This window comes from Cornus florida, unplaced genomic scaffold, assembly GCF_030987335.1.
Source record: "Cornus florida cultivar Cherokee Brave unplaced genomic scaffold, ASM3098733v1 CherokeeBrave_3.0.0_Hap2_Chr10, whole genome shotgun sequence".
Lineage (NCBI taxonomy): Eukaryota > Viridiplantae > Streptophyta > Magnoliopsida > Cornales > Cornaceae > Cornus > Cornus florida.
In genome coordinates this window covers 78,507,427-78,579,515 of record NW_026775580.1, presented here as the reverse complement: position 1 = coordinate 78,579,515, position 72,089 = coordinate 78,507,427, and the positions used below count along the sequence as shown (strand labels likewise).

The 72,089-nt window shown below is 35.6% G+C and overlaps 5 protein-coding genes and 1 pseudogene across 7 annotated transcripts; 4 read left to right on the top strand and 2 right to left on the bottom strand.

Annotated features, from left to right (window-relative positions):
- The first annotated feature begins 4,942 nt into the window (after positions 1 to 4,942).
- Positions 4,943 to 6,897, top strand: LOC132278768 (protein VACUOLELESS GAMETOPHYTES-like). 2 transcript variants are annotated; one of them, XM_059780654.1, is made up of 2 exons: positions 4,943 to 5,335; positions 6,198 to 6,897. In XM_059780654.1, the coding sequence occupies exons 1-2, from the start codon at positions 4,954 to 4,956 to the stop codon at positions 6,665 to 6,667; spliced, it is 852 nt and encodes a 283-aa protein (XP_059636637.1). In that variant the 5' UTR covers positions 4,943 to 4,953; the 3' UTR covers positions 6,668 to 6,897. The 2 variants fall into 2 exon arrangements, with proteins under 2 accessions (XP_059636637.1, XP_059636636.1); XM_059780653.1 differs by having other exon boundaries at positions 6,192 to 6,897.
- A 32,218-nt stretch (positions 6,898 to 39,115) lies between these two features.
- Positions 39,116 to 41,200, top strand: LOC132278604 (protein VACUOLELESS GAMETOPHYTES-like). The gene is made up of 2 exons (XM_059780433.1): positions 39,116 to 39,628; positions 40,494 to 41,200. Exons 1-2 carry the CDS (start codon positions 39,247 to 39,249, stop codon positions 40,961 to 40,963), a joined length of 852 nt encoding a protein of 283 aa, XP_059636416.1. The 5' UTR covers positions 39,116 to 39,246; the 3' UTR covers positions 40,964 to 41,200.
- Positions 41,201 to 44,450: 3,250 nt separating this feature from the next.
- Positions 44,451 to 46,275, top strand: LOC132278529 (protein VACUOLELESS GAMETOPHYTES-like). The gene is made up of 2 exons (XM_059780335.1): positions 44,451 to 44,949; positions 45,464 to 46,275. Exons 1-2 carry the CDS (start codon positions 44,571 to 44,573, stop codon positions 45,955 to 45,957), a joined length of 873 nt encoding a protein of 290 aa, XP_059636318.1. The 5' UTR covers positions 44,451 to 44,570; the 3' UTR covers positions 45,958 to 46,275.
- Positions 46,276 to 48,631: 2,356 nt separating this feature from the next.
- LOC132278833 (wall-associated receptor kinase 2-like) lies at positions 48,632 to 51,581 on the bottom strand. The gene is made up of 3 exons (XM_059780731.1): positions 50,526 to 51,581; positions 50,248 to 50,397; positions 48,632 to 50,062 (listed from the first exon to the last, which is right to left on the bottom strand). The coding sequence occupies exons 1-3, from the start codon at positions 51,412 to 51,414 to the stop codon at positions 49,488 to 49,490; spliced, it is 1,614 nt and encodes a 537-aa protein (XP_059636714.1). The 5' UTR covers positions 51,415 to 51,581; the 3' UTR covers positions 48,632 to 49,487.
- Positions 51,582 to 52,920: 1,339 nt separating this feature from the next.
- On the top strand, positions 52,921 to 54,351 carry LOC132277915 (pentatricopeptide repeat-containing protein At2g22410, mitochondrial-like; annotated as a pseudogene).
- Positions 54,352 to 61,040: 6,689 nt separating this feature from the next.
- LOC132278559 (squamosa promoter-binding-like protein 14) lies at positions 61,041 to 67,077 on the bottom strand. Of its 2 annotated transcripts, XR_009471084.1 has the most exons (12): positions 66,766 to 67,077; positions 65,981 to 66,642; positions 65,438 to 65,631; positions 64,511 to 65,352; positions 64,303 to 64,377; positions 64,105 to 64,212; positions 63,902 to 64,019; positions 63,528 to 63,663; positions 63,298 to 63,442; positions 62,593 to 63,192; positions 61,350 to 62,194; positions 61,041 to 61,137 (listed from the first exon to the last, which is right to left on the bottom strand). XR_009471084.1 is itself a non-coding variant. In XM_059780373.1 (11 exons), the coding sequence occupies exons 2-11, from the start codon at positions 66,607 to 66,609 to the stop codon at positions 61,766 to 61,768; spliced, it is 3,276 nt and encodes a 1,091-aa protein (XP_059636356.1). In that variant the 5' UTR covers positions 66,610 to 66,642; positions 66,766 to 67,077; the 3' UTR covers positions 61,041 to 61,765. The 2 variants fall into 2 exon arrangements, 1 of the variants encoding a protein (XP_059636356.1); XM_059780373.1 differs by having other exon boundaries at positions 61,041 to 62,194.
- Between the last annotated feature and the right edge of the window lie 5,012 nt (positions 67,078 to 72,089).

The following is a 72,089-nucleotide window of genomic DNA, read 5'->3' as shown; positions in this document are numbered from 1 at the left end:
TAGCGATAAAAAACCTGGGAAAATATTCACTTGCAACATGTTTTGTTGAGTTGTCAGAAGTGTGTGGTGTGGCAGTTGTTGTCGGTGTGGCGTCCTGGATCAAATGGCTGGGCTAAGGCCCCAGATCTGCCCACCCTAAAGAGTCTTCATCCACTGTTTCAAAATGACTGCGTTTTGAGGCTATAGACCTACTTTGGTTAGAAATAAATGAGGCAAAACTTAAAGAAGAAAAAATAGAAATTCAGGGATATTATTTTTTGTATTTAATATAAAACTTTAGAAAAAAAAAAAAGGGAATAGAAGTATTTTGAGGGACACTTGAGACACCACAATGGGTTGGTGTATATAAACTACAATTAATCATGTATTAGTATTAAATTTGTTTCTACTGTACTTGTTTGCTAAAATAATTCTCTTATTCTTCTTTGCTGGATTCTCTCATTCTTAAAAATATCGTTGTTATCAATAGCTAGGGCTGTTGATTCACTAATAGTCACGATCATCTGTGACATTTTCGGTATTCTCGGATGCAGTGAGATTCAAATGAAACTCTCGCATTCAAATATTCAAGAGTGATAGTTGCATAATTGCTAGAGTCGGTTTACTGTACAACACGATTTTTTAATTTAATTATTCATGTTTTCAATACATTAGATTTACTTATTTCTACTGTATTCTATGCGTTAAAAAATAATATTAATGAACTAGATAATTATTGTGTTGAAAAGTAAAATAAATGCCTTGGAAAATTGTGATATTTTGACTGACAGAACACTTCAACCACGGTGGCATTGTGCTCTAAACACCTCAGCTCAGTAAACATTATTCAAAACTGAAGTACACGCGTTGAAAATTGAATTAAGTCATTTTATGTGGTTTATTTTTTAAAAATTATTTCTTTATATTTCATTTCTTGTTTGTTTAATAGTTAGATTGGCCTTTTTATTCCTCCTCATTTTTCATGGTGCGTCCATGTTGTTATAAAAAGTCACCATTAAATTTCTGTTAAACCATCGAACCAATCATTGACTTTACTTGGCGTCAGTGTCGTGTGATGTTGCAATGCAAAGCTCTTTTGGTCACTTTTAAAACTATTTTTTGATTTTTTTTTTTTTTTTTTCCCAAACTGTGTATTGCCTTGGAGATTTATAAAAGACTTATTGGAATGTAATTTGTAATAGATTAAAGAATAAAACGTGTAAAAAATAATTAGTACTCCATAAATTATATTGATCGTTCATAAGATTTTGCCAAATTGGTTGGGATGGCGTATTTGTGCCTCCCTTGTTAAAGTTAATCAAAATGATAAATTTTCATTTATGCCCTTGAATTACATTAATGGTATGTTACCGAGTGATATAAATAGTTTATAATGTGAAAGACTTCATTAGCCTCCCTAATACGATTCCCAAATTCGTAATTCCCCACTTCTCTCTGCGTTTGCTCCATCGGTGCCTCCTCCACCGCCTCTATTCTCTTCAATCAGTAGCTCGCTCTCTTCTTCCCTATATTCTAATTTTTTTTTAGTTTCCGTCAGCTAGATTTTTCCCTCTCTACTCTTAGATCCGAACCATTAGAGTTCTCCTCCCAACTCTTTTCTTTCCTCGCTCGATCTAATTGGGAATTTATTATGCTTTTATTATTTTTGGGTTTTTATTCAATCCATTGATCAACAATAAAACTATTTTTTTTTACGGAATTTTTTTATATTTTATGCAAAAACTATTGTAGAACTTGAGATTCACTAATGAAAAGTTAAGGTATTCGGATGTAACCAATTGTTTTTCGCAAGTTGGATGATATCATTCATTGCTTGCATAGATGTAGTATAATACATTTGCTTTTCAAATTTTGTTTCACTATTCTTCGTTAATTATTTATCGGAGAGTTGCAAAAAAGTAATTTCATAGCCATTCAACAATATATAGTTTGTGTTTTAAAAAAATAATTTTTTTTTTTTGAATTTCTGCTAATTTAGATCTCCGAATTTACTATGAAATGCAGTCCTATACTTAGACGCATAGGGGTTTCTCAAATAATGTAAATCCAAATATTCTTAAAGTGATTGTTTGTTAGCTTACTCTGCTTTGTTCTTTTCCGGTTTTCTATGGTTAGAAGCTATCCCCTCCCATATTATTAAGTATGTATTGCATAAAAAAGTGGTATAATAAAGTTATATGATAGATGCGTTTAAACTAATAATATAATAATAATAAACAAATACTCAAATAACTCAAACACTAGTGTAACAGATATTAATAAAAATTCAAATAAATAATTGTAACATAATTTATTTTTATAATACGAATTTATATTAAAAGGTGAAAGAAAGTTGTGTTTGGAATATGGTGAGGCACGTGTTGGATACACCACAGTCGCTCATAGTCAACTACTCCTCTGTCAACACATTGACAGGGAATATGAATCCAAGTTTTGGATCAGTTGCCCAAAAATAAAGGATTATAATAATTTTTGGTATGGAAGGAAGAAAACTATGCTAGAAAGTCGAGAAATACATGCTAGAACATTAGGTAATAATTGTAACAAATTGTAACGTTGAGGGTCTCAGTGTCAAATATCTCAACTAAAAAGATTCTAACAACTGATTACGTTTTGTTCTTCTAGTCTTCAACGTCAAAACACAAATAAATAAAGGAACTGGTTAAACGCAAAATCGAAATCCTGTTCTTGGTGTCGGACCGACGGTGTCAGCTATGTTGGACCAACAATGTCGGTGGCATAAAAGTTGTCTTCTGCGGGTCTATTTACTTTTTGGGCCAGATTTATCTTTCAAATATAATAAACCTTTTGGGCCGGATTCATTTATCATACAATGCCCAATGGACGGCCTAAATAGAAGGCCGAAGGCTAGCCCGACAGGCAATATCATGGACCAGTGTCCTTTTGGTTTGTTTTCCAACTAAACTATATACCAGATAGATTTATTTATAAAATTTACAGCATCATGCTCACTTAAGTGCTGTGTTCCCTCCTCTTTGGAAGGTAAACAATATATACACTCAAGTTTAAAAATTAAAAAATTATTTTTTTGTTTACAACATTAATTTATTTGACACCTATCCGAAAGGGGTAACTGAAAAATCATGATTGATGCGTTCAAATGTTGTTGTGTTGTAAGAAGACACTTAAAATTAGTGGGTGGCCCTCATTGAATTTGATCTCAATCCTACTTGCCAAAGCTCGTTTCATTTACTTCAAAGTGGAGAGAGACTGAAAAATGCAGGAAGTCCATAATGAGCTTGAATAATAAACAACAACACCCGCAAAAAATTCATGTCTAAATAATTTTTACAGATTTAGTTATATTGATGAAAGAGTTTAAATAGAATCTCTATCTTTGTTTTACATTTTCTTTTGTGTACATCTATTTGTGTACATGGTCTGGCAAGAAAGTACTTAGTAATGGGAATCACTTGAAATACACACCAAATAATTGGGCATCAGTGACCCCAAGTCAAGTGATTGAAAAAAGTCGCATCACTATATATATATATATATATATTGTTTTGAGTAAATTACTTTACAACTAGAGATTAAGTTAATCTATCATGAATCTTGAGTACTTTTAACCCCAAAAAAGGGGGTGCAACAATTTCTTTGGCTTCCACTTTAATTCGAATAATAATCCTACCAAAAGATGTGGATTCGAGTCACACACTTTCTGAACCATTAAAGGAAGAAGTTGGTTGGAAAACAAGCTTGAATTCTAAAGTATTTATCACATCAAAATAATTAATTGGCCACAATCAAATAAAGGAAAAGGCATATAAAACCTTGACTTTTGAGCAAGCAATGGTGTGTGAAACTTCGTCTCCTCCTGTGTGCTCCAACTTCAGTTTTATTCTTTCTTCATTCTCTTGTTTGCTTAACAAGGCACATTTATAAACCATAAAGCTAGCAAAAAGTCTTTGGACATAAAAATATATTCATGCATCATTCAGAAAAATTAAGGTAAAACAGTAGAATTCATGAGAGTGGTTGATCAATCACACGTTGGATCATTCGATGTGTTGTGCCTAAAGAGGTAAAATATTAGTATTCATGACAGTGGGATCATATGTTGGATCCTTTGAGACGTGGAGCAATCATATAAAATAACTAGAGATCGATTTTTGATGCAATTCCAATGTATACCTAAAGTCCAACAAAGATGAAAATACTCTCATTTTTTTTCCCCTTAAGTGTTTATTTTAATAGTTCCATATTAGTCAGTACTCGATCAGCTGATATTATTTTCTTTTTTATGTGTTATGTCTGTTCATAGTAATCAAAACAAAGTTGTAAAAACCACTTTAAACAAATAGTATCACAAAGTAAGTTTTATATTGTCACACATATTTTAGGCAATGTATTAGCAGAATCATTCAGGAAAAAAAATTAGCAGAATGTTCACATTAGTCATAACATAGTTGTAGGAATCAATTTGAACAAATAATGTCACAAAGTGAGATTTATATTCATTTCATATGAGGCTTATATATTGGTTTCTCTTAGAAAAATGTATTAGACATTGTGAATGGAATATAAAATTTATTTTTTGATATTATTTTACTCAAAGTGATTTTCTACAGATATAAATTTAAATAAATATTTTCATATATGATCACCCAAATTCTAGAATTGTATCAAGTAGTGATTATCTACCGTATTAATTAATTTAGTGGAAACACAAACACATGTATCATGATATCTCGATGTGTCATATAAGAATGATAAATAAATGATTTCATTTCATTTTTATTTATAACTTTTCTAGATTTTCTTTCCTATTTTTGAAAGTAAAACAAGCACATATATGCAAATCTATCCAGGGTCTCACTGGCATCCTAGCTCTTTCTGCGTGGCCTCAAAACAGTGCCAACTTTTCCAACATAAATAATATTCCTAGTTTGCAAATTGCGCCACCACCAACTCACAGAGAGAGAGAGAACCATGAACACAAAACCCCTGAGAAAGTCGGGATCATTTCTCCTGAAAAAGACTCCTTCAATGGAACTCCAGACCTCACTTCCTTATTCAGAAACATATGTCCCAAAGAAGCCCTTTAATTCAATTGAATTCCCTTCCTCTCCTCCACCCAACCAGGGAGAGGAAATACTTCACTCCAGTCACCCTCATTCCCTAAAAGAAGTTGAAACCCCGGACCCCTTTACGTGCTCCGGCTGCAAGGAGCGTGGTGCCGGCAGGAGATTCGCATGCCAACAATGTGACTTTCAGCTGCATGACTTCTGTGCCTTTTCTCCTCCATCTCTCAAGAACCATCACTTCCATGGACATCACCAACTGCTCATCTTCCATTCTAAATCTAAACCAGGTAAATTATTTGGTATTTTTAATTCCCTCAAACTTTTAATTTATATTTCTCTCAAAGAATTTATTTGTTTATTTGTTTTTTTCCCTCTTTACAGTCCAAAGAGAGTCGTTCTATTAAGTGGATACACACTTAATTTCTATGCGAAAGAACATATATAGAGACAGTGGTTGTCCAATGACATACTATATTATATGCATAATAATAAGATCTCACCTTAGGTTATATTGATCTATATAAGCTTAATTTAACAACTCATTTCATATCATGGTTCAAGCATTTAAAATCGGTGGGGTTTACTACTTTTCAAAAAAATTATAAACAAGCCAACCCAATACCCCTTTTGCTTTAGATATATATAATTTTTGTGATACGTACCTTATTGATTTTAACAATCCAACTCCTCCAAAAACTCGAACCTTGTAAATGTTTTATGATCATATATTATTATGATGTTACAATCACCTGAGAAGAATTTTCTGACATTTATATGTGTAGACACTTTTGATAAATCATGAACACCTAAATAAGAGTGCGCAAAGCAGACAATACTTACATGAGTTGAGGTGAGTCGTGACAATTGTCTAAGTAATTTAGATTTGAATTCAGGACCTTACTTTCTTGCCTTCTTTTGAGTTTTGGTACATGTAAACAAACAATTCTTTTATAAGTTGAATATCATAAAGGATGTATGTATCAGCCGTAATGGCACCATAAGCTAAAATTTGATCCCTTTGAGTGCATTCACCATTCTGATCATAAGACTATGGTTTCTTCAATAATTCCCTCTTTGACTTTCCAAGTATTTGTATCGTCAAGAAGTATAATCTGGCTTTGTACTGATTTACATAATTATTAGTTAAAGGTGGAATTATGTGGTCGAAATGTGATGTTTGTGGCAAGGCCACAAGGGGATTTACATTCCGGTGCAACGCCTGCAGTTTCCAGATGCATCCTTGCTGTGCTATGCTTTTGACGGAAATGAACTTTATGTCTCATCCACACACCTTGAGGCTATTACCTGCATCGACGCTATCAAATGGTGAGTCTGGTTTTGCTTGTGGTGAGTGCAAGAGGAAGAGATCGGGTCGAGTGTACCACTGCACAGTTTGTGATTACCATCTTCATGCAGTTTGTGCCAAGAACATGATTAATGGGCTTCAAGCCTATGGAATCAAGGGCTCAGCTGAGTCGTCGAGCATGCTTGGGATCGCGGCTCGTTTCGCATCTCATGTTGTTGTGGGATTCATTGAGGGCATTGGAGAAGGCCTTGGACAAGCTTTAATTCAAAGTGTTGCAAAACATAAAGGCGGTAGTAAAAGAAGGGTGGAATGAATGTATATGCAATTGCACGTAACAAAGGTTTGGAGACTTTGGATCTTTAACACACTGCATTTTATTGTTGATTGTAATTACTGTTTATAGCTGAAGATGGTTTCTTAGCTACCAGCAGAAGAAGATGATGTATATGGAATAATGATGGTGTGCTAGGTTTAACCCTATTGTTTATATATTGCATATGTAAGTGTTTCTATCTGTTATATAATGTTAATTTCTGTAAGAAAAATGATACTACTCAATTTTTAATGACATATAGTACGAAAATTTGAAATAGACAATTACTGTAGTACAACAATTACGTCAAGTACCCATGTATGAAATCAAATTAAATATGATTAGACCCCGTATTACAATTCTCCTTTCAAAATGAAATTCATGTTTAACAATATTAAATGAATCCATAATAAATTTTCTGTCGAAAAAATTTGATAATATTTGGGATTGTCCTGTAATATAAAGCTGTAATGCTGAAAACTTACTTCTTCTAAGAGTACCACTTGTCATCTAAAGGAAATTACAAATTTTCATGATTCCATCTAAATTTTCAAATCAGATCCACTATCACTAATGTGAGGCATACTAGAGGGACGTCTCTAGCTTGGTTCACTTGTCTTTCTATCCAATGCTAGCTCTGTGCAATGGCCATTGATGGTACGTGGGGAAAAAAAGTATCCGCAAACACGAAACATTTAAAATTATTGCTTAATTATCGAAATCCAAACTCTATGTTTGACGGTTTGGCAGTGTATTATCAGCGAAAAACAAATGTGCAACGTACGTGAAATATTGGCATGTATAAACAGGTTCACAACAATTTTGAGCCTATAAACATACTTGTGGACGATAAATTTAGTGCAAAAGTTTCAGATTTTGCAGCTCCTATACTAATTTTAATTGAAATTGAAGTTATATAGTTTAAACTCTTAAAGGACGTACCCTGCAACATTTTCAATAGGTTGAAGAAGACAGAGAATTTGTTTTTTCTTTTTCCCCTCTTTACAGTCCAAAGAGAGTCGTTCTGTTAAGTGGATACACACTTTCTATGGGAAAGAACATATATAGGCATGGTGGTTGTCCCATGACATACTATATTATATGCATAATAATAAGATCTTTCCTTAGGTTATATTGATCTATATATGCTTAATTTATCAACTCATTTCATATCATGGATCAAGCATTAAAAATCGGTGGGGTTTACTACTCCTTTTCAAAAAAATTATAAACAAATTAACCAACCCAATACCCCTTTTGCTTTAGATATGTATAATTTTTGTGACACTTACCTTATTGATTTTAACAATCAACTCCTCCAAAAACTCGAACCTTGTAAATAGTTTATGATCGTACATTATTATGACGTTACACATCACTTGAGGAGAAGTTCTTGGCATTCATATGTGTAGATACTTTTGATGAAAATCATGAACACCTAGATAAGAGTGTAGTTACATGGGTTGAGGTGAGTTGTGACAATTGTTTAGATTTGAATTCCGAACCTTACTTTCTTAACACCTTTATTCTTCAACTATAAAGGTGAGAAGAAGATTTAAAGACGTTGAGTTGAAGAATAAAGGTGTTGGAAGAAGATTTAAGGGTGTTGAATTGAAGAATAAATGTGGTGAGAATCAAATTTAAGGGCGTTGAATTGAATAATAAATGTGGTGAGAAAAAGATTTAAGGGTATTGAATTGAAGAATAAATGTGGTGAAAATCAAATTTAAGGGTGTTGAATTGAAGAATAAAGTTGTTAAGAAGAAGAGTTAAGGGTGTTGAGCTGAAGAATAAATGTGATGAAAACAAATTTAAGGGTCTTGAGTTGAAGAATAAAGGTGCTGAGAAGAAGATTTAAAGGTGTTGAGTTGAAGAATAAATGTGGTAAGAACCAATTTTAAGGGTGTTGAGAAGAAGATTTGGGTATTGAGTTGAACAATAAATGTGGTGAGAACCAGATTTAAAGATACTGAGTTCAAGAAGTGAGAATAAGATTTAAAGTGGTTGAGTTGAAGAATAAATGTGGTGAAAACCAGATAATAAGATTTAAGAGCATTGAGTTTAATAGTAAATAAGGTGATTGAGAACTAAATTGAAGGGCACTGAAATGAAGAATAAATGTATTGATGGTCAGATTTAAGAGCGTTGAGTTGAAGAATAAACGTTGTGAGAATAAGATTTAAGAGCGTTGAATTGAATAATAATTATGGTGAGAATCAGATTTAAGGGCGAGTTACATAATATATGTAGTTAGAATCAGATTCAAGGGTTATTGAGTTAAAGAATATATACGGGAAAACAAAATGTAAGAATATTACATTGAATAATAAATGTGGTGAGAATCACTTTTAAAAGTGTTGAGTTAAAGAATAAACACGTTGTGAATCAAATTTAATAGACTTAGAATAGAAGAATAAATGTGGTGAATATGATTTAATGGCATTGCGTTAAAAGAATAAATATGGCGAGGTTATGAATGTTGTAACAAATGAGGAGGATTTTTTTTCAAGAGCTTCCCTTTTTTTTTTCCCAGAACCGTATTCTGCACCAAATTTTACCAAAAAATTGAAGACCATAACAGAATTAATATCAATATAAAAATACAATCCATTAATGTGAATGGCAAATATACATACATGTATGTATGTATATATATCCATTACAATTTGAGCAAGGAACCTTGCTGCGCGATCCATTGTTCAAAACACCCCATGCCAAGTGCTTCTTTTTTTTTCTGTTTTTTTTTATTGAAAATAAGATGGTGTTGACCGTGTTGGTTATGGATGATGAACTGTGGAATATTCTGAATCATTAGATCATGTTAATACACCATCAAACAACAAGCAGCAAGATATTAAATAATTTTTTTAAGGTAAAGAAATTTTTTTTTTGAGATTTATAGGACATCAAGCAAACAATCTGATATAAAGATACCATATAGTAAGATTTTTATATATATTTAAGAGTGTGTGTGTGTGTGTGGAGAGCCTAGAGAGAGACAGGGAAGAAGGAAAAAGAAAAAGTAGAGGAAAGAAGTTGATGTAAAGAAATTTTATATTAAATACAAAAAATAATATCCCTGAATTTCTATTCTTTCTATTTTATTTTCGTCTCATTTATTTCTAACCAAAGTAGGCCCATAGCCTCAAAAAGTCAAAACGTAGTCATTTTGAAATGGTGGATGGCGGCTCTTCAGGGTGGGCAGGTCTGGGGCCTCAGCCCAGCCATTTGCTCCAGCACGGGCTAAATGGAGGCCCATAGTCAGTTCGAACCAGTCCACATCATCTGACAACAACTGCACACCACACAACTTCTTTTGATTTCGACAACTCAGCAAAACATGATGCAAGATTACCACGTATTATATCGCCCATTGTCTCCCCAACCGCTAAATTGCCATGTTTATTTTTATTTGCTAAAATGTTTTATTATTACTTTTTACTTTTTCGAATTTTTTATATATAAAAGTAGTTTATAAGATGTACGTTATTAATTATTTTTAATAACGTACAATTTTTAAACTATTTTTATATAAATTTTTTCACAAGTAAAAATATTACCGTACATGTGGTTAACTACTTTGATATAAATTTTTTTCACAAGATGTAAAAAAGTAATAATAAAACGTTTTACTTAATTTTATCAAATAAAAATATATAGTGGCCTGTCCGGTTATAAAATAAAGAAATCCCTCAACTTCTATTTTTACAATAAATCTCCTAAACTATCCCACTTTTTTAAAAAAAAAAAACTAGGCGACACTGTTCCGCCATCTGATTATCACCTGACCTAAGGTATTTTTTCAAAATGACAGTATTATCCTTGTTAATTTTATTTTATTTTTCTGCCAAAAAAATGTAAGAAAATACAATTAAACATAATCATTAGAGCAATTACAGGGGAGCATCCTCGCCGCAAGGATAAGATATCCATCAGAAAATGAGCAAAGCACAAATTGAAACCCTCAAATTGTTGGTTTTTAACTCTCGTTCACAAATCGCCATTGCCCTTTATGTATATGTACATATAGGTATATCATATATGTATATGTTATATTGGGCATAAAGTTAAAAACCTTCAAATCTTCCTGGAAGATGATGGATATATACACACCATATTAACTTCTTTCAATCTATCTTTTGCTCAATTTTATAGAAGATGAGAATGACCAAATCATTAATCACTGAAGAAAAATAAAAATAAATAAAAAAACTAGCAATTTTAGGCTAACAAGTGCATAATATGAACTTAAAATAGAAAAATACAAAAAAATATTGGAACAATCAAACCATCCCTAATGGAGTGTCCCAAACCAAACTAACAATTCTACAAACCCATCACCCACATACAAAGAAAAATAAACCCCATAACAGACAACCCATTATCACCTCTAGCACTCTAAACAAAGCTTATTTTTTTTTTATAGTTTTAAAAGTAAGAGTTAATTAATGCAAAAGTAGTTCCGCAAACACACACGCAGATATATATATATATATATATATATATATATATATATAATATCATAAATTATTTTTTGTGTATTTTTCATTTTGAACGGATTTCCTTTTCAAAATTGAAATTATAATTTAAGGTATAATTTTTATGTATTTTTTATTTTGAACGGCTTATTTTTCTTTTCAAAATTGAAATTATATATAATTTTAATGCTAAAAAAAAAAAAAAAATTGTTCAAAGATGAAAAATACATAAAAATCATACCTTAAATTAGATTAGATGGGAAAGAGAGACATGAGAGAGATTCAAAAGTTCAAAATGAAGGAAGTAACTGGCTCTGTTGGAGAAGGGAGGAGAGAGATTACATTGGGGGAGACAATGGGCGTTAAACTGCATGGGAATCTATTGACTTGTATCATGTTTTGTTGAGTTGCAGAATCAAACGAAGTGTGTGGTTTGCCAGTTGTCAGATGTAACGATGCGGACTGGTTTCAAACTGAGGCCTCCAGTTAGCCCATGTTGGATCAAATGGCTGGGCTGAGGCCCTAGACCTGCCCACCCTAAAGAGCCGCCATCCACTATTTCAAAATGACTACGTTTTGAGGCTGTATGCCTACTTTGGTTAGAAATCAATGAGACGAAAATAAAAGAAGAAAAAAATAGAAATTCAGGGATATTATTTTTTGTTTTTAATATAAAATTTTAGAGAAGAGAGAAAAAATAAAAAAATTTGGAATAGATGGATTTGAGGGATACTTGTGACACCACAGTGGGCTGGTGTCTATAAACAATAATTATTCATGTATTTGTATTGAATTTGTTTTATTGTAATTATTTGCTAAAATAATTATCATATTCTTTTTTTGCTAGATTCTCTCATTCTTAAAAATACCGTTCTTATCACTAGCTAGGGTGCTGCTTCACTAATAATCAGAGTGACCATCGCAAGATCATCTGACATCTTCGGTAGTCTCCGGATGCATTTGATTCAAATAGCACTCTCGCATCCAAACATTCAAGAGTTATAGTTACGATATTACTAGAGTCAAATTACTGTACAACACGATTTTTTAATTTAATTAATCATGTTTTCAATATATTAGATTTACTTATTTCAATTGTATTCGATGCGTTAAAAAATAAGATTAGTGTACTAGAAAATTATTGTGTTGAAAAATAAAATAAATGCCTTGAAAATTGTGCTATTTAGACCAACCGAACACTAAAACCATTGGGTGGCATTGTGCTCTAGACATCTCAGCCCGATAATCATTATTCAAAAGTTATGCATACGAGTTGAAAAATGAATCAAGTCTTTTTATTAGGTTTATTTTTTAAAATTTATTTCTTTCTATTTCATTTGATGTTAGTTTATTAGTTTGTTTGGCCTTTTTATTCCTCCTTATTTTTCATAGTGCGTCCAAGTTATTATAAAAAGACACCATTAAATTTCTGTTAAACCATTGAACCAATCATTGACTTTACTTGGCATCAGTGTCGTGGGATGCAGCAATGCAAAACTCTTTAGGTCACTTTTAATTTTTATATATATATATATATATATATTTTCTGAAAACTGAGTATTGCCTTGGAATGTAATTTGCAAGTGAAATCGCCTTTGTTTTAGATTAAAAAATGAAACGTTTAAAAAATAATTAGTACTCCGTAAATTATATTGATCTTTCATAAGATTTTGTCAAATTAGTTGGGATGTAGTATTTGACGGTTATCACATTAACCTCCTATATTACTGAGGAGGCCCAGGATGACATGGGCCGGATCTGACTTGCAAGCACTACATCCGGTCCGTACAGCTGGGTCGGCCCACAAAAAGACACTGCCATATGGGCCGAACGCGAATAAGCCCATCAAAGGTGACCAGGACTTATGGAGGAACAGGCCCAGATCCAGCAATCCGTCAATATTTGTAAATATCTTGTAAATATCTATAAATAAGGGAAGGAATGAAAAGAATGAGAGGATCTTGTTGTTGAAATGTAAGAATTCTAGAGAGAGAAAGAGAGTATGAATTTCTTGCATCTTCAATTGGCGCCGTCTGTGGGAATCGCATGGAAGTTTGGTTGATCATTGAGGAACATCGAGTGGATTCAGACCAATTCGGTTGATCGAGACTCGATCTTTGGGATTTGGATCCAGATCTGAGCGATTGTGACCTACTCTGGAGGAATTACAGTTCTTGAAGCTTTGGCAGAAGTGGCTTCAGATCTACGCAACAACGAGTTGTTCGATTGTGGCAGGATCTGACGGATTTAGAGTTCAGACAATTCAGATCTCGTAAACGGTGAGCATAATTTGGAGAATTCGAAACTAGATCTGAAAAATTCCCACTCACGAAGCTCGGATCTACTCGCGAACTTGAGATTAATGCCTTTACTCCGTTCAGGAATAATGATAGGTGAAAGCTCCAATCCGATGGAGGCTGTCCAGCAAACAAAGCTTGAGGAGTTGATGAACTTGATTGAAGCTCTCAAAAAAGAGAATGCAGAATTGAAAGCTGGAATGCAACATCGGCAAATACCTGCGGTTTCGCATCCACCTCCGGTCGGTGAAGGAGGTCTTCAATCTAATATCGCGCGTCAAGGCGAGCAGGACGAGAACAATCAGTCAGCTCACCACCGTGATGAAAGGATGATGGACAATTTGCCGCCAAATGTTCGTCGAGTTGAGGATCACGAAGGATCGACTCACGTTGATCCGCGACATGAGCAGACGGAATGAAGCTATAACCTTCGATCCGCATCGGGAAAGGTTCGACCGAGAGGAAGTGATAAAGGTTGATCGCCGTCGAGTAGCGTCGCCTTGGCAAAGAGAGTTCATAGAGGAACGGTCGTTCGATCCGTCTTACCGGCCCTCCATGGCTACTATCACTCATCGCGGTTCGGAGGGCAGAACCGTAACTCACAGAGCTACCGCTGGACTCCAGAGAGAGAATGAAGCTCTCCGATCCGCAGCTCGGACGGTTGATTCACCATTCACTGACGAGATCTTGAATGCCCGCATCCAAGGAAGTTTGCTATGCCAGTCTTTATTCTGTTTGACGGAACAACCGATCCGATCGATCATGTGTACCATATCCAGTTGAAAATGGCCCTGAATACGGAAAACGACTCTTTAATGTGCAAATGTTTCCCTACAAGCCTAGCCGGACCGGCGCTTAGCTGGTTCAAAAACTTGCCTAGGAGCTCCATTGGTAGCTTCAGAAACCTGTGCGATCGGTTCATAAGCCAGTACTATGGGAACAAGCGCCCGCCGAAGGACATCTCGAGCCTATTCACGATGAGGCAGCATAAGGATGAACGTCTCCAGGCTTTTCTTACCAGGTTTAATCTCACTAAGAGTATGGTGATCGAATGCCACCCTTCTACAGCTGTTCAAGCCTTCAAGTTAGCCATGACACGTGGAACTCCGTTTCACACCAGTCTGGTAGTGAACACGCCGACTACTATGGATGAACTCAATGAAAGAGCCGATGGCTTTGTGCGCCTAGAAGAAGAGGAGGCAGCTAATGCTCGGATAGCGTCGCTCGTGTCGACCGAGGAAAAGTCCAAGGCAAAGATCAGGCAGAAGCAGGCTCAGCCGCAACGTCAGACCTCTTGGAAGGCAGAAAAAAGGTCCAGGGAGGAAGAGCTGATTACTCCGCTGAAGGTCACTCTGGCGAGGCTGTATCAGGAGAACAAAGATAAGTTTCATCCACCATTGCCAATTAGGCAACCCCTCGAACAGAGGGATCAAACTAAACATTGTGCTTTCCATTCCGATTTCGGTCATCAGACTAACGAATGCAGGAACCTGAGGAGGCAAGTGGAGATGTTAATAGCTAGAGGGGAGTTCGAGAGTTATGTTCAAGGCTCGGCGATAGAGCAGAATCGACCGGTGGAACAAATAAAAAGGAGTCATAAACAAAGCTCCCACAATTCACAACCAGTTCGTATAATCAATGCTATCCATGGTCGACCCGAGCCCAGTGAAGAGTCAGATGAGCTACTCCGGGCGCGCCTGCGGCAGGCGCAGATGAAGAAAAGGGTCAGCAGTGTGAATACTCTACACCAGCAGAGCCCGTCGATGCAGATAAAGTTCGACTGGACAGACCTACAGCGTGTTCAACTGCCCCATGAAGACCCGTTGGTAGTCAGTTTGACAGTAGCGGACTGCTTGGTGCGCAGAGTTCTGATCGATCCTGGGAGCAGTGCGAATGTCATGCCGAGGGACACATTTGATAGGCTCGAGATTAAACCAGAGAGGCTCAAGCCCACTGGAAATCCCTTGTTAGGGTTCGATGGGAAGAGGGTGGAGCCCGTCGGGATGGTGGAAGTAGAAGTTCAAGCTGCAGAACGAGCTCTTATGGAAACTTTTGTGGTTGTAGAAATTCACCCCTCGTATAATCTCCTGATGGGCAGAGGATGGATTCACAGAGTCTAAGGTGTACCCTCAACTCTGCATCAGGTCATGAGGTGCCTCGGACCCGATGGAGATAAAGTGATAGACATTCGGGGGGATCAGGTTGCAGCCAAAGAGTGTTATTCCGTCACACTAAAGTATGCTGGGAAAGGGAAGGCGCCCGTCCGTTCGGCAAGCCCCAGATAGCAATTACAGGAACCTCCGCCCGAGCAGAACAGGGTGGAGGAGTCAGTCGACTTGACCGAGGAGCCCCTTCTGGATGTGCAAATCGATCAGTCCAGGCCAGAACGAACTACCAGAGTAGGTATAAGATTGACCAGAGAAGAGCAGCAAGAGCTAGTGGATTTCTTGTCCTACAATGCCGACGTATTTGCATGGAGTCACCTAGACATGCCTGGAATTAGTCCCTCTGTATCCTGTCATTCCCTGAATGTCAATCCCAATTTCAAACCAGTGAAACAGAAGCAGCGAAGATTTGCTCCAGAACGTAATCAAATCATAGCGGAAGAAGTCGATAGGCTGCTTGATGCGGGATTTATCAGAGAAGTGCACTACCCTGATTGGTTGTCCAACGTCGTTGTCGTGCAGAAGAAGAATGGGAAATGGCGAGTATGCATTGATTTCACCAATTTGAACAAAGCCTGTCCGAAGGACAGCTTCCCGCTGCCTAAGATTGATCAAATGGTGGATGCCACCACCGGGTATGAGCGTTTAACCTTTCTGGATGCTTATTCAGGTTATAATCAGATCCCTATGGACCCCGCAGATGAAGAAAAAACTTCTTTTGTCACCGAGCGAGGAACATACTGCTACAAAGTTATGCCTTTCGGACTAAAGAATGCGGGAGCAACTTATCAAAGACTTGTTAGCAAAGTTTTTAAGAATCAAATGGGAAAGATTGTGGAAGCCTATATTGATGATATGGTGGTAAAGAGTAGAAAGAAGGATGATCATCTGAAGCATCTGCAAGATGTATTTGATGTACTGAAACGATATGGGATGAGGCTCAATCCAACCAAGTGCTCGTTCGGTGTGAGTTCCGGACAGTTTCTGGGACACGTGGTCAACCGCAGAGGCATCGAAGTTAGCCCCGCTCAAGCAGAGACTTTGATTAAGAATGCCGAGCTAAAGACGATCAGAGAGGTGCAAGCCCTCACAGGACGAATAGCTGCATTAAGTCGATTTATTTCAAAATTGTCAGATCACTGCAAGCCATTCTTTGACACGATTCGGAGCCATGGAAGGCAGGTCTGGGGGGATGAGCAACGACAAGCATTGACTCATTTGAAGGAATATATGCAGAATCCACCAGTCTTGTCAGCCCCAGATTCGGAAGAAAAGTTATTTCTATATCTTGGAGTATCTGGTGTTGCGACAAGTGCCGTTCTGATTCGTTGCAAGGAAGGGGTGCAATACCCGGTATTTTATGTAAGCAAAACAATGACAGAGGCAGAACAAAGATACTCAAAGGCCGAACGGGTGGTACTTGCACTTGTAAATGCAAAAAGAAAGTTGAGGCATTATTTCGAATCCCACCCCATAGCTGTTCTAACAACTTTTCCAATCAGAACGCTTATGCACAAGCCAGAGCTCTCGGGCAGAATGACAAAGTGGGCCATAGAGTTGAGTTCATTTGACATAACGTATGAGCCGAGAACAGCTGTTAAAGGGCAAGCGGTGGCCGATTTCCTGCTAGAATGTGATGCCGAGGATACGGAAGAAAACCTTAGATGCGGCTCTTGGAAACTTTTTGTGGATGGCTCCTCTAACCAGATGGGGGCTGGAATTGGGATCAAACTGCAAACCCCAGAGGGTACTTCCTTGAGTCAAGCACTCAGACTTGAGTTCCGAGCCACCAATAATGAAGCGGAATACGAGGCGTTACTAAATGGATTAAAGTTGGCCAGAGAGCTACAGATCAAAAGTTTGACTGTGTATAGTGACTCGCAGCTGATTGTTCGGCAGGTAAATGGTGAGTACGCGACCAAGGATGACACGATGGGGGCATATCGTTCTGCCGTTCTGCATAAAGCCAAGGACTTTGCAAAGATTGAATTCATACAGTTACCGAGGGAACAGAATGCAGATGCGGACCGGTTAGCATGTAGTGCTTCGAGTTCCGGTGAAACATTGGCGAGGGTGATTCCAGTAGGAATACTGACCCGGCCATCTATTTTCGAAGAACCCTTGGACTCTGACCCTTGGCAAGTCAACGTCATACCGTATGAACCGAGTTGGATTGACCCCATCATTACCTATATTCGAGATGGCGTTTTGCCTATGCAGGGGGATGAAGCTAGGAGACTCAAAAAGAATGCTGCAAAGTACGCCATCGTGCGTAACCAGCTGTACAGAAGGTCCTACTCTGGCCCATACTTGAAGTGTGTCACCCCCGCGGAGTCGCAGCAGGTATTGCGAGCTATTCATGAGGGTGTGTGTGGCAATCATTCTGGGGGGCGATCGTTAACGCATAAAGCAATGACACAAGGGTATTTCTGGCCACACATGTCAAGAGATGCGGAGGAGTTCTCTCGAAGGTGCGATAAATGCCAACGATATGGACCATTGATCCACCAACCACCTGAGGAATTGCACGTAATGGCCTCGCCATGGCCTTTCGCGCAATGGGGGATGGATGTGGTCGGTCCTCTGCCAACTGCAAGAGCTCAGAACAAGTATGTGTTACTGGCCACGGATTACTTCACTAAATGGGTGGAAGCAGAACCATATCCTAGCGTGACTCAGACTCATATGAGACGATTTATTTGGAACAATATTATCTGCCGTTTCGGCGTTCCCAGATCAATAGTCATGGACAATGGCACAAACCTCGACAGCAGGCAAGTAAGAGAGCTGCTGGAGGAGTATGGAATCAACCAGAAGTTAGCCGCAGTAAGTCATCCTCAGGCCAACGGACAAGCAGAAATCACAAACAGAACCGTTTTCGCCTGCATTAAGAAGAAGCTGGAAGACCATAAAGGGAAGTGGTTGGATGAACTCCCGAACGTTCTATGGGCTTACAGAACCACCCCAAGGCGGCCGACTGGGGAGAGCCCGTTTGCAATGGCATATGGTACCGAGGCAGTTATACCGGTTGAGCATTTAGTCCCCACTATCAGAAGTTTAGCATGGAGTCGAGATCAGAACGACAAGATGTTAAGATTGAACCTCGATATGATAAACGAAAGGAGGGACACAGCGGCTATAAGGTTAGCATCGTATCAGCAAGTATTGGCGAATAGTCACAACAAAAGAGTAAAACACATGGATTTTGCCCCTGGCGATCTGGTTCTGAAAAGAAAGGTGGGGATGGTCAAAAAAATGATGCCACCCTGGGAAGGCCCATACAGAATTGCAGAAGTCATAGGCAAGGGGGCATATACGTTGGAAACCATGGCGGGAAGGTTGGTCAGCAAGCCCTGGAACGCCACGTCTCTGAAGAGGTACTACCAATAAAAGCTAAGTTTCGGCTTTAATTGGATGTTGTTTGTTGTCAATCAAATACGTATGAATGTGCAAGTTACTGAAATTTACAAAAAATAACTTTCTTTTCCAACGGCCTACTAAAAAATGAAAAGCCAAGTGGCAAGTGGCATTCTAGCCGAGCGCCAGGCACTTAAGCAAGATAAGTGGCAGCTGGCACCATAAGCCGAACGCCAGACACTTGCTAAAAATTTAAAGCCAAGTGGCAAGTGGCATTCTAGCCGAGCGCCAGGCACTTAAGCAAGATAAGTGGCAGCTGGCACCATAAGCCGAACGCCAGACACTTGCTAAAAATTTTAAGCCAAGTGGCAAGTGGCATTCTAGCCGAGCGCCAGGCACTTAAGCAAGATAAGTGGCAGCTGGCACCATAAGCCGAACGTCAGACACTTGCTAAAAATTTTAAGCCAAGTGGCAAGTGGCATTCTAGCCGAGCGCCAGACACTTAAGCAAGATAAGTGGCAGCTGGCACAATAAGCCGAACGCCAGACACTTGCTAAAAATTTAAAGCCAAGTGGCAAGTGGCATTCTAGCCGAGCGCCAGGCACTTGCCATAAACAAACACACGGCAAAGCTAATATAAAAGAAAAGAGAGAAAAGATATATATGTATTGAAAATAGGTTGAACAGAGCACAACACAAAGGGAAAAAGAGTTCTGTCATTTCATTGATATTAAGCATTGAGTTTTCAAAAAGTGAGATGTCCATCGTTACAAAAAGATATGGAATCGAAGAGTCCGAAGGAGCCCTAGCTAGACACCTCAGTACCAACAGCATCCTGGTTGTGCCGACCCGCCTCCTCGGCCCCATCAGCCGTCTCACCTTCACGAGGCGGGGAATCAAGATGAATGACTGAATCGTTCGACTGGGGCTCAGCGTCAGCAGTGGCTATGGAAGGTACCACAGTTGACGATTGAGGAGCGGTCAGAGGCAGAGCGGTAGGAGGAGCTGTGATGATCCTTGAGGAAGCAATGTCCTGGCACTCATCGAATATGCGCTCCGCTTCGGTGGGTTCTGGGTCGACATAGACCCCCAGAGGTTCGATCCCTAGATCCTTGTCGACCTCATCTGGAGTGGAACTGGTCTGTCCCTCATCCGGAACTCGGTCGGCGAAACCTTCCCGGAATCCTTGAGCATATCTAAGAGCACCGACCCTTGAGAACCGAGCGTGAAGAGCCAGCATCCCACTGCTCACTCTGCTGATCGCATCGATCAGAGCCGTACGCTCGTCCAGAGCTCTTTTCTCAAAAGCCATCCGAGCAGACTGTTCATCAGCCAGAAAGCGCTGGAGTTCTGCCTTTTCGTCTCTGATTGAGTCACACTCAGTCTGCCAGATGCTCTTTTCAAGCTGGAGGGCATCCTTCTCATCCTGAAGAGAGTCATTCTCCTTCTTCAGGACATCTCTCTCTTGTTCAGTTTTTTCAAGCCGAGCCAGTACCTCGGTATTCTTCATGGCGAGAAGGTCGTTTTCTTTATTAGCCACCTCCAGGCTATCAGAAAACTTACGAGCCCTGGCGTTCCCCATCTCCACCTGCTTCTGCATAGCCATCATTCCGAACAATGTCTGCATAGGTGTACATTAAGAACGGTTAAGCCAATAGTCAGGTCGGGCGAAGGCAAGACCAAATAATATGAGAGAATTCATGAGTTGGAAAATAAAAGTCACCTCCATAGCAGATTGGGGAAAGCGGCTGAACACATCCTTCTGGGATAGGCCCTTTGCCGCCTCAAGGTCTTTCGGAGTCCACATGCTCCTATAGTACGCCATGGCGGTCTGGCCATCATTCAGCATGGTCTCGTTTGGTTTCACGAACGTCCCATCCGTTCGGGTGTACCGAGGGGCCCATGGCGGTAAGGAGGGGATAGAAGGGGGGCCTGAAGCAGAAGCGGAGCCACCAGCTGCAGTAGGCCCAGAGGGAGCAGGAGCTCTGATCGCACGATGCAAGAGAGCACCCGGCCCGGAGACCCGGGTCCTTCTTATGAGAGGTTCCTCCTCAGGATCGACTTCACTGTCAGGATGAGGCCTTTTGCCTCGTTCTTTATCCCGAACGCCCCCCGCGGCAGCAGGAGCTGTGGTAGTTTGGGGAGACGCGCTCGGGTTGGCAGCAGGGGTGCTGACAACGGAGTTAATAGCCACTGTGCTCGGGATAGTGTCAGAGATTGTGGCTGAGGAAGAGGCTGATGCTGGAGAGGAGGTCGCCCCAGCAGTACGAGTGGCTGGGGGAGTATTTTTCTTCCTGCCAAAAGAAGGAATCTGAAGCCTGCTCATGTTGTAGCCGAGTGATGAGAGCGCTAAGAGGTTGTCTGAAGTGAGGAGATCTGAGCAGGAAGGAATATCGTTCAGAACGTATTTCTTCAAGTAATTACTCCTATCACTGCAAACACTGTAGCTCAAGTCATCACAAGGTATTCCTAAGGAACGGCATAAGAAAGTACAAAAACAGGGAACGCATGTTTCGCAGGGGCAATCATGTTTATGAGATTTGAATTTCTTATAGGAGGAAACAGAACAGACACCAAAGGTGCTCGGGATTGGGTAACCCTCTGCAGCCGGCGAAGACCAAGCCACACTAATGCCCACGATGCTATCCCTCCAACCCTTTTCAGATTTTATTGTGTCCGTACATATGGACATCTTCTCGAACGGGTAGAGGTGGTAGAAGGGTTCATTAGTACGGATCTTACTGACCTTATAATACAGAAGAAGGTCTATGAGGTCAAGGTCCAGATTTCTGTCACGCATCAACAGGAGCATAACGGATATGATTCTAAAGAAATTGGGGTTTACCTGCAGGGGGGATATCCCCAATCTATTAAAGACATAACTAAAGAAAGGGTGCAGAGGGAACCTAACGACATTCAATTGAAGGTTCGTGAATAAGACTTCGCCGGGCAGGAGGCCGGCACCGGTCATAATGTTAACGTCCTGAGGGCAAACCCTAACCTCGATGTTGTCAGGAAGTCTAAGTCTCATACGAAGAACATCCAGATCTACAACCATGGTGGAAGTGCTTGAAGGATCTAAAAGGGGGTAAATAGAAGCCTGCCGAAAGTAAAAAGGAACAAAACTAACCTCAGAGGACTGCAAGATCGCTGGAAGAATGACTCTTGAAGGATTTCACCAGAAAAAGCTTAGCACTGTTCTAGAAAGAGAGAGATTTGACTGATGATGGAGACGGTAAAAAGACGTGAAGTGGTATTCTAGAGCCTTATAAAGGCGAGGGGGGCCCGAGGGCCGAAGCGTCAGGAAGGCGAGAAATTCATCGAGCCCCGGAACATTGATTCTAGATCTGACCGTCCGTTCCCCCACGTGGTTTTCTCGAGCCGTCAACGTCATGATGAGATGCCATCAATAATTACCCCCTTATTAAATAAGGGGCAATTATGGGGGCAGTTGAGGAGGCCCAGGACGACATGGGCCGGATCTGACTTGCAAGCACTACATCCGGTCCGTACAGCTGGGTCGGCCCACAAAAAGACACTGCCATATGGGCCGAACGCGAATAAGCCCATCAAAGGTGACCAGGACTTATGGAGGAACAGGCCCAGATCCAGCAATCCGTCAATATTTGTAAATATCTTGTAAATATCTATAAATAAGGGAAGGAATGAAAAGAATGAGAGGATCTTGTTGTTGAAATGTAAGAATTCTAGAGAGAGAAAGAGAGTATGAATTTCTTGCATCTTCAATTACACAATTTGTCAAAATGGTTAAATGCTTTGATATCTCTTGAGGTTTCGATTTGTTGTTGTTAGATTAAACCTCAATCAAAATTGCCGCCACAACTCCACGAGGTTTGGCTTAACTTGCTTGGACACCCCCCTTCTTCAAATTAATAAAATAAAATACCTAAATTACCCTCCATTATTTTAATGACATTTTTGCCCTTATAATGTTAGACTTTTATACCCACATGTTTTACACTTCTCTAACCTTCAAAGACCATCATTGTTCTCAGTTTTGGAGACCATCACAAATTCAGTTCGTTTGTTGGATTCTAAAGCTCAACCTTCACCATGGGAATTGCCGACTAAAACCTGTTGCGGCGAGGAAGATGGTCTAGAGTCCCGTTGTTCCAGGCTCGACCATATGCCTCTCGCAGCGCCGAGGACGAAAGCCACATTATCTGAGCATGTCATTTGTGCATTATCGGTTGAGTTTTTGTCATTCACTATCGTTGCCGAGAATGGATCTTGTTCTCACTGTGCTCTTTTCCGGTTATGTTTCTCTCACTACGTTTTGATTTCATTGACCAATAAAGGTGGCAATAATTAATTGGAAGCAAAATGCCTAATAACAAACACAATTGAGAGAGAGTATGGCATTGAACATGATAAATTAATTACTGAATCAATTTATTTTAGAAATCAAAATGGGTGTTTTTGTTATTCTTTATTCATATATACATAGTTAATTAGAAGAACAACTGAACCAAGCCTCCCAATATACCCTTATAGGGTGGTTAGAGTTGAGAGGGATATGAGAGAGGGTAGAGCTCCCCAGACTGAAGCCGTTCACATGGAGTGTTGGTTTTGGTGCTGGTAATATGGAACGATCATGAAAACTACCATAACCACAATGAAAACTCATAAAATTGTTGTCCCTCGCCATTTCTCCACTTACCACAACGAAATTTGCACCAGTAAAAGAAACCCATTTCGCCGTCAAACCCATTTGAAATGGTGGATGGCGGCTCTTCAGGGTGGGCAGGTCTGGGGCCTCAGCCCAGCCATTTGCTCCAGCACGGGCTAAATGGAGGCCCATAGTCAGTTCGAACCAGTCCACATCATCTGACAACAACTGCACACCACACAACTTCTTTTGATTTCGACAACTCAGCAAAACATGATGCAAGATTACCACGTATTATATCGCCCATTGTCTCCCCAACCGCTAAATTGCCATGTTTATTTTTATTTGCTAAAATGTTTTATTATTACTTTTTACTTTTTCGAATTTTTTATATATAAAAGTAGTTTATAAGATGTACGTTATTAATTATTTTTAATAACGTACAGTTTTTTAACTATTTTTATATAAATTTTTTCACAAGTAAAAATATTACCGTACATGTGGTTAACTACTTTGATATAAATTTTTTTCACAAGATGTAAAAAAGTAATAATAAAACGTTTTACTTAATTTTATCAAATAAAAATATATAGTGGCCTGTCCGGTTATAAAATAAAGAAATCCCTCAACTTCTATTTTTACAATAAATCCCCTAAACTATCCCACTTTTTCAAAAAAAAAAAACTAGGCGACACTGTTCCGCCATCTGATTATCACCTGATCTAAGGTATTTTTTCAAAATGACAGTATTATCCTTGTTAATTTTATTTTATTTTTCTGCCAAAAAAATGTAAGAAAATACAATTAAACATAATCATTAGAGCAATTACAGGGGAGCATCCAGAAAATACAATTAAACATAATCATTAGAGCAATTACAGGGGAGCATCCTCGCCGCAAGGATAAGATATCCATCAGAAGATGAGCAAAGCACAAATTGAAACCCTCAAATTGTTGGTTTTTAACTCTCGTTCACAAATCGCCATTGCCCTTTATGTATATGTACATATAGGTATATCATATATGTATATGTTATATTGGGCATAAAGTTAAAAACCTTCAAATCTTCCTGGAAGATGATGGATATATACACACCATATTAACTTCTTTCAATCTATCTTTTGCTCAATTTTATAGAAGATGAGAATGACCAAATCATTAATCACTGAAGAAAAATAAAAATAAATAAAAAAACTAGCAATTTTAGGCTAACAAGTGCATAATATGAACTTAAAATAGAAAAATACAAAAAAATATTGGAACAATCAAACCATCCCTAATGGAGTGTCCCAAACCAAACTAACAATTCTACAAACCCATCACCCACATACAAAGAAAAATAAACCCCATAACAGACAACCCATTATCACCTCTAGCACTCTAAACAAAGCTTCTTTTTTTTTTATAGTTTTAAAAGTAAGAATTAATTAATGCAAAAGTAGTTCCGCAAACACACACGCAGATATATATATATATATATATATAATATCATAAATTATTTTTTGTGTATTTTTCATTTTGAACGGATTTCCTTTTCAAAATTGAAATTATAATTTAAGGTATAATTTTTATGTATTTTTTATTTTGAACGGCTTATTTTTCTTTTCAAAATTGAAATTATATATAATTTTAATGCTAAAAAAAAAAAAAAAAAAAATTGTTCAAAGATGAAAAATACATAAAAATCATACCTTAAATTAGATTAGATGGGAAAGAGAGACATGAGAGAGATTCAAAAGTTCAAAATGAAGGAAGTAACTGGCTCTGTTGGAGAAGGGAGGAGAGAGATTACATTGGGGGAGACAATGGGCGTTAAACTGCATGGGAATCTATTGACTTGTATCATGTTTTGTTGAGTTGCAGAATCAAACGAAGTGTGTGGTTTGCCAGTTGTCAGATGTAACGATGCGGACTGGTTTCAAACTGAGGCCTCCAGTTAGCCCATGTTGGATCAAATGGCTGGGCTGAGGCCCTAGACCTGCCCACCCTAAAGAGCCGCCATCCACTATTTCAAAATGACTTTGGTTAGAAATCAATGAGACGAAAATAAAAGAAGAAAAAAATAGAAATTCAGGGATATTATTTTTTGTTTTTAATATAAAATTTTAGAGGAGAGAAAAAATAAAAAAATTTGGAATAGATGGATTTGAGGGATACTTGTGACACCACAATGGGCTGGTGTCTATAAACAACAATTATTCATGTATTTGTATTGAATTTGTTTTATTGTAATTATTTGCTAAAATAATTATCATATTCTTTTTTTGCTAGATTCTCTCATTCTTAAAAATATCGTTCTTATCACTAGCTAGGCTGCTGCTTCACTAATAATCAGAGTGACCATCGCAAGATCATCTGACATCTTCGGTAGTCTCCGGATGCATTTGATTCAAATAGCACTCTCGCATCAAAACATTCAAGAGTTATAGTTACGATATTACTAGAGTCAAATTACTGTACAACACGATTTTTTAATTTAATTAATCATGTTTTCAATATATTAGATTTACTTATTTCAATTGTATTCGATGCGTTAAAAAATAAGATTAGTGTACTAGAAAATTATTGTGTTGAAAAATAAAATAAATGCCTTGAAAATTGTGCTATTTAGACCAACCGAACACTAAAACCATTGGGTGGCATTGTGCTCTAGACATCTCAGCCCGATAATCATTATTCAAAAGTTATGCATACGAGTTGAAAAATGAATCAAGTCTTTTTATTAGGTTTATTTTTTAAAATTTATTTCTTTCTATTTCATTTGATGTTAGTTTATTAGTTTGTTTGGCCTTTTTATTCCTCCTTATTTTTCATAGTGCGTCCAAGTTATTATAAAAAGACACCATTAAATTTCTGTTAAACCATTGAACCAATCATTGACTTTACTTGGCATCAGTGTCGTGGGATGCAGCAATGCAAAACTCTTTAGGTCACTTTTAATTTTTTTATATATATATATATATATATATATATATATATTTTCTGAAAACTGAGTATTGCCTTGGAATGTAATTTGCAAGTGAAATCGCCTTTGTTTTAGATTAAAAAATGAAACGTTTAAAAAATAATTAGTACTCCGTAAATTATATTGATCTTTCATAAGATTTTGTCAAATTAGTTGGGATGTAGTATTTGACGGTTATCACATTAACCTCCTATATTACACAATTTGTCAAAATGGTTAAATGCTTTGATATCTCTTGAGGTTTCGATTTGTTGTTGTTAGATTAAACCTCAATCAAAATTGCCGCCACAACTCCACGAGGTTTGGCTTAACTTGCTTGGACACCCCCCTTCTTCAAATTAATAAAATAAAATACCTAAATTACCCTCCATTATTTTAATGACATTTTTGCCCTTATAATGTTAGACTTTTATACCCACATGTTTTACACTTCTCTAACCTTCAAAGACCATCATTGTTCTCAGTTTTGGAGACCATCACAAATTCAGTTCGTTTGTTGGATTCTAAAGCTCAACCTTCACCATGGGAATTGCCGACTAAAACCTGTTGCGGCGAGGAAGATGGTCTAGAGTCCCGTTGTTCCAGGCTCGACCACATGCCTCTCGCAGCGCCGAGGACGAAAGCCACGTTGTCTGAGCATGTCATTTGTGCATTATCGGTTGAGTTTTTGTCATTCACTATCGTTGCCGAGAATGGATCTTGTTCTCACTGTGCTCTTTTCCGGTTATGTTTCTCTCACTACGTTTTGATTTCATTGACCAATAAAGGTGGCAATAATTAATTGGAAGCAAAATGCCTAATAACAAACACAATTGAGAAAGAGTATGGCATTGAACATGATAAATTAATTACTGAATCAATTTATTTTAGAAATCAAAATGGGTGTTTTTGTTATTCTTTATTCATATATACATAGTTAATTAGAAGAACAACTGAACCAAGCCTCCCAATATACCCTTATAGGGTGGTTAGAGTTGAGAGGGATATGAGAGAGGGTAGAGCTACCCAGACTGAAGCCGTTCACATGGAGTGTTGGTTTTGGTGCTGGTAATATGGAACGATCATGAAAACTACCATAACCACAATGAAAACTCATAAAATTGTTGTCCCTCGCCATTTCTCCACTTACCACAACGAAATTTGCACCAGTAAAAGAAACCCATTTCGCCGTCAAACCCATTGGAATCGTCCATAGGTGACACATTTGAAGTCCTGCTCCTCCTGGACACAGCATCACGTTTTGTGTCTGATCGAGGCTCGCCACGGCCACGGTCACAACGATATTGTGGTGAGGGAAGATAGGTTCGCGACAGTAGTGTGTTCCACGGCCACAATACGATTGCGATGGTGGTGCAGCACACCACGGTAACAATATATGGTGGGTCGTCGTTGCGGTTGGATCTGCGCAATGCTCACTAGGATTGTTGATCAAAGCGAAGCTCTCTGTATTCGTCAGAAATGGTAGATCTAAATGAAGCTCGCCGGTGGGGAAGATAGTTTGGATGGAAGATGGTTTTGAGTTTATATGGAGTATTAGGTCTTTGATGGTTTTGGAGGTTTTGTTGTGTTAATGGATATAGTAGAGGTGCCCGTACTCGCGGCAGTTATGGTGTTGATGCTCATGGGATCGATGGTTTCAGTGGCGTTAGTGGTAGCAGCGTTGGTGATGGGATGGGGGTTACTGTCGATGAAGAGAAGGAGCTCAAGAGTTGAAGGGTAATATTTGACCAAGTTTAAGAGTAAAATAAAGTTAAGGGTACAATAGCAAAATTAATTTTCTCATACTTTGAAAAGAGGGTGTTTGAGAAATTTTGGCTAAGGTTTAATATGAGGGCAATAATATCAGACCTGGGGCGTGTGAGAGCATATAACCCTAATCAAAATGATAAAATGTCCTTTATACCGTTATATCACATTAATATCATATTACGGAGTAATAAAAATATTTTATCATGTGAACGACTTTATTACCCTCACTAATAGCGATTCCTAAATTCCTAATTCCCCACTTCTCTCTCCTCCCACTCTCTACATTTCCTCCATCGGTGCGTTGCCTCCACCGCAGCACCTCCTCCTACCATTTGAAAGATTATTACTACCATGACCACGTCTATTCTCTTCAACCATCAATGTTTGTTGTCCCAAGAGATTCATAAACACAAATTATCATCAAATCAAGCTGACTCAATCTCTTCTTTCATATCTTTTATTTTTCTTCGTTTCCATCGGCTAGATTTCTACCTCTCTAGTCTTAGATCTGAACCAGTAGAGTTCTCCTTCCAACTCTTTTCTTTCCTCACTCGATCTAATTGGGGATTTATTGTGTTTCTATTATTTTTCGGTTTTTATCCAATCATTTGATCAACGATAGCATAACTCATAAATTTGGGTTTCATATGCCTTAAAACTATTTTTTTTTTTTTTAAAAGAATTGTTTTATATCTTATGCAAAAATTATTGTAGAACTTGAGATTCACTAATGAAAAATTAAAGTATTCGGATGTAACCAATAGTTTTATGCAAGTGGGGGTGATGTCATTCGTTGCTCACCTCGATACAGTATAATACATTTGCTTTTCAAATTTTGTATCACAATTCTTCATTAATTATTTATCGGAGAGTTGCAAAAAAGTAATTTCTTAGCACTTCAACAATTTATAGTTTGTGTTTTGAAAAAATTATTTTATTTTATTTTATTTTATTATTTTGGCAGTCCTATACTTAGACGCAAAGTGGTTTCTCAAATAATGTAAATTGAAAAATTCTTAAAATGATAGTTTGTTAGCTACTTAGCTTTGTTCTTTTCCGGTTTTCTATGGTTAGAAGTTAGCTATTATTATATATATATTGCATATAAAAGTGGTATAATAGAGTTATATGATTGATGCATTAGAACTAATAATATAATAATAATAAACAAATATTCAAATAACTCAAACACTAATGTAACGCATATTAATAGAAATTCAAATAAATATTAGTGAACAACAAAATTTATTCTTCTAATACAAATATATCTAAGAAGGTAAAAGAAAGCTCTGGCTTAGGATATAGTGAGGCACGTGTTGGGACACACTATTCTAAAACTACTATCTCCTCCTTACGTGCAGGCGGTGATGGCTATGACAGTTCCAAGATACAACCCAAATCGATGATAGTCAGTGACTCCTTTATCAACAAGTTGAAAGGAAGAATATATGTAAGTTGTGGATCAGTTGCCCAAAAACAAAGGATTATAATAATGGTTGGTGAGGAAGGAAGAAAACTAAGGGAATAGTTTGTTGTGTTGTTTTATCTTTCTCTGAATTACTGAACTCCTATATATAGCTTACGAGTACAATGATAGTAAACTATTATGACCCAGTCATTTTTCTTTATCTCATTTTTCTCAGAAATTTACGGATAAATTTTTTCCGTTGACTTTTCTTTTCTGAGTTTGGTTTCTCGTTATTTAGTGTCATCTCGAGTGCTCGAGAATGGTTTTCGAGACTCTCTCTTTGGATTGACAACTTTCTTAAAGGATCGAGTCATTTCAACGTTTTCATTTTTTCGACATTATTCACTTTTCATCTTTTTACCATTTGTCACTTTGTTGGCACAACCTCACTTTTCGTGTTCAAAGAAAAGCTCGTCGAATGTTTCTTTCTCTTGCAGGGGCGTGAATGAAATGATTTTTAAGAAGTATTGATTTTTTTTTGGGTGTTTTTCATAAATATTTTTTGGAGATATTTTGATTTGGGGTTTTAAGAAAATATTATGGGTCAATTTTGCAGTTATCCTTTCTTAGATGGGCCATTGTGTAATTAATGAAAGTTATTGCAAAATGTCTCGTTTTCAGCCTGGATCCTCGTACGTAATTCATTTTCACATTTCGCCAAGTCGTGTACTTTTAGGATTTCCTCACGGTCGTTTTTTCCAGTTTTAGAGTTTTCGGCCCTATTTGCCGCCGAACTTGTTCGGAGTATATTTTCCTGCACAGACTCGGTTTTCGACGCCATGACTTTTGTTCATTTTTTTTTTTCATTTTGGTTCTTTTTCGTTAACGGTGTTTTACCGTTTAAGCTCGTCTGCGCAGATTCCACTTTTTCGGACTCGGCAGGGCTTGTTCAGGGCTCTTTTAGGGTTTTCTATAAATATGGGGTGGAATAAGAAAATGTCAATTTTTTCTTCTTCTTCTTCCTTCCTCTTTGGCTGGCCATCCATGGCAGCCTTGGACTGCCACCTTGTTTATTCTTAGTGCCTTAACATTTATCGTAGGCCTTGGTGAGGGGGTCCTTTCCCCCTTATTAGAAGCCGATTCCGACCATTTTTGAGTTCGGGTTTGGATTTTCATGGTGCTTCAAAAGTGATTGTTGTTTCCCTCGTTGTCCCCAACATAACCTAGAAGTATCGTCGGATTCGGAACGGTTTCTTTTCGGCGGAGATTTGAGATTTCATCTCAAAGTGAGTTAGACGATGTCTTAGGTTTATATAATTGTTTTATAAGCTTATATAACTTGTTTGCATGCCTATGTATTTTATCTAAAATTTAATTTAATAATTTTCTTTGTATAAGATTTAATTCATCAACTTGTAATGTTATATTAAATTAGGCCTTGGTATATTCTTTAATATATATGAATTTGAAAATATTTGGAATTGTTTTAAAATATAGAGAAAATTAATTAATTATGTTAATTAATTTTATTTTAAGTGTCTTACTCACCTAATTGGATTTTTAACTTGATATTGTTGATGAACTTGGCATGTTTTATCATATACATTAAATTGAGAATATTCGAGTTGGTTTTGAGACTTTTATTTAATTATTTTCTTTGTATGAAATCTAATTTATATGGTTGTACCTAGTATGGAATGAACTTGCAATGTGATATTAAATAAGTCTTAATATATTCATTAACATATATGAAAATGAGAATTTTTGAATTAGTGTGGAGAACTTTATTTAATTGTTTTATTGTATGAAGTTTAATTTACCTAATTGTAATTTTAGTAGAAGTAACTTGAAATGTGATATTAAACTAGGCTTTGCCATGACCTTCGAGTTATATCATTTTTAGAATATTTGGAGTTACTTGGTAATCTTGAGAATTTAATTATTTAATTAAATTAAATTTCATTCACATGCTTCCATTGAGTTAATTAGGCATTGATGTTGTTTTCATTTTGAACTTATAAATTTGGCACGTGTTGTATGATTACATTATAGCGTTCCATCAGTAGAAGTTATAACTTTAACTCGTTTACATACACATTATATATTTGACATGTCATGTGACATTGTAGCTTGAAAATATAGGATAAATATTGTGTGTTTTACTTGACTTATTTGTGTATTGTACTTGACTAGTGTATTGTGTATATGTATTATACTTTGATGCACAACTTGTTGATTTTAGGAAAGCTTACGCAGACATTGGAATTTGATAAAACTAGGGTATGGCTTTAGTACGGGGGATAAGTGGTCCCCCTACAACATATAGTGTGTAGTGGGTGGTACTCTGAGGGCTAGTAACCCAAAAACACTAATATCATGGTTTTATTCCGGATTTAGTGCGCACTAGGTAGCACCTTGAGGGCTAGTAACCCGAGATCAGTTGCTTGGTCATTGGAACCGTATGTCTTTGTCTTTCCACCATTACTTGATTTCGCATTCAATTTCAAATTGTTCAATATGGATTATTTATAACTTGTGATGTGGTGTATGACATTTCAATTTGATATAGATTACGTGTGCTTAGTATACTTGCACACCTTGCTTTTCATTTCAATTGCTAGTGTAGCTCAAAATGATGTTTTAATATACCTTACAACATAGAGGTTAGGTAGCATGAACACTTGTTGATTTTGTTTTTCATTACAAGTTAGTAGCACTAAATTGTTTTAACTTGTTATTTCCGCATTTTAGATTTCAAGTTGTTAACTTTGATAATCTATGTCTTGATGTATTGTATTAGAAGTTCTACTTTTACTAAAGTGTAATATTTCGTTGTTTATGCACTTTAGATTTCAAGTTGATAACTTAGATAACCTATGTCTTATTGCGCTTTACCGTATGCTCCTATGTTGTTCACTTGCATAAATATTGTGGTTTATGCTAGAAATGTTTTAAAGTAACTTAGGATGATCCCCGAGTCTCACTTTTGACATAGACGTTAGGTAGTATGAATCTTATATATTGTCTCACATTAATGAGATGATAATGTAAAACGTTAGGTTTATATATACTCATTCCATACGAGTAATACAAGTTACTCACCTCGCTGAATGCGACTTGTTTCAGGTACATGAATTCATGATTTGAGATTCATCTTATGCCTTGAATGTTTTGTAGACTTAAAGTATTTAATTCATGCAATTATTAGCATTAAATACTGTTTTTGGTTTATAATGTTTAAACTTGTATATTTTGTTCTAAGTATGTAATGTGCACTTAAGTGCACCTTTTGAGATGTATTTGACATGTGTGTAATGAGTACATAGGCCAAGTACTCTTTATTTGTATTCTGAGTACCTTTACTTCCAAGTGATATTATTGAAAAATGGAAAAATAGCATGCTTTAACTTGACTACATTTGCATAGGTGTGGGAAATGTGGTAAGGGACATTCATAAGGTTCCTTTATTTATGTATGAAGTGTGGCCAAGAGCCAAACCGTCTTTTGACACAATTTACTAATTTTTAGTCTCAAATTTTCTTTTAAAAGTCATTTTTAGGCAAATTTGAGGTTTAACATGTGAATTTTTGCAAACGACTTGTATTGAGGCCAAAGGCCATTAGAACATATGTAAATATGTATATTACACTTACATGTATGTTCACTTTTCACACAACATCACATTTGCATGAAATGGGTGTTGTAGGTTTCATGTTTATCTTTTAAAGGTGATTTTTCTCATTTTAGAGGTTCGGATAGCTCGTATTTTGCATCGGGTGTATTTCGAGGTCGTGGACCATCCTAGCACGTCTGAATACTTGTATTACGTTTGCGTGTATGTTCACTTTGGCACAGAACATCTCATGAAACCTTTGGACTCATTTTTCATTTCTTTTGCAAAATTTGATCTAAGGGCATTTTGGGACTATTGCTTTGAAAAATAAGTTCCGGCCTTGACATGGTCACATAGAAAATGTGATTTTAAGGAGGGATTTCTTCTTTGTGTTTTTACAAAAAAAAAAAAAAAAAAAAAAAAAAAAAAAAAAAAAAAAATCATTTTGATTCCGAAAACAGCTCGCAGATCTGGAAAATCTGGTGTGCTCCTTTTTTATAGGTTTTTTGAAAAAAATTCTGATATAAGAGGCATTTCGGATATTTCACTTGAAAAATAAAAACTTCTCTTGATATTGTCATGTGGAAAACATGATTTTAGAAGGGTATTTCTTCCCAACAATTTTTAAAAAAATATTGTTTAAGCCCTCAAAACCCCATTTGAAATCTAAAAATATGTGCAGGCTCTGTACAGATTTGAAACCTGGAAAGTCTAATTTTATGAAACTTTGAAATTTCATATCTTCTTTGTCCGGATTTCGAATCAAGTGATTTTTGAATCTAAGTTTATTAATTTTTCATTATCTATCCAATGGTATGCATTGTTGCATTCAATTCTATCTGAAAAACTATTTTAACCCTTGTCAAATACCCTTGCCGCACTGAGTTGAAACCCAAAAATCTAATTTTATGAAACTTTGGAGTTTCATATTTTTTTCATCCGGATTTTGAATCAAGTGATTTTTGATTTTAGATTTATTAATTTTTCCTTTTCTATCTAATGGTTTGCTCAGTTGGATCCAGTTTTGTTTGAAAAGACCATTTTACCCCTGGTCAAGTACCCTCCTCATTTTATAATCTTAACTTTCGCATTTGATTCTTTTAAGTTCTGTGACTTCATGGAAGGTCACCTTGGCGTCTTAAGGATGTCGTATATTCCTAGAGACCTTATTTCTGTTTTCGCTTCCGCATACTGGATCCGTTTTGGGTCATCTTACGGGTCATCACATGACGCACTGGCTTGAAAAAGCAGGGTCATCACATAAATAAAGTGTGAGAAATATATGCTAGAACGTTGAGAGAAATAATCATTACAAATTGCAATGTTGAAAGTCTCCGTCTTAAAAATCTCTATTAAAAGGATTCCAGAGTGGAACCATTCAAAGAGGTTTAGGAAATCTTTATAATATATTAACAATCCCCTACAAGGTTTCTAAACCTCTTTAAAAAAAATATTAATCATAATAATAAATAAATAAATAAATAAAATTAAAATTTAAAAAAAAAAAAAAAAAAAACTTGGACAACTTTATACCATGTAAAAGGTGTCGGAACCTTCCGGGTTTGAACCTACAGTTAGTGCTAATAGTTTCCATTTGAAGGTTTAGAGTGAACTATGTCTTGAACTCAAACATTTTTAACCAAACTTCAACATATCACACACATAGTATTGATGATTGATTTGGTTTTGTGGGTTAGCACTATTAATGGGCATGCACCTGTATGTTGATTCTCATGAGAGTTAATAAAGAATAGCATAATTCTCACGGTTGTGGCCTCACAACGACTCTCACTTAGGTGAGTCCTCCAAGGGTACATATGACTTGTACCTCGCAGAAATGGCTGCCTCGGACTCATTCAAGGTCAATACCCTTCCTAATGTTACATTACTTAGCACTAATGCCATAAGGATGAGCAGAAAAGTGTCTCCTCAAGATAGTGCTAAGATGAGTCACATAATGTGGATTGTTTCTACCCATTGAACCTTCTTCCCGAGATCTCCAATCACAAATGTTGGGTTACCTCCATAGGTGACTCCCCTATAGGCTTATGCCCACCTCCCTCAACAAGTCTAGGATTGCACTCATAAATAGGTCCTTGGTCAATTGATCGGCGATATTCTTTTCAAATTTAACTTAATCCAATGAAATAATATTTTTATTTAATAAGTTCCTTACAGATTTATATCTGACTTGTACATGTCTATTCATCTTTTTATTTGTATGAAATTGTTTTACATTATCTATAATAGCTTTACAATCACAATGTATGGGGATATAGCTGGTAAAGACTTATCTATTATTGGTACATCCACCAATAAGCTCTTAATCGAATCAGCTTCATTACAAGTTGTGTCCAATGCTATAAAGAGATTTCACTAACCATCGAATGTATTTAGTGAGAAAGACTTGTAGTCGCCTGAATATGTTAAAGTGGACCAAAGCTAGTGAATGTTGTTGATGCAATGAATTTGTTGTTTGAAATATTGAAAATGTTGCAAATTGTTCCACTCTAAAAGGACGTACCCTTCAACATTTTTAATACAAAGAATTGGGCATTAGTCTCCTGGTCGTTAACATAATCAATGGACCCAACAACTGATAACGATGTGTTCTTAATCTCTTCACCGTCAAAACACAAATAAATAAAGGAAATGATTAAAAGCAAAATCGAAATCCTGTTCTTGGTGTAGGTTCGACGGTGTGAGCAATGTCAGTAGGCTGTTCTTTTCAAATTAGAATGGGCCTAAAAGTTGTCTTCTGTACGTCTTTTTACATTTTGGGCCTGATTTATATTTCAAAAATAATTAACCGTCTGGGCCGGATTCATTTCTCATGTAATACCCAATGGATGGCCTAATTAGAAGGCCGCGACTATTAGCCCGACAAGCAACATCATGGACCAAAGTCTTTTTATTTTGTTTTCCAATAAACTACACCGGATAGATTTATTTATAAAATTTACAGCATCATTGCCCACTTAAGTGCTGTGTTTCCTCTTTGGAAGGTAAACAATATATACACTCAAGTTTAAAAATTAAAAAAATATTATTTTTATTTACAACATTAATTTCATATTTGACACTTATCCGAAAAGGGTAACTGAAAAATCATGGTTGACATTTAAAGTGAAATGATTGATGCGGTCAAATGTTGTAGTGTTGTAAGAAGACACTTAAAATTAGTGGGTGGCCTTGTTGAATTTGATCTCAATCCCACTTGCCAAAGCTGGTTTCATTTACTTCAAAGTGAAGAGCGACTGAAAAATGCATAAAGTCCATAATGAGGCTGAATAATACTTTCTCTATTCTAATGCAGATGTTTTTGGACAACAAGAATTTTCAAGGAGACATATGAGACACGTCTTATCTAATTAAAAAATTACTAATTTATTTTTTTTAATTTTGAATATTTAAACTTGAAATTTTAAAATCCAAGAAGTATAAAAATATGTAAAATATATTGTAATAAAAAGAAAAGTGATAACTATTTTGAAAAAAAAAAAAAAAAAAAACCCATAACCTTTTTTTTTTAGGACAAAGGAAGTAAACAAAAAAAATTCATCTCTAAATAATGTTTACTGATTTAGTTATATTGATGAAAGGGTTTAAATCCCACTTTCATTTGTGTACATCTCTTGGTGTAAATGGTATGGCCAGAAAGTACTTAGTCATGGGAATCACTTGAAATACACGCCAAATGATTGGGCATCAGTGACCCCAAGTCAAGAGATTGAAAAAAGTCGCATCACTGTATATATATATATATTGTTTTGTGTAAATTACTTTACAACTAATGTAAGAGAATACGAGATTATTATGTATAAATAGTGCTAATGGTTTATATTTATTATTTGGTAGGGTCAAAATTTTATAGTTTAAAAAAAAATAAAATTAACCAAAATATTGACGTTAACGTAAAAAAACATTGTTTACTTCTCATTGAGGTATCATTTTTAGGCATATAAATATTACTTTTTGTGCACTGAGATACTACTATTTTTAGATCAGTTACCACTTTTATTTTGGATATAGAGGTACCACTTTTATTATATATGTATCACTTTTTGTGCATGAGGTATCACTTTTTTGTGCAACACAAAAAGTGGTAGTTAAACGCACAAAAAGTGGTATATACTTGTCTAAAAGTGATATATCTCAGTTAGAGTAAACTACTTTACAACTAATAACAGAAAATATGAGATTATTACGTATAAATGGTGCTAATAATATTGACGTGGACGTAAAAAAAACATTGTTTACCTCTCATTGAAGTATCACTTTAAGGCATATAGGTATTACTTTTTGTGCACAGAGATACTACTATTTTTAGATCAGTTACCACTTTTATTTTGGATATAGAAGTACCACTTTTATTATATATGTATCACTTTTTGTGCATGAGGTACCACTTTTTTGTGCAACACAAAAAATGGTAATTAAATACACAAAAAGTGATATATAACTATATACGTGTCTAAAAGCGATACATCTCAGTTAGAGTAAACAGTATTTTTTCATATTTTTATTTTTTCGAAACTATAAGTTTTAACTTTATCAAATAATATATATTAGTCACTAGCACACCACATATATATATAATCCTTTAATATATCATGAATCTAAAGGACTTTTAACCCAAAAAAAAGTGGTGCATCAATTTCTTTGGTTTCCACTTTAAATCGAATAATAATCCTCCCAAAAGACGTGGATTCGGGTCACACACTTTATGAACCATAAAAGGTAGAACTTGGATGGAAAACAAACTTGAATTCGGAAGTATTTATCACATCAAAATAATTAATCGGCCACAATCAAATAAAGGAAAAGGCATATAAAACCTTGACTTTTGAGGAAGTAATGGTGTGTGCTCCAACTTCCGTTTTATTCTTACTTTATTCTCTTGTTTGCTTAACAAGGCACATTTATAAACCATAAAGCTAGTAAAAAAGTCTTTGGACATAAAAATATATTCCTTCCTTTGCTCTTAATTAAAAATATGCATGCATCATCCAGTAAAATTAAGGTAAAATATTAGAATTCATGAGAGTGGTTGATCAATCACATGTTGGATCATTCGATGTGTTGTGCCTAAAGAGGTAAAATATTAGTATTCATTACAGTGGGATCATATGTTGGGTACTTTGACGTGGAGCAATCATATAAAATAACTAAAGATCGATTTTTGATGCAATTTCAATGAATAACTAAAGTCCAACAAAGGTGAAAATATTCCCATTTTCTCTTATCTCAAGTGTTTATAGATAGATATTTTTATGTGTGATGCCTGTTCACAGTGATTTAAGGTTTATATTGTCTCACATATTTTAGGACAATGTATTAGCAGAATGTTCACATTAGCCATAACAAAATTGTAGGAATCAATTTGAACAAATAATACCACCAAGTGAGATTTATATTCATTTCAGATAGGACAATGTATTTGAAAAGTGAGGTTTATATATTGGTTTCTCTTAGGAAAATGTATTAGACATTGTCAATGGAATATAAACTTTACTTTTTGATATTATTTGTCAAAGTAATTTTCTATATACATAAATTTAAACAAATGTTTTCATATATGATTTGCCCAAATTCTAGAATTGCATAAAGTAGTGGTTATCTACCGTATAAATTAATTTAGTGGAAACACAAACACATGTATCATGATATTTCGATCTGGCATATAAGAATGATAAATAATGATTTCATTTCGTTTTTATTTGTAACTATTCTAGATTTTCTTTCCTATTTTTAAAAGTAAAACAAGCACACCTCTTTCTGGGTGGCTTCAAAACAGTGCCAACTTTTCCAACATAAATAATATTCCTAGTTTGCAAATTGCACCACCACCAATTCAGAGTTAGGAATCACACACACACACACACAGAGACAGAGAGAGAGAGAGAGTGTGCCAACCATGAACACAAAACCCCTGAGAAAGTCGGGATCATTTCTCCTAAAAAAGACTCCTTCAATGGAACTCCAGACCTCACTTCCTTATTCAGAAACATATGTCCCCAAGAAGCCCTTTAATTCAATTGAATTCCCTTCCTCTCCTCCACCCAACCAGGGAGAGGAAATACTTCACTCCAGTCACCCTCATTCCCTGGAAGAAGTTAAAACCCCGGACCCCTTTACGTGCTCCGGCTGCAAGGAGCGTGGTGCCGGCAGGAGATTCGCATGCCAACAATGTGACTTTCAGCTGCATGACTTCTGTGCCTTATCTCCTCCATCTCTCAAGAACCATCCCCTCCATGGACATCACCAACTGCTCATCTTCCATTCTAAATCTAAACCAGGTAAATTATTTGGTATTTTTAATTCCCTCAAACTTTAAATTTATATTTCTCTCAAAGAATTTTTTTTGTTTTTTGTTTCTTTCCCTCTTTACAGTCCAAAGAGGGTCGCTCTGTTAAGTGGATACACACTTTCTATGGGAAAGAACATATATAGACACGGTGGTTGTCCAATGACATACTATATTATATGCATAATAATAATAAGATCTTACCTTAGGTTATATTGATCTATATATGCTTAATTTATCAACTCATTTCATATCATGGTTCAAGCATTAAAAATCGGTGGGGTTTACTACTCCTTCTCAAAAAAATTATAAACAAACCAACCCAATACCCCTTTTGCTTTAGATATATATAATTTTTGTGCTACGTCCCTTATTGATTTTAACAATCCAACTCCTCCAAAAACTCAAACCTTGTAAATGTTTTATGATCATATATTATTATGATGTTACAATCACCTGGGGAGAAGTTTCTGGTTTTTATATGTGTATGACACTTTTGATAAATCATGAACACCTAGATAAAAGTGTGTAAAGCAGACAATAATTACATGAGTTGAGGTGAGTCGTGACAATTGTTTAGGTAATTTAGATTTAAATTCAGTACCTTACTTTCTTACCTTCTTTTGAGTTTTGGTACATGCAAACAAACAATTCTTTTATAAGTTTTAAATCATAAAGGATGTATGTATCAGCTGTAATGGCACCATAAGCTAAAATTTGATCCCTTTGAGTGCATTCACCATTCTGATCATAAGACTATGGTTTCTTCAATAATTCCCTCCCTGACTTTCCAAGTATTTGTATCATCAAGAAGTATAATCTGGCTTTGTACTGATTTACATAATTATTTGTTAAAGGTGGAATTATGTGGCCGAAATGTGATGTTTGTGGCAAGGCCACAAGGGGATTTACATTCCGATGCAACGCCTGCAGTTTCCAGATGCATCCTTGCTGTGCTATGCTTTCGACGGAAATGAACTTTATGTCTCATCCACACACCTTGAGGCTCTTATCTGCAACCACACTATCAAATGGTGAGTCTGGTTTTGCTTGTGGTGAGTGCAAGAGGAAGAGATCGGGTCGAGTGTACCACTGCACAGTTTGTGATTACCATCTCCATGCAGTTTGTGCCAAGAACATGATTAATGGGCTTCAAGCCTATGGAATCAAGGTCCCAGCTGAGTCGTCGAGCATGCTTGGGATCGCGGCTCGAATCGCATCTCATGTTGTTGTGGGATTCATTGAGGGCATTGGAGAAGGCCTTGGACAAGCTTTAATTCAAAGTGTTGCAAAAGATAGAGGCGGTAGTAGAAGAAGGGTGGAATGAATATATATGCAATTGTACGTAATAAAGGTTTGGAGACTTTGGATCTTAACATACTACATTTCTATTGTTGATTGTATTACTGTTTATAGCTGAAGATGGTTTCTTAGCTACCAGCAGAAGAAGACGATCGATGCTGAATATGGAATAATGATGGTGTGCTAGGTTTAACCCTATTGTTATATATTGCATATGAAAGTGTTTGTATCTGTTATATAATGTTAATTTCCGTAAGAAAAATGATACCCAATTTTTAATGACATATAGTACGAAAATTTGGAATAGACAATTCTGTAGTTTGATATGGTCTTTGAATTTAAGTGATAAAATTAAACATTTAAGTCAAGTACCCATGTATGAAATCAAATTAAATATGATAAGACCCCGTCTTACAATTCTCCTTTCAAAATGAAATTCATGTTTAACAATATATATTAAGTGAATCCATAATAAATTTTCTTTATCGAAAAAAATTGATAATATTTGAAAACTTCTTTCTTCTAAGAATACCACTAGTCATCTAAAGGAAACCTCGGATTTTCATGGTTCCATCTAAATTTTCAAATCAGATCCACCTAGGCTTCCCAAGTGAAAGATATAAATACAAGTACGAAATACATAAAAACAAGTTGTTTAAAACAATGGAAAAGCTAAGAATCACCACTCAGCTCCTATACTAATTTTAATTGTAATTGAAGTTATATAGTTTAAACTCTAAGAGCAAGTCCAATGGTCCAAAATCCAACGATTTTGGGCCAAATTTCGCAATTAGACTCTTCCAATGGACTTGCCAAAAATAAGGCCCCACCCATTGGGTCGGGGAATGGATCGCTGAAAGAAGCAACCCCTTTGGTGATTCACGGGCATGCCATGCGGGCCAGCATTAATTTTCTTTTATTTTTTTAATTCGGGCCCAAACAGTATTTTAGCCCAGAACACTGTTCCTAAGGGCATGTTTGCCTGGAAAAAAAAAAAAAAAAAGGAGAAAAAAAAATAGATTTTTGGCTTCTCTTTGTCTCTTTTTTTTTTCCTCTTTTTTTTTCCCCTCAAAATAATTGAACCAAAGAACCCTTAAGCCAAACAGTGCCTTAAAGGCTTTTTTGGGCAAAAAAAGTTTAAAAAAATAAAGAAAAGTGGTTTTTTTTTAAAAAAATTTACTTTTTAAAATATACCTATTAGCACAAAAACTTTTTTTTTGAATTTTTAAAATATTAATATTTTTGTAGAGCAAAAATGCACTATTGAAGTACATGCGATAACTAAAATTTAAAGACTTTAAAATATACTATAAAAATATTAATATGTTTATAAAAAAATATTGATATGACAAATCCGAAAAACCTAATAAAAATGCTCTAAAAGTACGTACCCTGCAACATTTTCAATAGGTTGAAGGAGACAGATAATTGGTCAGTAGTCTCCTGGTCCATTAAGATAATCAATGGGCCCAACAACTGATATTGACGTGTCCTACTCCCCACACTTGAAAACAAATAAATAAAGGGAATGGTTTAAGAAAAAAAAAATTATGTACAAATTTTGGGAGGACCTGAGAATTTGAAAGGAAACTTTACGAAATATTAAAATTAATTTACAATAAATCACACTCTTTAGTTAAACTTGTATATTGAACTGTCACATTTGAATTATATTAATTAAATAGGAGCAATGTGATAATATTATGATTTCATTCACTATTTTTGGTAAACATGTCAAATTAAGAGAGAGCTCTTAAAAGTTTTTGAGACGCCGGTCATAGTGAAAATGAAGAGAAAGGAATACAAAACATGCAACCTTTGGGCTTTGTTTATCATAGATGATGATTATCATGAACCACATTAATTTTGTGTTGCATGTTCTTGTTTTTTTTTTTTTTTTGCCTTCCTCATATTTGACCTTATACTAGACTGATTTATTTATAAAATTTATAGCATCATGCTTACTTCAGTGTCTGGTCTCCTCTTTCAAACTTAGAAGGTGAAGAATATACCACTCAAGTTATTTATAGTACCAAGAAATGTATAATCTTAATTAGCACCATACCGATAATCTTAATCAGCACTGTTTACAGAATTAGTTGTATGGCTAAAAGAAGTTTTAATCGAATCTCTCCTCATCTTTTTGCCACTTTCTTTTGGGTTACATGTATTGGTGTAAATGGTATGGCAAGAAAGTACTAGTAATGGGAATCACTTGAAATACACAACCAATAATTGGGCATCAAATTAAGACCCCAAGTCAAAAAAGTCACATCATTATTTATATATATATATATATATATATATATATATATATATTGGTTTGTGTAAATTGCTTTACAACTAATAACAGAGAAATAGCTAGAGATTAATTAAGTTAATCTATCATGAATCTTAGAGTACTTTTAACCCCAAAACAAGGGGTGCAACAATTTCTTTGGTTTCCACATCTTTAAATCGAATAATAATCCTCCCAAAAGATGTGGATTCGTGTCACACACTTTATGAAGCATAAAAATAAGAACTTGGTTAGAAAACAAACTTGAATTCTGAAGTATTTATCACAACAAAGGAATTAATTGGCTATAATCAAATAAAGGAAAAGGCATATAAAACCTTGACTTTTGAGCAAGTAATGGCGTGTGAAACTACCTCCTCCTGTGAGCTCCAACTTCAGTTTTATTCTTTCTTTATTCTTTTGTTTGCTTAAATCTAGTAAAAAGTATTTGGATATAAAAATATATTCCTTCCTTTGGCTCTTAATTAAAAATATTCATGTGCATCAGTAAAATTAAGGTAAAACATTAGTATTAATTCATGACAGTGGTTGATCAATCACATGTTGGATCATTCGATGTGTTGTGCCAAAAGAGGTAAAATACTAGTATTCATGATAGTGCAATCACATGTTGGATCATATGATTTGCAATGATGTAAAAATCAATTGGTTTTTTATACAATTCCAATGAATAGAGTTTAACAAGAAAAAATTATATTATTTTATTTTAAGTATTTATAACATCAATCGGTACAAATATATTATCATTATATTATTTTCCTTTAATGTAGTGTTATGCACTTTTCATACTGATTATAGCAAAGTTGTAGAATTCACTTCGAACAAATAACAACACAAAGTGAGGTTTATATTCGTTTCACATATTTTAGAAATACCGTATTAGCAGAATTAAACTGTCCTAAAATGTGGGAAATGAATATTTATTTGTTCAAAGTGATTTCTATATACATAAATTTAAACAAGTATTTTCATATATATGATTGTCCAATTTTTGCATCAAGCTAGTAGTGGTATCTATCATATTAATTAATTCAGTGAAAACACAAAACACATGTATAATGATAATTTGAAACTGTCATATAAGAATAATAAATAATGAATTTATTTCATTTTTAATCATAACTATTCTAGATTTTATTTCATTTTCTTACAAGTAAGACAAGCACATGCAAATCTATCAAGGGTCTTACTGGCATCCTCTTTCTGCGTGGCCTCAAAACAGTGCCAGCTTTTCCAACATAAATAATATTCCCAGTTTGCAAATTGCAGTGCCACCACCAATTCAGAGTTAGGAATCAGAGAGAGAGAGAGAGAGAGAGAGAGAGAGCCAACCATGAACACAAAACCCCTGAGAAAGTCGGGAACATTTGTCCTGAAAAGGACTCCTTCAATGGAACTCCAGACCTCACTTCCTTATTCAGAAACATATCTCCCAAAGAAGCCCTTTAATTCAGTTGAATTCCCTTCCTCTCCTCCACCCACTAAGGGAGAGGAAATATTTCACTCGAGTCACCCTCATTCCCTAGAAGAATTTGAGTCCAGGGACCCCTTTACGTGCTCCGGCTGCAAGGAGCGTGGTGCCGGCAGGAGGTTTAGATGTCAACAATGTGACTTTCGGCTGCATGACTTCTGTGCCTTATCTCCTCCAGCTCTCAAGAATCACCCCCTCCATGGCCAACACCAACTGCTCTTCCATTCTAAATCTAAACCAGGTAACGTATTTGGTATTTTTTTCTATCAAACTTTTTATATTTCTCCCAAAGAAAGCAATCCAAATACCCTTTTGCTTTAGATATATAAGACTTGCTTGGTTTGTCACTCAAAAAATAGTTTCGAATCCAGAAAACAGAAAACTGTTTTAAGAGAAATAAATTTTTTTTTTTTTTTCTTCTTTAAATTGAACTTTCATAGGACAATGAATCAAGAAGGCCTATAATTTTTGTGATACCTTACTGATATTAATAATCACCTCCTCTAAAAACTTGAACCATGTAAATGTTTTATGATCGATCATATATTGTCTAGGTAATGAGACTTGAATTCAAAACCTTACGGTCTAACCTTCTTTTGAGTACGATTTGATACATGTTAACAAACAATTCTTTTGTAAGTTTAGAATTATCATATATAAATGATGTTACAAAAGGGACCATTTTTAAGCATTTGTGTCATCAAGATGTAATAATAATCAGGCTTTGTACTAATTTACGTAGTAATTGGTTAAAGGTGGACTTATGGGGCCAAGATGTGATGTTTGTGGCAAGCCCACCAGGGGGTTTACATTCCGGTGCAACGCCTGCAGTTTCCAGATGCACCCTTGCTGTGCTATGCTTTCAACTGAAAAGAACTTTAAGAAGTATCATCCACACACCTTGAAACTCTTACCTGCAATGGCACCATCAAACGGTGAGTCTGGTTTTGCATGTGGTGAGTGCAAGAGGAAGAGGTCGGGTCGAGTGTACCACTGCACAGTTTGTGATTACAATCTCCACGCAGCTTGTGCCAAGAACATGATCAATGGGCTTCGAGACAACGGAATCAACGAAACAGCTGAGACGCCGTCTTCGAGCATGTTTGGGATGGCGGCTCGTCTTGCAACTAATGTTGTTGTTGGATTCATTGGAGGGCTTATTGACGGCATTGGAGAAAGTGTTGGGGAGGCTTTAGTGCAAAGTGTTGTTACAAGAGATCGACGCGGTACTAGAACAAGGTTAGGATGAATTATGCGATTGTGATTAAGTTTGGAGACTTTGGATCTTAACATATTACATTTCTATTGTTGATTGTTACTGCATGTTTATAGCTGAACATGGTTTCTTAGCTACGAGCAGGAGAAGATGATGCTGATTGATGAAAATATGGAAAAATGGTGTGCGAGGTTTAACCATATTGTTTATATATTGTATATGTATGTAAGTGTCTGTATCTGTTATATATAATCTTTGTGTAAGAAAAAAATTGTATCTGTTTGGCATGGGTTTTGTTCCTGCAGTTTTGTTTTAGGGCTACTACAGTGTCAATTTTGACAACAAAAGTATGTTTGGTGCAGTCTTATTTTATTTTACACAGTGCTAAAACACTTCGTGAACAGTGGCTCAAAACCAAAACACCAAAAAATTATTTTTTCTTATTTTGACAACTGTTCATGACCCAAAATCATAATTGTTCATATTTTTGTTTCCAACATTTTCACAATAAAACGTCGTTCCCAAACATACTTCTAATTTTTTTCCCAAACATTCCTATAGCAAAAACACTGTTTCTCTTTTAACAAAAAAAAACAAAACACCTAAAACAAAGCGCATGCCAAACGAGCGACAACTATGATATTTGAATTTCGATAATAAAATTAAACATTTATAATCAAGCACCAAAGTACATAAAATTAAATAAAATTTGATAACATCCTTATTTACGATTCTCCGTTCAAGATGTTATTCATGTGTAATAATATTAAGTGAATCCAGATTTATATATATATATATATATATATATATATTTGTGATATCATTTGGGATTGTTCTGTAACGTAAAGCAGAAAACTTGTTTCTTTTAAGAGTACCACCTATCCAAAAAAATCAAGCTTTCAACTTTTAGCAAAAGGAAAACGCAAGCACACTGGGGAGGGCCATGGGCCCGTTCCAAAATTTTCTACAATCTCACTAAGTGGACCCCAAGTCTATCAAATTTTGGCAACTTAGTGAAAATGTACAGGATGGCCCATTAAAACCCATATAACTTATGGACCATCCAAATACCCATTGTTTATACAAACGAAAATGAAATTTGGCCCACGCAAAAACCCATTGCATATAAAATTTATTGTTTAAATATTTGGCCCACTCAAAAACCCATGGAATACACATTGCATATCAATACACATGTACAGGGATGCCCCAAAATGAGGCCCAACTAAAAGTGGGACAATCCAAACAATGAAAATTATAAAGAGGAGTAAGATCTACCATTTAATTAATCAATTGATTTGACTTGCTTTAACTCTTTCAATTTTCACAATAAAGAGTGAAAATTTTTAAAATCCAGTTTCATAACAAGATGTTCAATGAATTTCTTAAAGATTATTTAGTTTCCAACATTGAGAGAGAAATTGTTATGAATTTCAATTTTGATTCATAAATAAATGATTTTTATTCTTTAGAATATCATTGAGCACAACTTTCTATTGCTCCTTTTTATTTATTTTTTGGGTACAAGTTATACTTGATTGGAGATATAAGGATATATATTTTGTCCATTTGCAGCAATAAATCTTTTTTTTTTTTTTAAATCTAAAAGCAATCTTATCTTAGATCTTCTTTTATATTAAAAATATATGTTAGGATATTTAATTTGAAGAGAAAATATTTTATAATTTCTAATGATTTTAAAACTCAAATCATTCTATAAGTTTTGTCCCCAAACGAAACTTTCTGGATCCGCCCTGTTCAAAATATATTACACCAAACAAAGTATGTATGAAAAGACAGTGTTTTTATATATAATACTATTCACAAGCAAATAAAACTATACATAATTAACTGTTACACATTTTTCATGCAAAACGGTTTCAACACTACCATCATGAGTACACACAAAGCTAGATAAGGAGACAAGGAAACTACAGAAGTGAATCCAGTTGTTGGTTGCCACCCTTGATCAGACACCACCACCATATCATAATTGTCCAATGTCTAATGCTGTCATGTAAGGAGCTTCCGATTTGGTGTAGAACATGGTATCATTTTCTTCCCAGTTGAGCTTTTAGCCTATTGATTGTCAGACCAGAGAACTCGATCTGAGAATAGATCAATAGCCCTCTTGAGAGTGGATATAGATTGCAAGTCTCCATGTGAAAATAAGATCTATTAGGTCATCTGCAAAGGACGGGTGGGTGATAGAAAAAAAAATTACATCTCCAATGGTGCTTGAAGGGGTTCATTGAGATAGTGTGAGATATGATTGAATTGAAGACGTCCATGGCTATGACAAAGAGAAAGGGAGAGAGAGAGAGAGAGAGGATAGGTGGTAGCCATTAAGCAACTCCAATGCTTAATTACCATTACTGACCTATTATCTACACAAGGGTGCAGTGTGGTAGGATAAAGATATCCACAAACAGGAAAGAGTTCAAATTATTGCTTATCGAAATCCAAACTCCCAAGTTAGACAGTTTGGCTATGTATATATATCAAGTTAGAATGAATATCTGTACGGTACGTCTGCTTGCTATAAATTTCTTTTGAAGCCAGAGGCAGTTTGAATTAATTCAAGCGTCAAAAAAGCCAGCTGCTATAGTAATCTTACAATTTGATTCCAATGCTCTCAAATCTTGGTAACATAATAGTCTCACCATATAACATTAAATTAATTATTTGAATAATAAGAGCCGGCATAGGACGGAACAATTGTACATTAAAACAAAATAAGTATGTATAATACACATCCTTACTTCATAACACTCGATCATTGTGCGCCATGTTTTCATACATATCACTGAATATATAGAAGTGCAGATTTAAATAAAGATGGCAATACCTATATCAAACAATGATCATACTGATAAAAGACACAATCAAAACAGTTTAACACTACCTAAGTACAATATAGATATGGCACAAGGAAACTATAGAAGTGAATCCAAATGTTGGCCTGCAGATCATTTTCGTTCAATGTCTAATGCTGTCATGTGAAGCACTTCTGTGCTCGTGTAAAACATCGTATCATTTTCTTCATTGGCATAATTCAATATTTCACCTCCTAGCAAGCTCTCCATCTCTTCCCCTCTCTCCTTAGCTCCAAAGTTCTTACGTTTTTTAAGCGACAGCAGCTTTTCAGCCACTTCCTTCATTGTAGGCCGTCTCATGCCACTTCTATTGAGACATCTCCGAGCCGGCTCAGCAACTGCTTATATCTGATCCATTTCCCCTGAATCATCTTCTCCAAAGCTCAGAACCTGAGATAATTTTTTTTGTTTTACCGAGTTAATGAAGTACTGAATGAAGTTGGCCTTCTCCCCAGACCTTTGATTCGAGACTGGTTTCTGTCCCGTTAAAAGCTCCATTAGGACAACCCCAAAGCTATAAACATCGCTCTTGACCGTCAAAATACCAGTATTTAAATACTCTGGATCCATATACCCAGGCGTGCCATTTATTTTGGTTTCAACACTTTGATCCAATGAAATTAGTACAGAAGTTCCAAAATCTGCAACTTTTGCAGTGAATTTGTCATCCAGAAGTATGTTCATGGACTAAACATCTCCGTGAATGACCGGGGGGTCGGCTAATGAGTGCAAGTAGTCCAGTGCCAGCGCACTTTCTGCAGCGATCTTTAGACAATTTACCCATGATCTTAAGGTTGTAGAGCGCTTGACATGGATGTGGTCATAGAGTGATCCATTTGAGACAAACTCATAAACCAGCAGTGGGATTTTGGTCTCCAAACACAAGCCCAAGAGTTTCACAACATTTATGTGGTTTACCTGAAAAAGAATGTTAATTTCGTGTTGAAATTGCTCGGTTATTACCTCGAGCGGAAGGTGCTTATTTTGAGTTCTCTCGGTCTCCTTGGGCTTTTTGATGGCCACTACTGAATTGTCTTCTAGAACTCCTTTGTAGACTGTAGCAGAGCCTCCTTGGCCAAGAAGTCGAGGAGCATCATAATTGTTGGTTGCCCTCTCCAGCTCTGCTTCTCTGAAGATCCTAACCCTTTGATGCTTTAACAACAAACCTCCATTTTTTCGAAAATATTTCATTTTGTTTCTTCTCCTTAACTCCATCCATAGAAAAATAAAGAGTACCACAAGAGTCACGCCTGCTGCACAAACTGCAATCCATGAGAATGGGTTAAAATCTATCAAATTTTGTGGTAAAACAGAATACCGATAATGCAAGGGTATCAAGCTAGAATTACTTTGATGACTATTATTATTATTTCATGTTGTATACGACTGGGGAAATAATGAAGAGGTTTTAAAAAGATAATACAAGAAATGTGAGGAAGTAAGTTACCGCCAACGATAGTAGTAATACGAAAGCCCTTGCAAGCCACTTTGCCATTGCCATACATGCCGAGCGGGCAATGACAAGTGTAATTCCCTGGAATGTTGTCACATTTTCCTTCACAATGATATTCATTCTGATTTTCGCATTCGTTAATATCTGTTACAAACTGATCCAAGTTAAAACCCTCAAATTCATTTATAAATAAAAATAATTAAGGAGAAAAAGCAGACTCGATAGTCTTTATAAAGAAAAGTAATTGAAAACAATAAAAGTGAAGTGATCACCTTGGCATCCCTCAGGAAGATAAGGGTTTCCATGGTAGCCTGACTTGCAAATGCAGCGATATCCAGGGCCGTTAACGGAGTCATGGCAATCACTGTTAGGGCCGCAGGCGGATTTGGAGGGGGATTGGTCTAACGATTGGCATGTTTCGTCTCCTACAACCCAGTCAAGAACCACTGGTGCCTCTCTTGTGACATGGGCGGTATCAGAGAGATTTATGCTCCAGTAACCTGACCAGTTTTGGTGGGCCAAGAAGGCGTAGCTGCAGGGACGGAAGCTTTGGTCATAGGTATCATTCACTGGGGCAATACTCATTTCTAAGGTCTTGAGACGCGTGGGAATTTCGGTACGGCAGCACCCAACCCCATTACAAGAACCCTCTTGGAGGTCCTGGGAGCACAAGGAGAGACACCCGCTCCCAAACCGTGTCCCCTCTGAGTCCGCAATGAATGCCAATGTGTTGCAACCGATTTCAGTGAATTTGATTTCAGTGGCTGAGAACATGAATGGTGCTCCAGTCAAGTTCACTTCATGATCATAAAAATCCATTTTATTGGTAGACTTGTTGTAACAATTGTATGCCATGAATATGTTGACTATGGATGTGCCATTCTCCACAAAAATATTCATAAGTTGAATGTTACCCATCATTAATCTAGGAGAAGAGTCCAAGGAGGCCTCAACCGTGCAATTTAACAAGTAACTTTCATTCTTGGAACATTTAGAGTCATCAATGCCAAAAGGGTATGGGACACTTACATTGCCGCATTTATCTTTGCAGCCCGGCAGTGCCATTGATGTCGCTGCTACTTCTTCTGTACCCGCAGATGCCGACGCGGCTGCCCATGCTATCAGGATAACATACCACAGCTGCAGGACGATAGGTTTCATCTTTACACACACTTTTTTTTTTCAAATTATGAATTCTACTTTTGCAGCTATAATAGCTCTTCCCTCTCTTATATAATACTACTTATATGTACACGACTGACCTAGTCAATGCTTCTTCCTTAATTTCCTCGATCCTCCAAAATGGATGACTTTTATACTTTATAGTACTATTGCCTTATATCTTGCAATAATTTAATTTTAATGGAATTATCTAATGGTGGATAGTTTTTTTTCTTGAAAACTCCAAAATATGCTGTGGAGATGGCATGTAAAATGTACCATTGGGCCCATTTCATAAATACACGCTTAATCAGTCACCTGTAACAATGAAAACGGGAAGTGACATGTCCCTCTTTTTAAGCCACTACCTTTGTTTTTTTCTTATTTTCTTTTTTTTTTCGAGAATGAATATACTACTGTGGCAGGCAAGTGGTCAACAACGGCAACCCATGCATCATACTCCGCATACATGATAACATGACGATGGTTTGTGCAGAAAAGATTGATATTTATGGATGCTCTTTGTATTAATTATATCAACTACCAATATTAATTTTTATTTTCATTTTCATAACAATTTTGAAATTTGGTTTACAATATTAGATTAAGTATTTGATGCATTGAGTTTTGAATTTGATTCCACCTAACTAATTGGTGTAAAAACATGAATAGCTTTGGCATGATCCTCTTTATACTTCCACAGTACACAACCTCCCTCTTTTCATTCTGTTTCCTCTCCCTTATTATAATTAAAACTCATAATAGGCCAGTCTTAGTGACTTTGAAAAAAAAATTTACATAGTTCCAGCCAATTATAATATGACATACAAACAAAATGGTCCAAGCCAATCATAACATGACTCACATATTGTGATTAGTCGGGACCATGTAATAAAAAATTTCAAATTTCAAACTTCAAACTAGAATTGAGAATCCGAACTTAAAGCAAGACCAATCCAATTGCATAAAAATAAGTAAAACTTTAGATTAAAAAAAAGGGGGGGGGGGGGGGGGGGGGGGGGGGGGGGGCCCTAACTAAGCGAAGCCAATAATAATGCTCTTCTAAGCATGAATCAAGTACCAATTGACACCGTCAAGTTAAACTATTCTAGTCCAGAATTTGGCTTCACTAACTATTCAAATCTTAGACTATTCTAGTCCACAATTTGGCTTCACTAACTATTCAAGTCTTGCCTAGGCCATGGGACTTGCCAAGCACACTTGTTGGACATTTATATATTTTCTCAGCATCTTCCCATCTACGTCCTTAATTAGCATTTGTGTTGGTCTTGAGAGTTGATAGTAATTTTTTTTTTTTTTTTTTGGAAGGTAAAGTGTTATATTAATAAGTAAAATATACAATAAAGCCCAAATGACAAGGCCCAAACAGCCAATAAACAGACAGACCAACAGTGGCCCATTCAACAGTTAATGAAGACATTAATATTCTAAGAACCCTAGAATAGTTATGTCTGGAACAACAATTCATCCGGTGAGCGCTGTGAGATGAGGCAGAGCCTCTGGTGGTCAATCCAGTTCCGGCGGCGGCCTGATGAAGGATTGAGGCAGATCCCATTCAAGCAAAACCCTCCTCGCAGTGTGCAAATCCTTTAGGCCTCGTTTAGATTGAGGGATTTAAAGGGATTTGGAGAGAAAAGAAAGGGAATGATAGTATTAAGTGTGTTTGGATGGAGGGAATAGAAGAGAAAAAAAAGGATTGGAAAGGATTTGGAGAGATAGGCTATCCCTCCGAATCCCTCCAATACAGTAAAATCAAATCCCCTCAATTTTGAGAGATTTGAGGGGAAAGGAAACAACTGAAAAAGAGAGACAAAATTAGCCTTCCAAAAACCAAAATGGAACTCATAGAACAGTTTCATGATCACCAACCCAACTTTGTTAATCATGGTGTCGTGCAATTCCATGTTCGAATTGAAGTAAATTCAAGCACACATAACTCGAACTGGCCTCATTTTTCACCTCTTTCCTCTAAGCCGAGTGATATCTATCTGTGCACTCTCCGACAATGGCAACATAGATCACGCTCAACTGCTCTTCAACCAAATTCCAGAACCCAATGTTTATATATGGAATACAATGATCAGGGGTTACTGCAAAGCTCAATTTCCTGAGATGGGTTTCTCTTGTTTTCGCAGAATGGTTTGGGAATGTGTTGAAATGGACAGTCGAACCTTCGTCTTTGCGCTCAAAGCGTGTGAGCTGTTTTGTGGATTCAAAGTGAGCGAATCGGTCCATTGTCAAATTTGGAAGGTGGGTTTTGTTTCTGATCTGCTTGTGCAAAATGGGTTGATTCATTTTTATGCAAATCGTGGGTGTTTGAATCATGCGCGTTTGTTGTTTGATGAAATTACCGAGAGGGATGTTGTTTCTTGGACCACAATGATTGACAAGTACGCGCAGAAGAATATGCCACATGAGGCTTTGAGGCTCTTTAACTCGATGTTGTCAAGTAGTGTTGAACCTAATGAAGTTACTATGATCACAGTGCTTTCGGCTTGCTCTCAAAGTGGAGACTTAAGTTTAGGGAAATTTGTTCACGAGTATGTAGAAAATAATAATTTGAATTGTAGTCTAAATTTGATGAATGCCTTGTTGGATATGTATATAAAATGTAGTTGCTTGATTACTGCAAAAGCGATTTTTGACAAGATAAGAACGAGAGATGTTTTCTCATAGACTAGCATGATCAATGGTTATGCCAAAAATGGGGAGTTAGATTTGGCAAGGAAGTATTTTAATGAAATGCCTTATAGAAATGTGGTGTCTTGGAATGCAATAATTGCAGGGTATTCACAAAACAATCAACCAAAAGAAGTTATAGAACTTTTTTATGACATGGAGAAAGTTGGTTTGGTTCCTATAGAGAGCACTTTGGAAGAAAGCTGGTTTTCACCAATATTGCAAGAAAAAGGGTAAGATGGTAATTTCATTATTATCCTTTTCCTTCTTTTCTCTTCTTTGTGTTATCCAAACAACAATATTGTCAATTTCTTTCTTTTCTCTCCTATCTACCCAAACATGAATATAAATTATAGCTATTATTTCATTTCATTTCATTTCGTTTCTTTTCTCTTATAATCATTTCATTTCTTTTTTCTCCTATGTATCCAAACGAAGCCATACAGTCAAGGAAGTTAACCTGTGTTTCACCAAATCCATGGTGCGATTCAGCACTCTCATTTGTGTTCTCCTTTTGTTTGAGAAGGCCCTTTCATTACGCTCCATCCAGATCTGGTTGACCGTGGTAGAAAAGACAAGTTTATTGATTGAATTATGAGGTTTCAGCGTCTCCATCTATGCGAAGCCCAAATGATAAAATCCCTCCAAGAAGAGGGTGCATCACGGAGTTTACACTTTGATGTGCTCATGTTCACCGAAGTTACCGAGAACTGCTTTAGAACATAATTAATTGTCCATTGGAAAGTGTCTGAAAGCTTGGTGGAATTGTGTATGGAATTAATATTTGAGGTGAGAGACAGGCCCATGTGATACTTCTAGGAAAATTCTAAATTGTTGGTAGACGTCTATTCAAGGAAATTTGACTTGTAATTCCATGATTTATTATTATTATTTTTAGTTGACACTTACACACATCTATTTTTACTGAGACTTGAATCCTTAACCTTTCTTTAAAAAGTAAGAATCGGATACTACTAGGCGACTGACACGTTGACGAATTAATTTATTTAGCTTGATAAAAATTGTGTTGTTTCTTGGTATCATGGTATGTTCTACTTGTACTTCATTTTGCAACGAGTCTATGGACTATGGCGTAAAAATCTTAAGAAACAACCCCGTGACATAGCAACCTCCAAACAACCCTTAACTCCATTCAATCAAATTCTTCGCAAATCGTTTGAGGGAGTCAAAGTCACACCTTTTATTTATGAAAGGTTTGTGTAATTTTTTTATTAAGCAGACTGATCTGATTGCACTATTTCTCAAGTATGCGTGTGATTTTTTTTTCTTCTTCCCATTTGACAAGTAATATATATCACTAAGGCACACTTTGTTCTTTTGAAAATTCGAACTCTCTCCACTTTTGCCATCCATTTTAAGAGTTAAATGAGATATTAATAGATTACAAGATCATTAATAGTGTGCATGTAATTTATTTTAAAGTTGTATTCGATTGCATGAAATTGAAGTTTCAGAATTAAAATTTGTACAATTAAAAAAAATAAAAAAAAAAAGTGACTCACAAAATTGAACCAATTTTCTAAAAAAATTTCATCAATTTCAATTCCAAAACTGTAATTCTATATACACCAAGCACAGCCTTGGTAATAAGAAAGTAACATATTTTTTTATGTTTTTTTTTGCCTAAGAAAGAGAATGATGAGAAATTAGTGAACCAGTATAATTTTGGTACCTCCTGAAAATTGTAAATCCAAGCATTTACTACGTTTATCAGTATTCCATTGGTATTGTAATATTGGGCCTTCGCAGAAATAACGTGACCACAAGCCCATTAGAAATTACCCATGTTGACCCATCTTCTCTTGTCAGATTAAACCCATTTCATCAACTGGGTTTAATCCAACATGGTGGCCCACTTGAGGCCTGGTTTCCTTTCATTATGAGCCACCCAGATGGGTGCACAAAAATGGAGTTAAAGATGCAATTATGTGGCCGAGATGTGATGTTTTCTGGGAAGCCCACCCAGGGAAAGTTGTTTATATATTGCATATGCAAGCTATATTTAAAAATGTTTATGTAAGAAAAAATATACTCAATTTTAATGATCTATATATATATGCTACGAAAATTTGTAACAAACAACTAGTTTATTCTTTGAATTAATTCTCTTTATACTTTCTCAATTAATTCTCTTTTATCTCCTTTTCCCTTTTGCTGGAAGGTGTAGGAAGTTTATTCTGATATCTATCATTATCTCTTTTTCCTTTTATGCTGTACGCATTATTATATTTTAGTTTTAAAAATCTTATTCAGTATTATTTAGATTAATAAGAATCATAGTTTTCGTCAAACAAAGAAGTTGCCATAGGACTCTCTGAAAATGAAAGCAATTTAATCTCAGCAAGAGGACAATTTGTAATGGACAACTAGTTTGATCTTATAACATGGATGTAAATGGTCATTGAATTCCATTAATAATATTCAACATTTACAATCAAGTACGCACATATGAAATCAAATAAATTCTTGTGTAACAATATTAAGTCACTCAGACAATAAATTTATTGATTGAAAAAAATTTGATCATATTTGGGATTGATATCAAACTTTCAACTTAAGTAAAAGGAAAATTCATATCATGTTACTCTTTTTTTAATTAAAAAAAAAAAAAAAAAAAAATTCTTACACACCTTGTTTTCATACATATTACTGAATAGAAGTGCATACAATACCTATTGCTGACAATGATCATACTGATAAAAGACACCATTACACATATTAAACAGCTTTAACACTACTACATAATAAGTACACAAAGATATGAGGGCAAGGATGCTATAGAAGTGAATCCAATTGCTGCCCTGCCTTCTGTCACACAAACCACCACCACCACCACCACCACCGGATCAAGCTTGTTCAATTGTCTAATGCTGTGATGTAAAGTGTTTTTGACTTCGTGTGAAACATGGTGTCATTTTCTTCATCGGCATGGTGCAGCTCTTTCACCTCCTAGCAAGCTCTCCGTCTCTTCCTCCCTTTCATTGGCTCCAATCAGTTTCTCAGCCACTTCCTTTATTGTAGGCCGCCTCATGCCACTTCTACTGAGACATCTCCGAGCCAGCTCAGCGACAGCTTCTATCCGATCCATTTCCCCTGGATCATCTTCTCCAAAGCTCAGAACCTGAGATAATTTTTTTTTGTTTCACCGAAGAAATGAACTACTGAATGAAGTTGGCCTTGTGTCCAGTTAAAAGCTCCATTAGGACAATTCCAAAACTATAAACATCACTTTTTACTGTCAAAATACCAGTAGTTAGGTACTCTGGATCCATATACCCAAACTTGCCTTTTACTTTGGAGTGAATAGTTTGATTCGATGGAATTAGTACAGAAGTTCCAAAATCTGCAACTTTTGCAGTGAAATTTTCATCAATAAGTATGTTCATGGACTTCACATCACGATGAATGATTGGGGGTTCAGCCGATGAGTGCAAGTAATCTAGTGCGAGCACACTTTCTGCAGCAATCCTTAGACGATTTACCCATGATCTTAACATTGTTGACATGGATGTGGTCATAAGAGTGATCCATTCGAGACAAGCTCGTAAATCAGCAATGGGAACTTTGGTCTCCAAACACAAGCCAAGAGTTTAACAACATTAATGTGCATGGTTGATCTGAAAAAGAACGTCAATTTCGTGTTGAAATTGCTCGATTATTACCTCTAGCGGAAGGTGGTCATTTTGATGGCCACTGTTGATCTATCTTCTAAAACTCCTTTGTAGACGGTAGCAAAGCCTCCTTCGCCGGCAAGTTGTTGAGCATCATAATTGTTGGTTGCCCTATCTAGCTCCACTTCCCTCAAGATCCGAACTTTTTGATGCTTTAACAAAAAAACCTCCATTTTTCTGAAAAATTTTCATTTTGTTTCTTCCCCTCAACGTACCCCCTCCATAGAAAACTGCATTCCAGTATTTGTGGCAAATTCAACAGCATACCAGAAATGCAAATGCATGGTATCAAGCTAAATTATGACTACTACTATTATTATTTCAAAATTTAATGTTGAAACATCGGCTAATAATTGTATGTTGTATATCATTAATCCAGGAGAAGAGTCCAAGGAAGTCTCGTACTCGCATTTTAGCAAGAAGCTTTCATTCTGACAACATCTAGAGTTGTCAATGCCACAAGGGTATGGGACACTTATATTGCCACATTTCTCTTTGCAGCCCGGCGGTGCTATTGATGTACTTGCTGCTGCTGCTGCTACTTCTGTACCCGCAGATGCCGACGCGGCTGCCAATGGTATCAGGATAACATACCACAGCTGCAGGACGATAGGTTTCATCTTCACCCAACTCTTTTTTCTTCTTCTTTACTCGGATTATTTATTCTCCTTCAGCAGTTAGCTCTTCCCTCTCTGCTATAGTACTACTTGTATATATACATCACTAACGTGGTACATGTGCAATGGTTGTCAGTGCTTTCCTCATACAAACAACCTTTACTCCCCTCCATCCTCCATTACAGGAGCAGATATTGGTTGCATGAAAACCTAGAAATTATTACATTGTCCCGGATCAATGGTCCCAACCAATTACCATTTGACACCTAAAAAAAAAAACATTTGTTTGTGTCAAATGGATCTGAGTATAATACCAACCAATTACAATCAGACAAGAAAAATATTGAATAAAGTATTATTCGATTATGATTGAACAGACCATGTAGATTAAACAGAGGACTTCAAATTGGATATCTGGGGACCCAAATGCTATTGATTCGTCCAATGACTTTGGTTGAAGTCCTGGACCCATTTAGGACGGCTGGAATTCCATTTCATAAACCCCACACACTTTACCATTTAGTTTGGAATAATATTTTATCTTAGAAGAATGCTCTTTATATTAATTATATCAATTACCGATATTAATGTTCATTTTCGTAACAATTTGAAATAGTTTATCTCATATTAAGTATTTGACGCACTGATTATTGAATTGCATCTACCTAATTTGTTCAAAAACAATCATTGCAGCAATACATATCTTGAAAAAAAAATTTAAAATTTAAAAATTTGCATCATGAATGGTACGACCATGTTTTTTTTTTTTTTAATTATTATTTGGGTGTCAAAGTTCATTCTTGCTAACTCTTGTAAGCCCTACCCACCTCCTCACTTTCTCTTTTCTGTTAGACTTACCTTTCTCTCTCTCTCACTTTCTTAAAAAAAAAAAAAAAAAAACTCTCTCGTACTATCAAACTGACATACAAAACAATTAACAAATCAAACACTGCTGCTAGGTTCATGAACCGTAATTGAATTCGTGAAGATTCCAATTCTCTGTAATAATGTATCTGATCTTCACTTATATATATATATTCACTATATAAAAACGGAAACATAATCCTAATTTGGAAGTCGTAATAAAAATTCACAATAACGCATTATGTTAGTATTGTCAAAGTTGTTCATCAATCAAAAGTGTATATATATAGTAACGTAGGTATTATTTATTTATTACCTACTAAATTATTATAGTAATTAAAAACTCATTAGGCCATCCCCAGTGACTTATCAGACAATCAAAAAACAAGCTTCAAACTAAAACTGAGAATTCAAACTGAAGCAAGAACAACACAAGTAATTAGTAATGGAGGTAACAAGTCAATCATTTATAACAACAAGAAGCAAAACTTAGATTGAAAAAAGAAAGAAGGAAAGGAAGAGGACATTTATATGGTAACATAGGTATTATTTACCTTGAAAAGGTTAATTAGGAACCCTAATGAAGCGAAGCTATTAGTATAATGCTCTTCTAAGCATCAATCAACTACCAATTACAGAGTGAAGTTGGACTATTCTACTCTAGAATTTGGCTTTCACTCACCTGTTCAAGTCTTGCATAGACGATGGGCAACTTAATGTTGAATAAATGGGACAAAATTCCAAAGAAGCAGATTTATTTGACTTCCCAGCATCTTGATTCCCACTTGTGTTGAGAGTTCATCATGATAATCGGGAACACGATTCAGACAGAAAGATGAAAGAAAAAGATTAGAAATTGTGTGGAAGAAAATGATTTTCATGGAATTTTGTATGGGTATCGAAGGTGATGATGTTTCCATTATATGAATAGTTTAAGGACAACCTTTCAACTTCGATTGTTTGAAGGACGTTTTTCAGAAGAATTTGATGGTTCCAGGGTGTGGTGGTTTTTTTTTTTTTTTTTTCTTTATAATAAAATTACCCTTAAAATGAAAAATGATATTACTACGCAGTTAATACCCTAAGAAGCAGGAATAATAGACAAACTCATCTAATTCTAAAAAAGTATGGCACGGACACAATATAAATATGATTAATATAAATATAAAATTTCATTTATCATATAACTCTACAGATTTTTATCATATTTTGTAATTAAAGTTACGTTTTTGTTTGGAGTTGGAACACTTTAATGTGTGTTCGCAATTATTTTCAAGACCACGGTACATTTGTTTTGTACAAGTTAAAGAGTTTAATAGTCGATTGTTCGGAAAGTATTAACAAGGTATCTAAGATATAAGGTCCCTATAATTATAACAAATTATAGAGGTACTCCGTATAATTTACCTAATTTCTTCTAATGAAGCAAAAAATATGTTTTTATTGAGCTATAATTTAATCCAAAATAGAAGAAACATGTTTGATAAACTACACTACACTTGTTCTGCAATGTTACAAAAGAAACAAATAATAATAAATACATATTTGAAAGATGGAAAAAAAAATCTCTAACAAATTTTTCAATGACAATAATAACAAATATCATAATCAATTCATGTCAGATGCAAACAATTCCTCAAAAGAGTAAGAAAGTACTAATTAGGAAGAAGAAAAAAAAATCAATTTTTCTTTTATCCTTTTTCAGATTTAGGACCTCTTTAAAATCAATTTTAAGCAGAAAGAAGACTCGAAATTATAAAAAAATCCGAATATCTTATAACAGAATCCATTCACCATCCTACACGGCGGGTAATAAACTATCTTCTTTCTGATAAAAACACTCCGTTTACCTGATACAGAAAACCATTCATGTTAACTCCCTAAGAATACATATCTGAAGATACTACCTAAGGGTTGCAAAATATTCAGAAAAGTTAAAAAAAAAATCCAAATACTCTCAGAAATGAAAAAGACACGACCTCTGTTTATTGTGAATGTACTTGAATAAATATTTCACTATTCAACTATATAAATATTGTAATTAATTCCTGAATGAACCTACCGATTGACTTTACAGTGATGAACTCCAATCTGCAGTCAGTATTTATGCTCTCTCTCTCTCTTTAGCCTGGACCTCCAATGCTTCACTTTCACATGATTGGTTTATCTCTCTGCCTTTCATTCCCACCGTCTAATGTAGAATAATAAATCTATTCTCCATCACAAATGGACCTATTTGAAGGCCGAATCTCAAAAGATACCAAATCCCAGGTTTAGGAAGAAATATGCAGCATCTAAATTGAACGATACAGCTGTCTTCATCATCCCTTGCACATCCCATCTCTCTGCTCCAGTCCCACTCAAAAGTTTCCTACATTCTCAAACAGCATCTGAATGAACTTCTCTCGCCCTTCGTAACTTCACTACTTCCTTATTTATGCTCATCCTTTAAATAAGTATATAGTTTTACTCTTCGAACTAAATTGGGCCATAACCCAAATTCTCCCACTTGAAGGGAGCAACTTTGCCAATGTCTGGGGAGCCACGCAAGAACAGGCAGACACAAACACACACAGCTGCAATGGCAAGCATTGAATGAATATAGGGACGGTGAAGCAAGCCTTGTGAACTTCGAATCCTTCTGTTGTATTTTGCAGCCACAACTGCACACTTGGAACAAGATTTTTGCCCTTGCTTGATTTGAGAACTAGGCCTGCGGTCCTGATCTGATGCAGAGCATTGTCGCACTATTTCATTCACAATTGATACAGATACTTGACCATTTTCTGTGTCAGCAAGCTTCTGAGCCACCAGTGTGTTATAAGAGTGGTTATTCCTCATCGAGGCATATGCATATGGAGAGAGCCCATTGGCATCATGCAGGGAACTCCAGCAGTGCAGCCCAATCTACATAAGAAGATAGACGAACAAAATTAACGATGTATAGAACCGGAGTGGGAGGGGAGAATTTAAACCATGCAACAAACTACAAATATATATATATATATACACACACACACATATATATAATATTAAATAAATATATATACTAAGGTTGGTGAAATTATTAGTAATATCACCCAGATAAATCTTCAGGTACAAACTGACACCCTAGTGGAGCCTTAAAAAACCTAATAATAGCATCGCTAATGATAAAGTGAAATGTCATATAAGTATGAATCCCATACTGGATGGGCTACAATATACATCTGAATCCAGAATCTAGGGGGGAGGGGGGAAATCTCAGACAAACAACACAAAAATAAAGGAGAGATGAAATTAAATATCAGAGAAAACATGAATACCTTCTCCGGATCACTTGTCAAAGTGTCAACCAGGTCATCTGAACTTGACATGCAAGCAGCCAAATGTAAAGGTGTAATACCACCAGGTCCAACAAGGTTTGGAGGGAAAATATACTTTCTGGAAATCTCATTACTATTGAGTACAGAATAATGTATAAGCAAGTCAACCATCTTCCTACACCTCCTCTTTACTGCCCTGTTCAAGAGGTGAATCTCTGACAGCATCTCCAAAGACTCAACTGATGGTCCATTCCCGCCGAAGTCTCTTTCCAGTAGTATGTCTAGGAGGGTTTTCACCAGTGCACAGCAATTTCTTTCAACTGAGAAAATGAATAGAAATTTGAACCGGGTAAGCTTATAATCAGGAACCTCAAGTGTGGAAGAGATCCTCTTTCTTTGAAATAGCCATCCAAGTTCATTTAAGAAGTGCAGGACTTCCTCCCTTGACCTGGGCCACCCAAAATCAACAGGAGGTTCCTCGGAAATGGTATCATGCACCTTTGACGCATCAAATTCAGATTCAAGGAGTCTCAATTCATAACAGATGGAAGCATCAGCAATTATTACAGGAAAGCAGGTGCCTTTGAAACCATTCTCAACCTGTTCATGAATTGGCAGATGTCACAGACTTCCCAAAACTCAAATTAACATTTTCTAGATTTTCTCACTGATGTAAACTGGATCAATTGAGTTCAAAAACGATACCTCAATAAAACAGCGACCTAGTACATTAGAAGCAGTGCCATGTATTTCGAAGCTGCCCAAGCTTATCTCATCATATACAGTGCCCTGACAAGCCCGTACCGGAGCTTCCTTCGAGATGTATCCACCCATATGAGTACAGCGAATCCTGCAAACCAATCAAACTTAATTTTTAAAAGAAAAGACCAAAGCTAAGTATAACTGCCCAGTTAAAGGAAGAGAGTTAAACATACTTGGTGCCAGCAGTACTTAGATTTCTCCCTCTCAATAAAAGAGAGGTCACTTGCCCACCCACAACTGCCAAAGGAGAAACTGAGATCAATTTCGGGGAAGTCCATGATCTCCATGATTTGCAGACGCGAATCTTTCCTGAAGATTGATAAAAAGACAACAACAATCAAGAAAGTATGATCATGAGGCCATCATAATGAATCCAAGTTTCAACGTCATAAATGACAGATACGTTTAGGACCATATTTCTTTTCAATCTTCTGGAATCTATACCATAGTGAGACAATAGATTATTAGAAATCATTGAACGAGAAAGTGACAGTCCAAAACCTCTGACAAGTCCAATCACCACCATCATAATCATAGCACTACTTACCGTTTTTATGCGAAGCTAACTGCCTGCCTGTATGAACTAAAAACCGACCACTTCTCCAAAACTCAGATTCAGAATCTTGAACCAAACAATTAACACGCTGGAGAAGGTTTTCTTCAAGCTGCAAAAACCATGCATACCCTGCAAGTGGTCAGCACATAAGCTGCATGTAGGAAAGCTGAAGTATACTATAGCAGTTTACTCACTTGCTCCCAAGCAGCAGATGACATCGATACGTAAATTGATAGAACCACACAACCAGGCCTAATGTAGCTCTCCATTTCTGAGGGACTGTGAGAAAGCCACTTGTATATCTAAATGAGAAAGACAACAAACATTATTAGGTTGCCATATCTATCAGGATGAGAACATTAACAAGTCAAAATAGGCCACGGATTTCTCACCTGTGTTCGCAACGTCCCTGGTAACTGACTGGGATCCTTGTCAAACAGTTTGAAAATTATTCGCCCAGTTCGATCCTAGGAAGGTACCATACATTCTCCCAAATCAGATAGGTAAACAAATTTTAACCAAAATGAAAAGAAATAAAAATCAAGCAACGTAGCATAATGTATCTCAAAAAATATGACAGAGTTCAAGTAACTGAACTACCTGAGCATAAGAATTCAAACTAGAAGGTGAATGATCGGACCTAGACGAAGATGTGTACCCTGCTTGGTATGGAGAACTTTGAAATGAATTATTGTTACCACCTTTATTTAACCCTCCAAAAAGGTCAAGAGGCATATTGCAACCACGATTCCTAGCTCCAATATTTGCATTAACCTCTCTACTCAATGACATCTTCTCGGACCTCTCATTTTCTCTTGAGGTCTTCATTGGGAACAGCGTTTGCACAACAGGAGGAGAAGATGAAGGTGACCTCTCTTCCATGGGATTACTGCTGTCAGAAGAGAAGTATTTGCTAGTAGATGCAAATTCTGGTGGGCTATCATTTTCAGGAGAGGAACTGAAGAGCTGTAACGGCAAATTTACTTGAGTTTCCTGAACCTGGCAATCTGAATCTTCAGTTGGAGACTGGTAACTGGTGCTACTTCTCTCCCCTCCAGTTGCAGGAAACTCCAAAGTAGGTCCCTTTTGTAAATTGAGACCTTTACTTTGGTCCAGGGAGGCCAGCTTTGTTTTGTCAGCCTCACTGCTCTGACTGATTCTTTGAGAGAAAATTGCAAGAGCATCAGGAGCAGATGTTTTTAAAGTACCTGAAAGAGCAGCGAGCAAGTCCATCGTCGACTGAGAAGATGCTTCTTCGTTCACTCTGTTTCCATTACCTGAGGACATTTGTTCTGGAATCCTCCTATTAAAACTTCCCGACTTCCGCAGTTTTTCTATGAAGTCTGCCGGCAAAGGTAATGAATTTATCTTGCTAAGAATCTGAATGAGCTGGTCTTTATTAGGTACTGCTGAGCAATTGCCGCTTTTGTCACCATTATTCCCTAGTAGTATAACACACAACTGCATTTTAATAGATCACACAGAAAGAGAAAGGAAACAACCAATACATTTAGCCTACTCTTTTACCTTGAGCACGAGCTAAAACTGCTAGCAAATTGACAATATCCAAATTTCCATTGTTAGTGTTCTCATGGTTCCCAGGGAGCAACAGCCGCGAGGTAGCATCCTCTGGCTGAGTTTTCCTCCTTCGCCGGTTGTGCCCAGCAAGTCTACGCCTACAGCTTCGTTTTCCCTCATCAAACTCTGAAAGAGGATGAAACCTGAAAAAGTAGGAGCAAAAGGGTATCAATGAAGAGACCTTTTGACACTGTTTCCATAAGCAAATGGATAGGAAAAAAAAAAAAAAAAAAAAAAACATGGTTCAAAATTATAATAGTAGAAGTAGTATAGTAGTGAATTTGGAATAACAAAGTTTTGCTCTAATGACTAAGAAATCAGAAACCAAAAAGCATTTTTCTTTCCCAGAAACAAAAAAGAATAAGTACTGTAAACCACTTAATATGTCATCCTCATGAACAATTTCACTACAAATCATAAGAAATAAAATATCATACAATGAGAATATAATTATAAACAGAGCAAAACTAAACAAATTAATACAGTTCCAACCTGCTACACTGTTGACAGAACCTCTGCATCTGCTTCCCCACTAGGGCTTTACTCGATTTGCTGTGCACCTCACACACCTTATGCCGCCGGTGATAGTCTTTCGCATTGGACAGATCTTCCTTGCAATTATCAACCTGACACATTGGATAGGTAGAGCCACCGGGAGATCCAGATCGGACCCTCTTGCTTGGCCTTGAAACGTGCCCCTCAATAGAATCAACACCAACACCGCCACCGCCACTGCCACCTCCACTGCCAAGCTTCAATCGAAGCCTCTCATCGTCTTCGTTCACAGACTTCTTCTTCAACATCATAGGAACTACACCACTCACTTCATCTCTTTTCCCCTGTTGCTGTTCGGCCTGGATAGATGTCACCGTACCCAAACGCAACACCTCCGATTCCAACGGTTTAGCGACGAACCTCGTACTGTCCCAATCCCAGGCCTTGGGGTTCCAGCCTTCTCTAGGGTTTTGGAACCCTGTGGTGAACCGTTGCTGTTGCTCCTGCTGCTGCTGAAAATAGGGTAGACTCCGCTTCTTCGCCATGGGATGCCCCTCACAGAAATGACCAGCTAGGGTTTGGTGGATGAAAATTTGAGGGGCAACTTGGGTACGTACCTCTTCCATCTATCAACAATCCTCAACCTCACAATCCTTTACCTTTGAGATTTAAAAAATGAATAAAAATTAAAAATTAAAACCCAAAAAAGAGAAAAATTAAAATTCTGGGTATTTACATACATAACAAAACTTGAATAAACCTAGAAATAAAAAATTTCATACCTTTAAGGGTGTGTAGAGTCCATCAACAGATTCAAGACCTCCTTCACCGCCAAATTTTGATTTTTAATTCAGAAAAGCAGAAAATGATCAGAATAACAACTATTTCTCTCACTAGATCTCTGAATCCTAACAAGGGAATAATCGAGAAACACCGAAGAACTGAATCGGAGATTGGAAGTAGTCGAGATCTGGAAAAATTACAGAAATCAGATCTGAGAAGATGAAAGAGGGAAGTCTCTGCAAGCCTGCTTTACTTTTCTTCAACGAACTTTTCTCTCTTTTTTTTCTCTTTCAGTGTTGGCATAAACGGTAAATTCAACAAGACATGGGGTTAAAGTGCCGGCCTACCGTGGACCCACGAAGAATCGACGACCCTTCCAATTTAACCTTTTCCTTTTTTTCTTTGTTTATATGATGATTCAAGGCGATAAAAGAAGATGAAATTCAAGCTTGGCACTGTGTACTACTGTTGAACCTGTAAGTACGATCACTGTATTTCTATATATATATATATATATATTGAAGATAATGAAAAGAAAAAAAATAGTTAATCAACTGTAAAAAATAGAAATTTTGATTTACAATGTTCTTAAATTTAAAATAATAATAATAATAACTAATATTTAAAAATTAATTGTCAATTAATGACTATTTAAAATTTAATATCCTAAATACCATTTTTAAATAAAACTATAACCTTGTCAAAAAAATAAAATAAAACTATAACGATGACTAACATTTGGATAAATCTACCTTTATTAAACAATTTCTAAACAATATCCTAACAACAATTCACCTTACTAATTAAACTCAATAATAAAAACCTTCAAGAAAAATATAAAATATAAGAAGTGAAACCAACCGTGTTTCTTTGACCATAACACGAAAGTCTTAACTAACATTGTTGAATGTTGATCATCAATTATTTTGCTATTTATTTTCTAACTTTTATTTACTCCAATAAATCACAATACCTTTCGGCCTTCAATGGCCTCCTCTCTTAAATAAATCAAATACAAAGATTATTCAAAAACATCACAATTTTGTTATTTCAGTTCCTATCCTCTTTATTATGTTGTCAGTTTTGTGACCATATGGTCACTTGAAAGAGCTTGAAAAAAGAAAACCTATTTGTTTTATTGGTATACTACAAAATAAAATTTTTTAAAAAATAATAATGATAAAGTAGTCAAAAAAAAAAAAAAAAAAAAAAATAGAATGTATCATTTTATAACATATGTATCTATCTTGGAACACACACATAATTCAATTTACAAATACAGTTCAAAAATAAGACCTCAAGTACTTACCTCTCGAATCCCTACCAATACCATTATACCTCTGAAAAAAAAACATCATTAAATATAATTATATCAGATTAAATCATCTATTATGTGTAAGAAATTATTATATGGTCCAGGTCCATTTGACACGTGACGACCAATTAAATTTATACCGTTATTGAAATTTCTTTATAATATATTAATACACTTTGTGTGGCTATTTTCTCAATCGAAGAGTTATCAAATGTCTATGAAAATAAACCATATAATAATTTCTCCTGATATACAATTAGTTATGTCAAGGTTTCGAACTTTAGTGGAAACATATGTGTGAATATCAATGAAAAAAAAAAGAGGTCCAACAAATTATCTATCATGGTGAATGATTATTTTTTTTATAATTTTTTTTATAAACAATTAAACATCTTTAATCAAATTATTCTCAATTAGAATTATTATTTTTTATTTATATTTTACATTGGCTTGCTGAAAAATGATGTCGAATTGTTTAACAAAATGTTTGACGTTCTAAAAATGATTGTTTGAAAAAGGCATTTTATACATAATGTGATGTGCCAATTTTTAATTGCAAAAATTAATCAGATATGATGATATTTTTTTGGTTTGTTTTTAGGTCCGTACTTTTGTGGCCCTGTAAGCTTGCGTATTGGTCACGTGTGAGAGAGAGGAACCTGCGCAAAGGGTGTTGCCATGTCTGACCCACACAGTTTCGTACCATTGCGGTAGTGACGCGGAAGACCTTGTCCTTTGGATCATATCATTTTGGGTAATGTGCAAAAATAAAAAATAAAAAGCCCACCAATTATGTCTAAATTTATAAATAACTCCTTTTAATTATATTTTATGCATAAAATTTATTAAATTATCACATTTATTTACAAAATATCTCATTATCTACTTATTTTTCATTAAATAACCATAATACATTTTCTTATTGAATTACACTAGATATATTTTTCTTATTGAAATAAATTATGAAAAAAATTCATACTAATTTGATAAAATATTCTCAATTAAATTTGCATAAGTTTACCTTTAATCTTTTTAATTAGTTATTTAAATAAAAATCTTAAATATAAAATTTTGAAACAATTCAAGTAATTTTTTTAATTTTCATAAATATATTGCATTAAAAAGAAGATATTTTTTATTTACGTAATTTATTAATTTTTCATGAATATTGTTTAAAAAATAAGATATTTTTTTATACTAAATTTTTTTAAAGTGAGTATAATAAATTTTATTATAATAAGTTAATCATTTTAAAAAATGATAGCTACAAATCTTTTTTTTTCCCCATTTTTATAATCAATTGATACTAATTTTAAATTAAGGTAAATGGTATAATTAATATTTAAATAAGAGAAAATATAATAAAAAATAATTTAATAAGAAATGATAAATTTAATAAGAAATGGTAAAATAATCTTTTGTGATGGGTTTGTCCTTAATTACAATAAATTAATAATTTAGGGGGACAATCTTTAATTTATGGGAGTTGGTTGCAAAAAGCTAATAATTCAGGGGGGGTTTACACTTTACCCTATCATTTTTTTAACTTATTTTTCGCTAATTCTTATGCTAATCTCATCTCTTATTGCGATCGCGATGTAATGGATTCGAACAAATATTGCTATAAAATCAGCTGAATCCATCGATTTATATAGGTATATAACGATATCAGATGTTTGAAAGAAAGTTAGAAACCAACCGATATGTTAAACCATAGCTGCAAGTGCAGTGAGTGGTTGGATTCTCTATCATTGCATCTTAGACCTAATTTGATACGCATAAATCAAATAGAATGGAGTGTAATAAATTATCTATTTCGGTCATTTATTTGTTTAATATGAAACTTTAGACTTAATTTGATAGGTATATCAACGGATCAGTGGTCTAGTGATATCAACATCTTACTTTCTAAAGGGAAGTCAAGAATTCGAATCTTAGTAGAGACATGTGTGTATGAGTACCAATTATGAAAAAAATAAATAAATAAATAAATAAATTGATAGGATAAATTAAATAAAATGGAATGAAATAAATTGTCTATTTCAATCATTTCTTGGTTAATATGAAATTTAAGATGTAACATGAACACGACTATTCTTTGGAATGAAAAATTATTCCACATCCAAACTTATGTAATGATCATTCCCAAGTAAAACTTTAAAAGAATCAAAATTTTAAAAACCGTCACATTCTAAGTCCAAAAACTACAACCATCGTTGCCACGGCTTGCGACCACCATCATGGCTTTTTGTCACTGTCTTCTGCCACCGCACCACCACCATCACCACCTTTCGTTGCTTCCACCGTCGCCGCCACCTTTCACTGATGTCGTCTTCCATCACTTTTATTGCCTTCGCCTTCCACCATCACCACTTCCACTTACAATAATAATTATCATTTTATATTTATAACCAAATAATATAATAAGAATAATTATTTTTTTTCATTCCTATTTCATTTTATTTGTACGTACCAATCTAGTGCCTTAAATCTACAATTGAGAAAGCTCGAAACAAGATAAAATCAAAGTAAACCTCTTTGACAAGGAGTAACTGTTATAGTAGATGGTAGATTTATTGCTCTCAGTAAATACTCAGTATATCATAGGGTTTAATTCACATAACACTGTTGTACTTTCTTTCTTCTTCTTCGTCTTCTTCTTTTTTATTTAAATTTTTTTTTAAACCCTTGTACAATAAAATCACTCCCGTGTATGTCAAATTGTTACGAAATAGCAAGTATTGACAGGTGAAATTATCAAATAACCTTTCCTTTATTTAAATAAATTAAAGTTTTAATTCACAAAATCCTACTTCCATTTTTAACATTTAATGTAAAGGGTATTTTTGATCATTAAATTGCATCAATTTGATTAAGAGTGTTTTAATCATTTAAGCTTTTGGGGCAACAACAATGCTATGTAAATTATAATTATTAATCTTAACAAAGGATTTATGAAAAGGAGGTGATTTTATTGAGGGTCTTGTGACCTAATGATAACTCTTTTATTATTTTAAAGTAGATAATGAGAGTTCGAATCTTTAAAAGAACAAAATGAGTGTGTGAGTGTGCATTTCTTGTCAATAAAAAAAATTAAAAAAAAAAAACTTTAATAATTAAAAAGGGGGTAAAGTGTATTTAAAAAGAAATAACCAAAGATTTTGTGAATGAACTCCTAAATAATATTTGAAATTTTTTAAATTGTAACAATTATCTACTCTACTTCTACATTAAGTATTCGCATACTATGTTCACGTAATGAGGGTTTGAGCACGTAAGAGGAAACTGAAAATTAAAGCTATTCAAAGAATTATTAACTTAACAGACTAGATGCAATATACATACATACATATATATATAGAGAGAGAGAGAGAGAGAGAGAGTTAAAAACACTAAATACTTTAACTGAGTGGTTCAAATAAGTTAGTCAGGTGAATTATGAAAGCCTTAATGAATAAAATGTCAATTGCAAAACATTTGTGAGACCACGTGATCAATGTGTTACACACTTCGAAGAGTTCGTCTTGTCTTCGAAGAGTTTTTCATTTTTTATTTTATATATTTTTTTAACATTACAACATTTGCTTGAATAAATAGATTATTTCATTTTTTATTTAGGGAAACGTCAACATAAGTGACTACTGTACTATTTTTGACCTAAGTTATCTAGAAAAGTCTTGATTAGTGACGCAAATCATCTACTGTACTTATTTAGTAGGTCCTCAAGAAAGCCACAAAACTATAGTAACATGCTTTTCCTTTTGGGGTGAATTGAAAACTTAAATGCATTTGAGAGAAAGTAACCAAATAAATAAATAACAGAACCCTAATTAAAATCTTACATAGAAGATGAATTATCTCGAACTATCAAAAATTGTAATACAGTGATATTTTTTTATTTTTTAGAGTAGAAAGTGAGAATTTAAGTCGTCTTAGAGAACTCTAAATGTAGTATTTTATTAGAAAAATATAATTAAATCACTAAATAATAGTTTTAGTAATGACTAC

Bases quoted from the DNA above. Each gene is read 5' to 3' on its own strand.
- LOC132278768 (XM_059780653.1), top strand. From the start codon at position 4,954: ATGAACACAAAACCCCTGAGAAAGTCGGGATCATTTCTCCTGAAAAAG. The intron at 5,336-6,191 runs GTAAATTATTTG...CATAATTATTAG, and splicing joins CCATTCTAAATCTAAACCAG to TTAAAGGTGGAATTATGTGG.
- LOC132278604 (XM_059780433.1), top strand. From the start codon at position 39,247: ATGAACACAAAACCCCTGAGAAAGTCGGGATCATTTCTCCTAAAAAAG. The intron at 39,629-40,493 runs GTAAATTATTTG...TATTTGTTAAAG, and splicing joins CCATTCTAAATCTAAACCAG to GTGGAATTATGTGGCCGAAA.
- LOC132278529 (XM_059780335.1), top strand. From the start codon at position 44,571: ATGAACACAAAACCCCTGAGAAAGTCGGGAACATTTGTCCTGAAAAGG. The intron at 44,950-45,463 runs GTAACGTATTTG...AATTGGTTAAAG, and splicing joins CCATTCTAAATCTAAACCAG to GTGGACTTATGGGGCCAAGA.
- LOC132278833 (XM_059780731.1), bottom strand. From the start codon at position 51,414: ATGAAACCTATCGTCCTGCAGCTGTGGTATGTTATCCTGATAGCATGG. The intron at 50,398-50,525 runs GTGATCACTTCA...AGTTTGTAACAG, and splicing joins TCTTCCTGAGGGATGCCAAG to ATATTAACGAATGCGAAAAT. The intron at 50,063-50,247 runs GTAACTTACTTC...CATGGATTGCAG, and splicing joins TATTACTACTATCGTTGGCG to TTTGTGCAGCAGGCGTGACT.
- LOC132278559 (XM_059780373.1), bottom strand. From the start codon at position 66,609: ATGGAAGAGGTACGTACCCAAGTTGCCCCTCAAATTTTCATCCACCAA. The intron at 63,664-63,901 runs GTAAGTAGTGCT...ATCAATCTTCAG, and splicing joins GTTAGCTTCGCATAAAAACG to GAAAGATTCGCGTCTGCAAA. The intron at 63,193-63,297 runs GTATCGTTTTTG...ATTCATGAACAG, and splicing joins TAGGTCGCTGTTTTATTGAG to GTTGAGAATGGTTTCAAAGG.